This window comes from Centruroides sculpturatus, unplaced genomic scaffold, assembly GCF_000671375.1.
Source record: "Centruroides sculpturatus isolate CEXI.00-Female unplaced genomic scaffold, Cexi_2.0 scaffold58, whole genome shotgun sequence".
NCBI lineage: Eukaryota > Metazoa > Arthropoda > Arachnida > Scorpiones > Buthidae > Centruroides > Centruroides sculpturatus.
In genome coordinates, this window is record NW_019384407.1 from 456814 (window position 1) to 528902 (window position 72089).

At 30.8% G+C, this 72089-nt stretch overlaps 2 protein-coding genes and 1 long non-coding RNA gene across 3 annotated transcripts; 1 reads left to right on the plus strand and 2 right to left on the minus strand.

The window, feature by feature from the left end:
- The first annotated feature begins 2118 nt into the window (after positions 1-2118).
- Positions 2119-10799, plus strand: LOC111618918 (homeobox protein six1-like). The gene is made up of 2 exons (XM_023360547.1): positions 2119-2906; positions 10187-10799. The coding sequence occupies exons 1-2, from the start codon at positions 2251-2253 to the stop codon at positions 10467-10469; spliced, it is 939 nt and encodes a 312-aa protein (XP_023216315.1). The 5' UTR covers positions 2119-2250; the 3' UTR covers positions 10470-10799.
- Positions 10800-31403: 20604 nt separating this feature from the next.
- On the minus strand, positions 31404-32134 carry LOC111618891. Its single transcript, XR_002755651.1, has 3 exons — positions 32010-32134; positions 31848-31926; positions 31404-31738 (listed from the first exon to the last, which is right to left on the minus strand). It is a non-coding gene; the product is annotated as an uncharacterized LOC111618891 (long non-coding RNA).
- An 18272-nt stretch (positions 32135-50406) lies between these two features.
- LOC111618919 (homeobox protein six1-like) lies at positions 50407-56808 on the minus strand. The gene is made up of 2 exons (XM_023360548.1): positions 56118-56808; positions 50407-51529 (listed from the first exon to the last, which is right to left on the minus strand). Exons 1-2 carry the CDS (start codon positions 56774-56776, stop codon positions 51226-51228), a joined length of 963 nt encoding a protein of 320 aa, XP_023216316.1. The 5' UTR covers positions 56777-56808; the 3' UTR covers positions 50407-51225.
- Positions 56809-72089: the final 15281 nt, after the last annotated feature.

The window sequence follows — 72089 nt, forward strand, 5'->3', positions numbered from 1 at the left end:
AAAAAACACAATTAAGTGTCTTATGTAACTTAATAATTAAAATTAAGATAATTTAAATTAAATTTATTTTAATTTAATCAAACTTTGTTTATTTTTATTTTATTTAAAAATAAAGAGTTAAAATAATATTCCATCTCGTTACGAAATAAAAATTACCCTTTTTTTCTGGTAAATAAATACGATTTTTTTAAAAATAATAATCATCAACACGACATCACAAAATATAATTTAAATCGAGGAGAGTTTATTCTTTTTTTTTTTTTTTTAAAAAAGCAAATGAGTTATAGTAAATAATAAAACAAAGTTTATTTACTATAATGGATTCCATTAAGGTCTATCTAATGTCTATCTAATATCTAATGGATAAGAAAATAGTGGGCCTTTCATCGTTTTTCTTTACCTCTTATAAAGTTAAAAGCGTTTATAAAATAAAAGAAGAAGAGTAAGAATATTCCTGAAAGCGTTTATAATAGAAATATTGCTGATGGATTGCACTCACACAGATTAATAATCCATCATCCAGAGACATTCGATCTTTCATTTGGTCATCCATGTTTCACTAAAGCAGCTTTCATTCATGTGGTAACTTCCTATCTGTTTGTTCTTAGATAATACACTTGCAACATGCATTATTACCCTTCCATGTTTATGTAAATAATATAAATTTCGTATTAAAAATTGATAATAGAATCGTATTATTCTCTATACTTTAACAAGAGAGAGAGAGAAATCTGGTTGTTTGTAACAAGTCAAAATCGTTCAATCGAACGAAATCGATTTAACATCATGACCGAGTTTTCTGCTCGAGATAATCAAAAATTTGTTTTGTTTTATTTTTATTTTATCTCGTGATTGATCTTTCCATGCTATTTTTATTCAATTGTAACTTTATTACTAGTTCTATATATAATTTTTGTTGGTTGGCTGGTTTATAAAACAGGGATAAACATTGACGGCGTATAAAAACAAATAAGTCAATTGTATAATAATAAAATTATAAATAAAATGTATTATTATTATTATTTTACAGTTAACAATGAAATTTAAACAGTTATTAAAGTGATTTATAGTAGATTAACAATAGTTCAAAATGGCTTACGTACTGTACTCGGTAAATATAAATCTAATTAAATACTTACAATTATTTTATTATATTAAATCTTTAATTTAGTTTTTTTTAATTTTTAAATATTAAATCTTTTTATATTCATAATATAGAAAAACAGTTTATTACACCATAGATATTTAACAATAAACAAACATAGATTATAGGTATTTTCCGGGATCATATTAACTTTGTTTGAAATCCATAAACAAATTGAAATATAATCCTTCACTAAAAATGGTTTATTTCAAAGTATTATTAATCATACCTTTAAGTGTTAATCTTATCCTTTGACACAACTTAGATCGCTCCTCGCTCTCTCTCTCTCTCTCTCTCTCTTTCTCTCCCTCTCTTTTCTTAAAGTAAAAATCGCAAGACAAATACGATTTTTGTTATATAAAATGAAAAGAAAAACAATTTCTAGAGGTCCTCAATATTCTACAACAATCACAAAATTAATTTCTATTTATTTTTCCTTAGTAAAATCAAATACGCTTAATGTACTATATGCTTAAAGTATATCTACTTTAATCTGAATTTATAAAATTTTTAAGATAATATAAATTAATTTTAATTTATAATTTAATAGATTTATATATATTTAGACATCTAGCAATTTAAATATAGTCTCGAGAGTTACTTAATTTAAAATATTTTATATAAAACTTGTTTATTTTTTTATTAAATTTTAAGAAATTTTATTAAGTAACACTTAAAGAAAATTAAATAGTCGAGACGATTTTCCCATTTAAAATTAATTCGATTTTATATTATAGGACCCTTTTTATGATTAATTGAAGAACGAAAAACATTTAAAGTTAATTCTGTTTAATGTTTTTTTTACTGTAAAGATGGAAAATTTTCCGTGTTTGTTATGAATTAAATTTCCTGTTATTGTTATACGAAGAAAAATTTTTAAAATTTCTTTATTTTTTTTTAATAAAAAAAATAATAATATTATTATTATGCTAAGTATGGAAATTTAAACGCAGCATGGTAATAAATATTACAGTAAAATGGAGATAGCACAGTTAGGGCGTGGCTAAAAGCGTTCGACCAATAGGAAAACGCCAATACCGTATAACTGGGCGGAGTGAAGCGATGTTTAGCGACGGTCTTGCTATGACAGAATATGCTGTAGTACGATGGCCCACCAGACAGGAAGTAACATTGTAAAAGGTTCAGGCGAACCTGCTAATTATTCTATCCCTACAGAAACGGGAAGCATACAGAAAATGACAGATTTACTATCAGGAAAGAATTTAACTTTCTCTCCGGAACAGGTGGCCTGCGTATGTGAAGCACTTCAACAAGCCGGTAATATAGATAGGTTGGCAAGATTTTTGTGGTCTTTACCACCCAGCGAACATTTAAGGGGTAACCAGTCTGTATTAAGAGCTCAAGCGGCTGTGGCTTTCCATCGTGGGAATTATAAAGAACTGTATGCCATATTGGAGAGTCACAATTTCGAGCCACAGTATCATACAGAATTACAGCAAATGTGGTACAAGGCACATTATAGGGAAGCCGAAAAAATCCGCGGTCGACCACTGGGTGCTGTCGATAAATATAGGCTGAGGCGTAAGTATCCTTTGCCTAAGACTATATGGGATGGAGAAGAGACTGTGTACTGTTTCAAGGAAAAATCTAGAATTGCTCTTAAAGAATGCTACAAACAGAATCGTTATCCGACACCCGATGAAAAACGTAATTTGGCATCAAAAACTGGATTGACTCTAACACAAGTCAGCAACTGGTTTAAAAACAGAAGACAGAGGGATAGAACTCCCCACCATAGAAGGTACGATATTTCATTAATACTTATCAGAAATATCCCTACAACTTTATAGACTATATCCTTAATTCAATTTTAAGGTATTTAATTAAGTTTACAGATGCATTAATGTCGTTAAATTGAACAGAATGTGTAAAGTATACAACACAGGAGTTAGCTTTTAGAATTCTTTCATCAAGGCTGAAGAAAATAGGTAAACGGCCTAAAATTAATCAATTAAATTAGGATTTTAACTGTTTTTTGCATAAAACAGGCTTGTGTTGTATATAAATCCGAGCAGAACAACAACACCATGAATTAGATGAGGGTGAGGAAATCTAGAAAGCTAAGCCTAAAAAAATTCTCACATTTTAGCATTTAATCTTAAACTAGAAACTAAAATATTAAATTTATTTTATATTTATGTAATTAATAAAATATATAAAATGATAAGAATAGTTTATATATAGATATTAATAAAGAAATATTAAAATTGAATAGGCAAATCTATAACATTTAACGCTCTAAATTTTTAAAATTTATCAGTAATTTTGTGATTTAAAACTTATAAGAATATATATATATATTTTTTGAAAAATAATTTAAAAAAAATAGGATAATATTGTAAGCATTATCATAAAACCAATCTCCTGTATTATTGTTGTTATTTATTGAGTTAAAATATTATAGATAAAGTATCAAAATTATTAATTTTATTAAATAAATGCCCATCATAACCATTTAAATTATGCCTCATGACACTTAATGCTATCTTGCTAGAAAAACTGCTAGTGATTTGATTTTAAAAATGATTTAATATTAAATAAAATCCATTAAAATAAACAATATTAAATCAAAATTTCATATTATATTAATAAAAAATATGATAGGATCAGAAATTTTGATTAATAGAAGCATTAAATGCTTATGCAATGCAATTTTTATTGTAATTGATGCTTTTACTTGCAGCCTATTACTGGATTTTCTTGCGTATAATTTAATAAATTCAGAAAAATGCTTTAAGAAAAATGCTTCATTATATCATTTCTCAATTAAAAATCAATCTTAAAAATGAATTAAAGTCTCATCTCCTGCCTTTTTAACACTTATTCCTAGGATCAGAAATTTTGATTAATAGAAGCATTAAATGCTTATGCAATGCAATTTTTATTGTAATTGATGCTTTTACTTGCAGCCTATTACTGGATTTTCTTGCGTATAATTTAATAAATTCAGAAAAATGCTTTAAGAAAAATGCTTCATTATATCATTTCTCAATTAAAAATCAATCTTAAAAATGAATTAAAGTCTCATCTCCTGCCTTTTTAACACTTATTCCTAGCAACTAATAGTATATTTTAATGTTGTATACATGTATAGCACATAAAACAATGTAAATACGTAAAGTATTGTATTTATTTCCTAGTCAAAATTGTAAAATTATAGCAATATAAACTGTTTAGCCGCGTGTTGAATTTTTCATTAATTAATATAATATATGTATCTTAAAGTAATATACGTATCAAATTTGTATTCATCTATTATGAAAACAATATATCTTTATATACAATGGTTAAAGTGATTTTATTATGTAAGCAGATAAGATTTGCAATAACAAACATCGCAGATCGGCCTACAAACAGTTACATCACTTTTGCCCATAATTACTGATGATGAGAGGAAGGTCAGTATTATCCACACTAAAAAATCTTACAATTGCAAACCCCTTGTCGCTTCCCACGTGCTAGTCACGAGTATCGGGAGTTTGTCTGTCTAGATCACCGTCACTTCATATTACACACGTGACTGAAGATGTAAAGGTGGTTCCTTCATGTGTAAGAGCACCCAGCTGTAATGAAAGTAGCCTACCGTCTGTCCAAACGAACTCAACATGTGCCGTCTGATACAGATAATTAAAGCCAACTATAATGGCCCATTTAGTTAAAATCCGTCCTAGGAAAGTCTAGTAAATCGTTTCCTACGCTAAATTGTTAATAGGACCGATAACTGCGAGGATGATGATGTACAGAAAGTTGGAAAATTTTTCGAAGGTAGGCTTTGGCAGGAGTCCAAGAGACATTGACGTTTCTGACACAACACAAATGGCCCAGACGGATGTGGTACTCTTATCATTCGACTGAGCATGCGCATAAAACACTTGGTTTATCTCTAACCAAGACTTTCTCCTCGGCTAGTACCACTAGTATTTGTTTGCCGAACTGTAAGTATTGTTGGTGTAAAAAGGAAAAAGTCCTATGAAAATAGATATTAAGTCGCCATTAAGAATGATTTGTTTGCGAAGATATTAATGCCTTAAAAAAATGATACATCACAGACTTAACTGCTCAAGGCCTTTCGTAATTCGTGGTATCGATGCGGAAGTAGTCTATGTAACTGCAAACACATAGTGGATTGATTAGTCGAGTAAAAACGATTGGAAGATGATGTATACGAATTTCACTTGTTTAGTCTTTAATTACTGCTTCTAGGCTACATTTCTTAGCCAGTTTGAAGTACAGTCATGAATTTAATAACGTTAAAACTATGCGAAACAGCTCGATGCTCTTCACAAACGAAGAACAGTTTGAAGTGATTTGCCACACACGAAGCTGAGAACGAATTTTTTATCGTTAAGAAGGAATGAAAAAAAAATTCATATCAATACACCAATATTAAAAGCCTCGTGTTTATAATTCTGTTAAAATCCTCACGTATTCTTTCCTATACTTATCCGAAAGTCGGGAGATAAAGTTTAACTTGGCCACTATATATCTATATACTATTAAATGACATTCTTAGAATTAAAAAAAAAAATATGCCAATAAAATCGTTGTAATTACACGAGTCCACGTGTTTTAGTCAATGGTCGCACGTGGTCGTGTACAGAAAAGCTTTTCCTCTCCTAAAAAGAAAATACCAGGCGTTCCAACTCCGTGAAATGTCCCACCTCCACCAGAGAAGGCAAGATGAATGGGACCATTTCCTTCTGGGGTTCCTACGCGACTTTCTTCAACCACTAAAGTTAATTAGTAACATATGCTCATATATTTTCCCCTTACAGGTTGGAGACTATTGTCAACTGTTACTTGTTTAAAGTGTCTTTCAATTAAGTAACAGTTAAAAGTCGGCGATATAACACTGCCAACGTTCTGCAAACGATGCTGGTGGATGGCAAATTTCGAGGAATTTTAACCTGTAATTAACGTTTTCTTCTTCTGTAAATATCCGGATGTGATTACATCTATTGTGAAAATTTATACAAACAGATAAGAATAATGTAGTTTTAGCAGATTAAAAGTGTTTACAACAACTAAAAGACGTGGTTCAAGTGGTAGAGACGGGAGAGCTTAAAGAATTTACTAATGATATTGCTTCCAAAATAAGTTGAATCTGTTGTAAATGGACACTGTTACTAGTCAGGCGAGAAAGTAAATTAAATTGCCGAAAAAATTGTCTAAATTTTTAAAATATTATTATATTTCTAGTGCGCAAAATAATACTATTATTTGGCGCCATATTTCCTCCTGTAGGCGCATTTTAGAACTAAAAATTTTATTTGCTAGATATGAGTCTAAATTTTTAAAATATTTTAATCTTCCTCCATTCAATTTCATTTCTTTTCTACATATCAAAATGGATATTTCATTGTGTTCCTTCACTTCTGTCACTTTTGTCAAACTTATTTTTACATCTAGTCAAAGTTATAAACAATCAAACTTGCACATATATTCAAATAGTAGAGATATAGAATCATTGTCTGAATTACAGAAATTTATACTTAAAAATAACTTGTTAAAATACAAGTTATTTAAATACAAGTACAATTTTAATAACTTGTTAAAATACAAGTTACAACTTGTATNAGTTCACGTATTTGTAAAATCTAAGTGACTCGTACAACATGGAATTCATATAAAATGGAATAATGAACAGTGTTATAGGGGGGTCGACTGTATTCAGGCCCTAATAAAGAAATTTATAAGAAAATTCATCATAACTTGGAGTCTAAAAGTCGAAAATCAAAGAATATATTAAAATTATAATTATTAATTTGAATAAAAATACGACTAATTACATAGTTTTTAATTAAGAATTCTTCTAATTAATAAATTTTCTAAATTTGTTTACTTAATTATAATTAAATTTACAAATAGGGCCCTCAAGAGGAATTTTTCCCTAGGTCCATACTGATTCCAACCCATATAAAATAAGCGTTATCTTTACTAACAGAAAATAGGACTACTACTTTTTACTAATAAAGGAATATTGTATACATTTCATTTGTTTAAAAAACAAAAGGATAAAGGACCCTTGCTCCGATCCCTGGACCCATACAAGCTCCTGACAGACCTGATTAAAAGATACAATGTTTAAGTGTGTTAGGCTCTGAGGGGCCATGCACTAATGTCAATTATGATCCTATGATACGAAGGACAGTGAGGATGAAAAAGTAAAGAGCTTTTAAATTTTAAATTCAACTTTTAAAAAAGAAGAATTAAGTTATATCACTCAAACCTTTTTAATAAAACCCTAAGCAGTGTTCTTTTCATAACCTTTAACCATTTATAACCATTAATAACCTTTTAAAACTATAAAACAAATTCTTTTTAATAAATTTATTATTGTATTTTTATATAAATTAAGTAATAATATAATTTAAATATTGGGGGGCGTGTTCTTCCGTCGAGGCTACTGGCGCATTTTTCAGAGCACTCGGCTTTCTACACCAAGAATAAGAATTTAATCGTTTTTTAAACGTAACTATCACTAACAAGTTTAAAATTGTTATTATTTATTATAATTTATATTGGCAATAATAAAAATAATTACTATGCAACGTTCACCACTCAAACGAGGAAGACCTCCATTAAATCGTACCCAACCAGGAACAAAGAAGAACCAGTCATCTTCAGCAAATTCTAAAACGATAATGGACTTTAATTTTTGCCCAGAAGAAAATCTTCAGGAAGAATGCATTGAAGAAGTGAATTATACTCGAAAATCATCGCAAACTAGTGCAAATGATACTCCAGGTGAGTCAACTATTTCTGAACAAATTTTGACTAATAAACCGGACATTTCATTAGACACCATTACTTCAGTGCTTTGGGACAAAATTTCGGATTTGATAAATACAACTAATGACAAACTCTTTAATCAAATGGTAATTATTAAACAGGANGGAGAGAGAGAGAGACTTCATCTTAATATTTTTAAAACCTGAATAAATAATAATAATAGTATCAACTTATTATTATTATTCCTTTTGTTTTCTAGACAAATTTCTGCTGCAAAAGAATCATTAATTTCAATTATTATTATTTATTTTTTTTCCATGTCTCTACGGATTTTCTTGCACATATTGCAAGAAAATAATGAATTGATTTTCCTACTTATTTCAAATTGGGCTCGGTTTTATATAATTGGTACTGATAATTGAGTATTTGTTGTATATATTTTATTTTTATAATTAAAATTTACTTTATTCTTTAACTTTATCTTTTAAAAATTTAATTGTAATTAAAAATATTATTTTTAATCTTTTTACTTATTTTATATCTTAATTCTTGCAACAAGTTGTTGTATTGAATTGTCTGAACGATATTCCGGTAACTAAGCTAAAATTTATTTCTTTTTATGCCATTTTTAAAGATAAATATGGAAAAATATTTAATAAAACTTGTAAAAAAATGCATATTTAATCTATATATATATAAAAGCCTAAAATTCTCTTTGATAACTTAGTTTCTTTAGTGAGTTCTATGGTTTACACATATACAATACACAAGTCTAATTTTTAAGCTTATAATTTCTATTTGGAGATTCATAATCTATAAGTTTAATATAGAATATTAATAAGCTATAATTTTTATAGGCCTGTGCTTTATAATGCATAAAGATTCTCAAATATCCGTGTTATATCCAGGATTTTGAGAACATGGGTGCCTCTCAAGGTAGATTATGTGGACCAAGGCATTCATCCCTGTCATTTTTTTTTTAGAATGTTACACAATTACCTCAGAATTACTTTAGTTACCTGATATTACTAACTGTTTGCTTTGGTATCTGGTCAGGGAGGGGGGGTGCTACAACACAATAAGCCATCCCCATGTATACGTTCCTGTCAAGTAGAGATAGGGTTTATAGGTTGAATTTAAATTTATATATTATTAAATAAGCTCTAGGTTTGATTAAAACGAATATTACAAAGTCCGAAATAAACATATGGAAAAATTAATATATTTTTAAAAATTAATATATATTTTAAACAACCGGTCAATGAATTGTGTACTTAGTTAGTAAAACGATAGGCTTGTTTGGATAATTTGACAATAACCCAACGCTATCTATTATAATTGGAATTTGTACTCAAGAATCATACAGATTCTGTACTTCTACTGCTCATTGTCCAGTCAGAGTTAATGTATTTATATTAAAAAGAATAAAAAATTAATTTCGTTCGTCTTATATTTAATTTTATAACTTTTTAAACTTTATAATAGATTTAAATCTCTTATAAAATGATTTATTTTTCTGTACAATTTTTTTTTTTTTTACATAGTTACCTCGATGTAACGTTAATTATTTTTTTTATTAATTAATTAAAAATATTCTTGAACGAATTTAACATTGATTTAAATTATAGTTAAATTTTAAAAATTTTAATTGTATTTCACATATGTAGTGTGGGCGTATTTGTAGAATAATCAGCACAAAGCCGATTTGTATATATATCGAACAGTCGTTAATACGACAAAGATAATTGCTTTTTTTGACGTTTATAGATCATGTTTAACAATAAATTTCTGGTGTGAATTGATTTTATAACGTGTTCACACCAGAATTTATCGTTTGATGGACTGGCAATTGTGAAAAATATACATTTGTTTACCTGGAAACTTTGTTTATATTTTCGCTTCGAATCATAAAAAATTTGAAGGTTATTGTTATTATTACAATTTACTTTATTTTCTAATTAATAAAAATAATATAAAATATACATTTTAAACCTTTATAGATAAAGTTTAAAGCATTAAATTAAAGGAAACGATATAAAAATAGACTACATTTTTAAAAAAGTAAATATTATGTAACATTCGCGTTTGTTTTTAATCTAATTTAAAATAAACAATCGCCGAATTGTTTATAGCGAATTGTTTATAATTATCAGCTCTGTTTATATATATTTATATATATTATTGTAAGCAATATTTTTGTAATAATTCTTAATTTTATTTCAATTGTTTTCCGTGGAGAGAATTCGTTAAAGAACGGGGAGATAATTAGGAATTTCGATCTCGTTACAGCGATCCAATATTGGGTTCGAGACCGAGTCCACCCCAACTTTGCCCGGGAACACCTCAACCACCTCAGAGAACCTCACCCACCATGTGTAGCCATTACAACGACGATTTAACAGCACTAACATACGGCCAGAAGAGTACTTTGGACGAAACGGGGATGCCTGTTATGACAATGGTTAAAGCAGAACCAAATATGTACACGTCTGGATTGTTGTATTCGACTTGTACACCGACGTTCGATCACACGAGTCTTCAACACTTACAAACAGCAGGGAGTCGCACGTAGTAGTGTCGATTCGTGGAAATTCCACCCCCCTCTCACACACGAACATCTAGTCTTTAAGAATACAAGATACTATTCTTCATATGATGGAATATATGTGGTTGGTATTTGATGATATATATATATAATTATATATATATATACATACATACATATATATATATTTTTTGTTTTTGTTTTTTCCACTTTTATCCCTTCGGTATCATCATTTTTGATGGTAGAAATGGCCAGATTTATCCATTTTTAACTGGAAAATTATAAGTATTTCTGTTCTTTCTGAAGACGTCTTCAGGATGTAAATGATTAGGAAAATAAATATTTCATTAAAATTAATTAATTTTGTGAAATATTTAAATACGTTGTACAGTACGAGAAGTCGTCGTAATCGCGAACAAATAATACACGCTAGATAAGTCGAGGAACCGCATGATTTGGGGTAAATCAGTTAAATATTCATCGAAAAATCACACGATTTTGGGTAAATCAGTTAACTATTCTTCTATAAAAATTAATTAATTAATTAAATTCGTATAAAACTCTAAATTAAATTAATTTTCTCTAGAACGATTCGGCGTTTTTTTTTCCAGATAAATATACAAAAAAATATATAATAATAATTTAACGTATAAAATTCTTAAATATTATTTTACATAACTGCATAAATAGGAAAACAATACGAAAATAACGGAAAGAATTGTTTATATATTTAATCTATCAATAAAACTGTATTTAAACTGATATCTCTTACATACAATAAATAAGATTTATCTACAAAATTTATTTATTTCCTCTCTCTCTCTCTCTCTCTCTCTCTCCATCAGATCAAACTTAAACCGCTTTTGATATATTACCCGTTTATTAAATGCCGAGTTTAAACAGATTCTCGAATGTTATTCATAAATTTTCCTTTATGGAAATGGCCTAATGATTCAACCTTTAAATATCAACATCGTTACAGACTATACCTAAGCAAACTACTTGTATTTATTATTATAGAGCAATATTAACTTGTTTAATACGTTAAAGGTTACCGGGTTCATACTACAAAAGTGCAATTTCAGCAAAACAAATAGAAAAACTGTAATACTATCACCGATTTATCGTGGAAACTTTATCGAAAAAATTGATGAAAATGGCGACACAAATACCAACTTTCGAAATTATTTTTCGCTGATTATTTATTAATTTAAATTTAAAAAAAAGTCGTGTTTAAATTCGAAAATACCTTATAAATTTATTAAATTTTTATATTTTTTAAGCATTTTTTTTTAGTAATTACACGAATGTTTTAATTGTAAAACTAAACAAACGAACGTTAGATAAGTGGAATATTTTTCGTTTTTTCTTCAAGAAATAAAAGAAAAAAAAAACCTTATCTAAATGCCGTAAATTTTATTTTTCATACATTTTTACGATTAAAGGACGTTTAAATTTTACAATTTAACGTAGAAAATAGTGATTTTTTTTTTCTTAACACAACAGCTTGACACCCGCATAGAACACACCAAGTTAATACGTCTAAAAAGTTTATTTTGTCCATTAATAATACAATAATACAATAATAATATACATATATTTTTACTGTAGACGATATAAAAAGTTTGTTTTGTATAGCATTTCCACATACCACTTAAAACACTCATCCTTGACTGGGATGTAAACAAACAACACTTATTACATAAACACACAGTAATGGCCGACTGTTTGGTATGTGGTGTCGCCACTTGCACCGTTTAATGTGTTAGTCTTTCTCCATTTATATCATGCAGATAAACAATTGCTAGTATCATATTACAAGTGCATAGAGATTACAGGAAATACCATAGGTAGACAATTTTAATGTCTGACAATATGCTATCTATTATCAAGTTATTTATAAAATTAATGGATATTTTATGAATTATAATTCGAAACGGTTTATAAAATATAATTTTAACGATGTTTTTTATAGTATTTTTCAAGATATAAAATTATATTTTGTGTTTATTATCCCCCTCTTTCCCCTCTTCTTCTAAGTTTCGACTTCTCACGTTAAAAATTCGACTGTAGCATTTTTTAAATGGCTAATATAAAACCGTTTTAATATTTTCTGTTTAATTTAATGTATATTAAACAATAATAATATAATTTAAAAAATTTCATTTAATTATTTTAACGTGTTACACAAATATTTTTTTCTTTTCTTTTCTTTTTTTTTTCCTAGGATCCATTTTAGTATTCACGAAAAACTTAATAATGAAATTTAATAGCCTTGTTTGCTAATTATTATAGACTTTACTAATTGTGTAACTTCTTAAGTTTTTAATTGTTCAAAGCAGTTTGCTTCAAGAATTTTCCTTAATTATAAGAAGAATTTTTTTCTTTATATCCATCTATCGATGCTCGCTTAGCTTACAAGAGTGTACAGTACTTTAGTGTACTGTAAAGTATAAAAACTATATTTATATTAATTATACCGAAAAAAATATAATATTTTGAAGGTTTATAGCTGATCCGGACGAGTTTTTTGATTAAAAAAAAAATAGATCGCATCCCCATGGATCAGAATCTCCACGTGTTCACTTGGAAGAAAAGTATGATCATCCCATCTTCTATAAAGCAAATCCCTAAGGTTACAAGGTTTTTTTTTCCATATTATTTTTACTTTTTTTAGCTCATCTAAAGCTCATTATCGTTTTCTTTAATTAAATATCGTTATCAATTTATTATGCGCACGAAAATTCGTTTGATTTTTCTATCACGTGTCTGACCTTAAAATTCTGTTAAATAAATTAAAATTAAGTAAAAAAAAAACAATCACTGTTGGAGTTAAACACGAATTTCCTATAGATTTTAATACAAAATTAGATATTTTTATGCGATTTTACGGATAAAATTTTCTTTATTCGTTATACTTTCCTTGGGGGATTCGTTTCGTCTTCGTTAAAATCAACCTCCAATCGCGTGTTATGGGACTTTTAAAACCATTCTTAATTATTTTAAAGCGTACACGTAATCGTTTTCCCCTAATTAGATACATTTTTTTAATGGATTTACATAAGTCACAGGCAATCAAAATCGTTTGAATTGCGGAAACAGATTCATTAGTAAAAACATTAAAAAGAAAAATTCGCCATAGGCTTATAACAGTTTTAAGTTATTTATTTCCATTAAAAATAACGGGAATAAAATTTCAAAAAAAAAACGCGCAGAAATCTAAAAAAACGCGCAGAAATCTAAAAAATCTCGTCTTAATACGATAAAATAATAAATAGTAATCGAAGAATATTTTCTTATAACCTACATTTTTAATATTATTAATTTCGTATTTACAACAACCGCCAAATCGTGATAATTCTTTAAATTTTCTCCTTCTTCTTCCTCTTCTTCTTCCTCTTCTTTTCTTTTTAAATGTAAATACAATGGTTTAGAAATTTATATTTGTGTTTAGGTTTTTAAAAAAGAGGAAGAAGAGAGAGAAAATTTAAAGTATTAAGAAGATGGGTTTAGAATTCCTCCTCTTTCTCTTCTTTTTTTTTTTTTTAAATCTAAATAAATATTAATTTCTAAACCCATCTTCTTAAGTCTTTACCAATAATAATTCTTTAAATTTTCTTCCTCCTCTTCTTCCTCATATTTATTTATTTATTTTTTTATTTTTTATCTAAATACAAATATTAATTTCTAAACCCATAATTTAGAAAAAGTCAGCCAAGTTTTCTTTGATCATTTGCTTCATATTGGATAATCTTTCATCTATCATTGGCAAGCAAATTATAATTTTCTTCCCCTATAAACTTGGGTTTCAACTAATTGCCTTTTGTCATGATTAATGAAGTGAGTGAGTTGTCAAAAGTTCTTAATCACTATTCACATCATTACTGTCATGATGTCAGTCGAATCGTTTGTCATTACTCAGCATTGTTTTAACAATCATAATTCAATCGATCAGTAATTTTCTTAAATAACACTTTCTTCTTTTATAATAATAACTGTAAATTTAAGTTTTCAACCTTTTTCTTTAATTTTACAATCTATTTTCTTCGTAAACTTGAGAAGTTTTCAGTGGATAATCATTTTGATGAACTGCAATCTTATTCTTGTTGTTTAGAAGGTGTAAAGATTTTTATTTTTATTTTATTTTTTTATTTTTTCTTATTGTGTGTGTGTGTGTGTGTGTGTTCTAGTATTAAACTATTCTATTGATCCCTTTCTAAAGTATCTTATTAGTTTTATTTATAGAATTTTAGAGATATAAATGAAAGTCAATGGATTTTTTTTCTTAAACTTATACGATTATAGTGACTTTTTGTATTAATTATTTATCGATTCTGATGGTATATTTCTGTAGTTCTATATATATGTGTGTGTGTGTTACTATTGTTTTTATAAGAAATGCTTAAATTTAAACGCTTATTAAAGTTTTAAAATATATTTAATATAAACAAAATTTCTAGATTTACCAGGAAAATTTTAAAATCGTAACTTTACTGCTATATCTGACATACATCTGTTCTACAATGGTATACTTTATATGAATATTAAACAGTTCTAACTTGCATTAAGAGCAGAATTATTTATTATCTATATATACAAAATGGAATGTCTGTCTGTCAGTCTGTTCTCTATACAGTTCTAAACTCTTCAACCAATCTGCACCAAATTTTTCGTACCAGGACCAAGTGGAAAATATAAGCTACCACGAAACCTGAAGACCCCATCTCTTCCCTGACTTTATTTCCTATTAATTCCTAAACCCTTTGGCCAATCCATACGAAATTTTTCATAGTTACTCTCTCTAGGACCCGTGTAAAATATACGCTTACTTTTCCTGTACACCATCTCTTCCCCGATTTCACCCATCGAACAAATTACTTTATCGCAAGTTGGAAGTATAACTTGTTCTAATTTATACAGGTTAAAAATGAATTATAGTTTATTTAAATATGTAAATTGGAACACAAACGGGTACTTTCTGTAAGTATTTTCTTCTATATATATTTTTCATATTAATTAATAAATTATTTGAAAAATATTTAATCACTTTTCCTTAACAGTTTTACGTAGAAGTGGATGGAAATAATGCTTTCCAGTAAAGGTATTTTTAATTATAATTATATAAATTTTATATNTATTAAGTATTTAGAAATCAAAATACAATAAAATTTAAGAGAGAGAGAAAAAAAATCATGATTTATCGAGGTTATACATAGGCCTTACGCGTGATTTTACTCCTTTTTATAACATCTTCCTTCTACCCTTTCCACACATTTTTATACGAAAAAATAAATTGTTGTCGTTTAATTCTTAAGATCTTAATATTTTTACCGGAAAAAGAAAATTAATTTAATATAATAAGTAATCAAATTTTTTTTTTTTTTCATATTGTTGTATGAAGGTCGAGATTTTTGATAAAGAAAATCTCATCTTTCATTTCTGATATATGTAAAAATAAATCGTGGAAGAGCAAAGTAATAGAAATTACTAGTAAAAAATATTTCGTGAGAACATAAAAAAGGGAGAATATGATAAAAATTTTTGAAAAAATTAAGAGAAAAAATAATAATTGATTTTTTTTGAATTAAATATTATTAAGGAAAGGTTAATTGGTTAAAAAAATTTTCTCGTCGATTTATTTTTAAACAATGCGTGTTGAAAGAAGCACATAAAATGAATTAATTTCTTAGTTTTAAGTAAAAATATTCATTTATTTATTATTCAGTTTGATTTATTTTTCCATTTATTCACTTCCACACATCATTATTATTAATATTCGTGTGTTGATTACGGATACAGTAGGATTAAATTTCGTTTTAGGCCTACTTAACAAAAGTAGAGAGTAAAATAATACAAATTTTACTAAAAATTTTGATTAATTTGAGAGAATTTAGCATAGAAAGAAAATTTCCCGACAAAATAGGCCCTAAGTACAGTATTTATGGTAGATATATCAAAAAATCCGCTCGAAAACTGGTAGAAAATGAAGTATGAAAGTGCCATAGACACGTGTTTAGCGAATTTCTATAATTTTTTAAAAATTAATTAATGAAAAAATCACGTAAAATGAGATTCTAATGCGCTAAAACACGATCCTAAAATAACATAACACTCTTCATGAATGGCTGCGACTTGTTAGTTTTAATGCCTCAACAAATTTCTTTTATATTTATTAGAATCTATAAATGTTTTAAATATGAAATTTCGAATAACTTACAATTTAAATAATTAACCAATAAAGAAATGCTAAAGTGGTGCATTGAATAGATGATGTGCTCGTGGTTGGACTTACACTTGTTGTGGCCCTAAACAATAATACATAATAACAGGCCCTCCCCTCTATTAAATTATGATACGTGTATATAAATGTGAGGCCTTAAGCTATTAATACGTAAGGCGAGGCCCTAAATTGCAGCTTGTTTAGATTACGTGCAAATTCGTTTCCCTGGTTATGCTACTTGATCTTTGCTGTGTTGATGCGCTCGCTTACTATCATTTAAGTAATTTTTACGTAATAAATATATGCAAAAACATTCAGCCAAATAGAATTTAATACCTCATAACATATGCCTATATAAAATTATATTATTAAAACAATTATGAATGGTTATTTGGAAGTACGACGAAAGTATCCAATATCTTTAGGATGTTTGCTTTAATGCAAATGTAATTAATGTATAACTAAATTTAAAAATAGGAAAATACAACGAAAAAAATCACTCGTAAATTATAGGATTTTTATAATTTTTAAGATAAAACAGATTCTAAAAAATATTTTAATACTGGTTTCCACAATTTGGCTACGGTAAGGATGAATATTAACAATTATATTAAAGTTATCTCTATGTATATATAAAGGTCAAAGGTGTATATATGTTAGGTAAAGAGCTTTATACCGTTCAACGTATTAGCACCAAATTTGGAATGAATATTCTTCCCACCCCAGTAACCTCTAAAGCCCACCCCTCTTAACTTAAGCATGAGCAATTTTTTGCTATGCAGTTTCATTATTGTAAATACCGAGGTCAATAAATGTATTGTACAGTACATTTTAATTATTAAGACCATTGTTTTTATCACCTCTCTGAGCCCAACACTCACATAAGCACGCATACTCAGCTAGTTATTTATAAAACATAATATAATTTAATATTAATAACAAATAAATTAATTGAATAATTAGTCTAAGCAATGTCTGTATAACTTTAAAAATTCTTCTGGACAATTGTACTGTACTGTATAAACACCAACTAAAATGATTCAATTATAATTCTACTAAGTTATAAACAAGAATGATTTTTTTGTGTACACTCTGTAAGCGTTTTAATTAATCAGAAACAAGTATTTTAACTAGTGTAACTGCAGTATTGTTCGATACAAACGTATCGACTCATTATACCATTTAATGCATATTAAACAGCACATTATAGACATACAAGTGTGCTTACGATTCGGTTTCACGTAGTCTAGTTCACGTTCGACCATCTTAGAACAAAATCATAATAAATTAATGTTTAACAAGTATAAGGTTACACCGTCGACCCTACCTAGTTTGTTTATTAGAACACATAAACAAACACCCCCTTTAGTTTCAAGTCATTGAGATAATTACGAGCTATCTCCATTGATATCTCAATTGATAAGGAGGGATAAATCTTATTTAAAAAATGCATATATATGTATATAATTATTTCGAATAACTCTTCTCTTAATAATCAAACAAAGCTCTTCTATATATAATAGGCCTACTATATATAACTTAGTTACAAGTATTGGGAAACGTATAAGAGTCTGTGAAACGGCATATGGTAGTTGATTTTTTATAGACAGTAAAATTTAATAGGCATTAATCATTCATCCGATAACAAGCCCCTTTGGGGGCAAATATTTGGCTCGTGCAGTCCAAGTTGCACGTGATCGAGACGTAGTAAAATAACTAATTCATCACTGAGGGACAACATATTATGTTCTTTCTCCATCATTATTAAATGTCCAGGTAGGGTAGGAGGCTTTGAAAGCGAATAATCTGTGGTCTAACAGGCGTTCCGTCCTCGGGGATATAACAACCTGACTCCTGTAGTTGATATAACGAACCAATTTTAGTTCGTAAATGGTCAACGGTAAATTATTGGTCCTTGTATACATTATTATCTTTCTGTAGATAATACTCGCAGAGATTTCACATTATTCAAACGAATAGTAAATATTCAAATATTCCACGAAATACTTGCTTTGTTTATTTTTAAGTAATTACTATAATTACTACTATTTTTTTTTCATTCCTTATTATCACTTTAAAAAATCGCCGAGAGACTTTTAATGATGTCATTCGAATATTTTTATATTTAAATGATGTCATTAAAAGTGTAATTTCTGATTTTTTTCTTTCTTTTTTTCTTTTTTACAGTTGAAATTTTTATAGATAAACAGCTTTAAAAATTTTCTTCTTAAAAGAAAAAATAAAAATAAAAATAATAATAATACGATTTATAATTCTTTTTCTTGTTTGATTATTATTTATTTATTTATTTTTTGTATAATTATAAACAAATTTTGACGTTTTAAATCGCGAAATTATAGCTACGAGAGATAAGAAATTTAAATGACAAATTTAAAATCGTTCGTTGCCTAATTGATTCCTGTTAAATACACGTTGAAAAAAAACAACCAATCAGCAGCGAATTTCTTTTTTATATTTGTTTCCTTATCACGCAATTGGTTCGAGTAATTGAACTATTTTAATAAATTAAATCGTCAAAATCACGTGATTGAAAAACACCAATCGGACGCGATACGAATTTTAAAATGAATTTACACTTTAAAAAATTTCAGAAATTTATTATTTAAAAATAATTTAACACAATAATTAATAAATAAAATAANTTCGAAAGTGCAGAAAACGAGAACGGTTGGAAAGAAAGAGAGAGAGAGAGAGATGGTGGCACAATTTGTACTAGACCATCGACAGGTTGGAAGTAGAGAAAATAACTAGGGGGAAAGCATTGAAGAGAGGAGGAGAAAAAGGCCTAGCCGTGTAACCGGAGACGTACGTCTGCAGCACGACTGATTACGAAGTTGTAACCTGAGCTGGTAATGACTGGAGGCCGCTGTAACCCGAACCGAGAACGATTTAATAACAGAGCAGTGCACGTTCGCTTTGTGATGGCAGTCAGGGTTTGGTGTGGACTAGGACGAACACTTTTCATCCTTTACCAGGTCCATATCTGAGATTTGGAACGGTTAAACCAGTCTAAAGCCATTCAGCGTTTAATAGAAAAGAATGATTGATAACAAGTAAAAAATTCATCGCTTTCTCTTACTCAAAAAATAAAAAATAAATAAATAAAATAAAATAAAATAAAAAATACCACCCCTTAATAAGCCCTTATAGAATCAAATTAATAAAAATTGCTCTATATAACTCTTCACATTTCGAATTAATACTTTTTTTTTTATTTAATACTTAAATTCTGTCATAAATAATTAATAGAATATTTATTTATAAAAGAAAATAATATTGTTTAAATAAATTTAATACAAACTATATGAAAATTTAAATTATATAAAATCTAGAATATATAGGCCCTATATATTTTTTTAATTTAAAAATTAATTTTTTATTGGTTATAAAATTTTGACTTAGAAATCAACCTAGAATTATATTTATAAAAATTTTTAAACTTTTTCTTGCTAATAAAATTTTGATGATGATAAATATTATAAAAGAAATCAAAATAAGCAATAATAGAATATTTAAATTGTAATTTTGGTTAACAACGTTATGTGATAAATTCAATTTACAAGCAAGAACGTTTCTAATTGATTTGATTACAATAATCTTATTCGAAAAAAATCGAATTTAGACAAAGATCTAAGCACGAATTTTCAATGGAGATAATATAAATCGAATATAAATTATTAATTTCCGTTAAATATACTGTTTAAAAAATGCATTCTACATTATTAAATTAATTAAAATGATTTAGGAAAAAAAACAAATAAAATAATAAATATAAATTTATTTTATTAAAAAGTGAAAAAGAATTATTAGTTATAACTAATTAAAATAGTTTAAATAACGTTCTAGTATANTAAACAATTATAGTTTACGTAAGTTCAGTGACTGCTACAAAGAGAGAATTATGTTAATTAAATATTATAAAAGAAATCAAAATAAGCAATAATAGAATATTTAAATTGTAATTTTGGTTAACAACGTTATGTGATAAATTCAATTTACAAGCAAGAACGTTTCTAATTGATTTGATTACAATAATCTTATTCGAAAAAAATCGAATTTAGACAAAGATCTAAGCACGAATTTTCAATGGAGATAATATAAATCGAATATAAATTATTAATTTCCGTTAAATATACTGTTTAAAAAATGCATTCTACATTATTAAATTAATTAAAATGATTTAGGAAAAAAAACAAATAAAATAATAAATATAAATTTATTTTATTAAAAAGTGAAAAAGAATTATTAGTTATAACTAATTAAAATAGTTTAAATAACGTTCTAGTATAGGTAATAAAAGTATAACCGTTTATTATTTGTACATAATTAATATAATTTATATACAATTTTTCCCAATAAAGCTATAAAAAAAAGGGTAAAATATTAATTATATTTCTTGTTTTATACAGTTAACAAATGAGAGAATTTTTTATTCTAAATAACGAATAAAAATAACACAAGTTCATTAATTTAAAAATAATAATTTTATACATTAAATAATAATAAAATAGCTACATTTATTCCTTTTCTTAAAAAAATAATTAAAAAAAAGTTGTGTGTTGCATCATTGTGATATTATTGGTTAATTACTCGTAAGACCGACCAATAATATTCCACCCACGTTCAAAAAATTATTTAAAACATTTATTTATTTGTGACGTATTTGAATTGGCGCATCGTCATTGGTTAATTAATGGAATATTTTTGTAATTTAAATGAAGTATGAAATTTTTCGAATATAAATGGATCAATTTTAATAAAAATATAATTGATTAAAAGTGAAAAATATATNTAATTATATAAAAATATTGAATAAACGAAAATAATCAAACTCACACGATTAAAAAATTACATATTTAAGTTAATTCAATTAAATAAAACAACAAACAGATCTCCATTCAAAATAAGCATTTAAATAAAATATTTAATTAATATAATAATTACAACATAATTAAATGTGATATTTAATTAGGTAATTAAACATTAGCAATATTTTAATTCCAATTATTTTATTCCTTTTTATAACATTTTTAACAGCTTAAAAAATCTTTTACAATTTATTTATTTAATAAATCGAAATATTTAGCTAAAATCATCTATTTTAAAGAATTAAAATTTAAAAAAAAAGTTATTAATTTAAAGAAACGAAAGTTAAAAGGGCGACATCTGTTGGCGAAAATAATAATTTTACTATTTTATTCTTGATATTTGTAATTCGACTATTATATACAAAATGTAATTATTTTTATTTTCTCAAATAGCTTAAAACGTATTTATAAATAAACTTCAGTCTCATAAAAGTTGTAATTCTTGAAATCGAGAAAATTATAATTTTCATAATTCTTCACCGCGAGATTTCAAAATGGCGACAGTTTAAGAATACATTTTTTTTTTTTTCAATTATTATAAGCTTAAAAATTTTTATTTAATTATTTGAATATTATTACTACAAAAAATTCTCACAGTCAAACTTTTAAACAATGGCCACTAACGGGAATGTAAAAATGGCTGCCATTTAGTTGTGGTCGTTGTTAGAGGTTCGACTGTATTATAATTGTGAAACATTGTATTATTTTAAAATCCTGTAATTTTTGTTAATGATGAATTGATTTTAAATCCGATTTGATAGATTTATTTATTATTAAATAAAAATTTGAAAATTAAAATTGATCAGTCGAACTTCCAACAACGGCCATTTTTTCGGAAACTTTACATGCATTTTCGTTCAAAAAAAAAAAAAAAGAAAGTAACCTCATACAACGGCCATTTTTATGTTCCCTTCTGTGTCCGTTGTTCAGAGATTTGGCTTAAATGCAACATATATGTATACTTACATATTTACATGTTTATAATTCTCCATAATGTTAATTAAACTGTAATTAACACAATTATTTAAACTTAATTAAATAATTAAAATTTTCAATTAAAATACCATTAACAATTAGTGATTTACATTTAAAATTTTTTGCAGTCAACCTGTGAACAACGGCCATTGACGGAAACGTGATAAATATGGCTGCCGTTTGGAAGTGGCCACATTTGAAGATTATTTGGTATTAGGGTTTCTCATTTCCCGGTCTTTTGCTTGTCCCGGGATCCCGGGATAAAAGTGAACTGTTTCCCGGGATCCCGGGAAATCCCGGGATAGAATTAATTATTTTTAAAGTATACAAAATATCTTGAAATCAAATGATATAATTATTTTCCATTTTTTAAAGTAATTTTAAAGTTTTGTAACCTCCAAAATCATATTAATAATGCTGTGTTAGGTCTATAGGCCTATAATAAAAATTACCTTTAAATAACGTAGAAATTTTCACAAATAGAAAAAAATTAATTAAAGTTTGCTGGAAACTGCATACAACAACAACAAAAAAAANTTATTCCCGAAGAAGAAGAAGAAGAAGAAGACATCCCTCTCTCTCCCTCTCTCTTCCTCTTGCGTTCTCATTAATATTAAGCGGACGGGGTGAATAAGTGGCTCGTGAAATTGGTAGATACCCTTTTATATAAGTAAAGTGGATGGAATTTATTCATGGTCTGTATGACGAGCATGTTGCGGCTTTAAGAGATCTCGCGACCGAGATGAATGATCGCTAAGACAGGTTGACAGATTGTTACCTATCTCCGGCATTAAGGGCGATCGAGATTTTTAAACGAGGTAGTAGTCGTCACGCGTCTTTTTTCCCCACCAACTCCCCTCCCCCCGTACGCCCGCGCGGCTCCAACTCGGCGCGGCTTCGACACGGAGGAATTTCTAACGCGCTGTGCAAAGGGCCCGGTACGCTCGCTAAATGCGGGTTTCTGAATATTTAACGCGTTGCACGCCGCGTACCAGCGTGTACTTGGTGGTAATGATCGAATTGCATGCGCAAGGACGAACTTCACGCTTCTCCAGTTTGATTTAATTCCACGCTACTCCTCGGAGGAGGAGCGTTGCAGCGATACGATAACGTCGTTTCCGAATCTCTGTTCGTTAATTGCGGGCACGAGTTGCTTCTTCTCTCCCCCCCTCCTTCCGAAATCTTCCAGACCCGCGAAAGTGATTGGTTTTTAAAAATTTTGGATCGATTCCCGGCCAATCCCGAGCCAGTGAACACCCTAAAGCCCTTAAACAATCATACTGTTTTGGCACCTCGTAGCGGTGCATCGCGCGTGCAGGGATCGTCTCGATCCTTTATGCACGTGGGATGCCCTCACTACGTCACCGTTTTCAGATTGTTTCGAGACCGATAATTTGTTGTGGGGCCGAGTTTATTGTTTGGTATCGATCGATGGTTGCCTCGTTACACGCGTGACGATTTCCATTACGTTTCCGTTTCTCCCCCTTCCCCCGCCACTGTGGCACACATATATATATACACAAACAATATTTTTAACGTCGCTTTATATATATATAAGTTGTTGATCCGTCGCCATCCTATAATTTCATCCGGAAACGCCTTCAATTAGTGGAGATCTGGCAAGATTATTCCATTAGGGAGCACCGTCCCTTCTCCTGTACAAAACTCCACCCAACTCTGCTTCCTCCAGACGATAGATTTGTCTTTATTTATCCAACGGATTCCACTTGGTGTCGTAAAAACGGATATTTGGAAGTCTCAATAGAAGATAGCGTCACTTTAATTCCCTCCAAAAGGTTATCGTATCAATCGAAAGCGAAACTTGCTTGTTCCGTGTCCAGTTCAGCGTGTAGAGAGATACCAAAAATGCGATTACTGCACGTTTCTTCTTCTATAAATCGGTTTGCCTAGGAGCTTAGAGGGGAGAAAATCGTTTTTTTCTTCATCTCTTCTTTTCTTTTTGTTTCCTTTCTTTTTCCTAGAAACGTACAGGGCGGAGATTGTGAGCTCCCCGCTGGCTTGGAAACTGCGACGCGACTAATCGCCGATCTCGCTAATCTCGCCGGGCGACGTCGCGCGGTGGGTGGAGCGCGAACTCGAGTAACACCGCGATCGCTGCCTGTAACAGGAAGTCGTTTATATTATTGGCAATCAACTAACTGTGGAGAACGGCCATATAATTGCCGAAAGAGATTTGCACCGCGTTAACCTCAAGGATTCCTACTGTAACTAAAGACTCTGCGCTAAAGTTTCGTGAGAGTCGGCAATCCCGCCTCCCACGCGGTGGCGATTTTTCGCCGCTCTTTCGTACAGTACTGTACTGTACTGTACATCCGGCCGGAAAAATCGCTCGCGGATCGGTGGGTGCCTTCCCTCCTACGTGCGCCTTCGCCTTTCCCCCACCCCCTCCCCCGCGGATACGGTGGGAGACGGCACTTATCAACGTGACGGATCTAGCGTGCGGCTCGGAAAACTCTCGCTCCCTCCTCGCCTCCCGCTAGTGGACTCGTCTCGTGTGACGTCATCTGTGTCCGACCGTAAATCTAGTCGGCTGTTGTGTCTACAAACCCGAGAGAAGCGACGCAAGGTACTGTCACTGCTAAACAGGTTAGTTTCTTGGAACGTAATTTCCACCCCCACCCCCCCGTATCTGCCGGTGCCCCGGCTCCGTCAGTCACCCCCTTGACGGAAAATATAGACCTTCGATTAGTCACGTGTTTTAACCACGTGTAATTTATTTATTTGAATCCCACAAAGTGTTTTTTCCCTCCTCCCTCCCTTCCCTCATTAATTAAGTAAATGCCTGCATGGATTTTCTTGTTCCCCCCCTCTTAAGACGTATCCAATTAGCCGAATCGGTACGTTTGTTTTATTATTATGAGGGCCATTATTATTATTATTTCGAGTTTCGTCAAACGTGCTTCGTCACGTCCTTGGGCATTAACCCATACCTCGTGGGATTTGACGTTTGAGAGTTCACTCGGTGTGCCAACAGTTAAGCGTTCTCTCAACCTTTCGCTCGTTGTCTACTCGGGGGGTGCTTAAGATAATCAGACACTGCCCTCCTCCAGGCTCATCTGGTAGGAGGATTACTTAGGAATATCTAACCGATGTAAGTGTTGTTAATCTAATTAGAAGCCCCCAAATAACTTTCCCGGTGTTGAATTCCTGTTTAAGAAACCATTTCCAGCACGGATAATCGATTATCTTCTTATCTAAAGGGCGGATAACCCGAAATTCCGGGCGTATTGGCCCCCGTCAAATTAAGTAGATAGAAAAGAGGAGGAAGTTAAAGTACACATAAAAAAAAAAGAAAGGAAAGGAAAAAAGGGAAGAAAAGAAAACGAAACAAAGCAGGAGCTGCCAGTTAGTCCATTCGGAAATGGGTGTTTTCGTCCCAGGGGAAGCTGACCTTAGGGCTAGAAAAAGGGAGAGCTGCAACTGTTTTGTCGAACTCTGTGACGTTCAGGTAAACACATCGAGGCTCGGAAACACTTCCCCTGCTAAGAAATGCCATTTTTAAAATTGTATCTTTAAAAAAAAAAAAAAAAAAAACAGAGGGAAAAAATTATATTCGTTTCGGACAGGTTCTCTGTTAAGATTTTTCGCTTCATTGAATCTATCTCATGTTGCAGGAGTCCAAGAAATCACCCGCTGGTATTTTCATGTTTGCGCGGTCAACTGACAAAACCTGTTTGACGCAGCAATGCGCGTGATACTTGGACCACCCCATCTGTTAGCCCACCAACGTTATGCCCGAATTTGCTCATTCTAAGATAATTCTACAATTTAACTTGTAATTTACTCCGACTGCACGAAAGTCCATGTCGATGCCATTAATGAATCCCGCGTTACAAAAAAAAAAAAAAAATAGGCTGTGAATTTAAGGTTATTCGGGATAAAACCAAAAAATATAAATAAAAAAAAAAACTATGTGGCATTGAAACTACAAGTATTAAATTCTCCTTTATCGCGTTTAAACGGCGATTATAATTGGAAGAAAATGAATGTATCGCCTTTCCGAAAATTCCTCGAAAAGGCCCGAATTGAGGCTGGAGTTTTTCTCAAAACGTCCCAACGGTGGCGCTGTTGGTCACGTGAACGTGATGCGACGTCAATTCCGCGTAGACCACCGCAGCAACGCCCTCTACTCAACGGATTGAATTACTGGAGTAAAGTGAATGACGTCAGATTGGTACTTTTTATTCCTTGCTCTTTTTTTATTTTTTATTTTTTTTTTTTTTCGTTACTTCCTCCCCCTTCTACTCTCCATTCCCACGTCATCTCGAATGTCTTTGCTGATTCTCATTCGTTCAGTGTCAAATTACTTTTCTGCACAAGGTCAGCTGTCTCTAACATCACTCAAAACTGAAATACTTCAAGTCTCCAGAGGCACAGATTCCATCTTTTATTCACATGTAGAAGATTTATGTGTTATTTCGCGTGCCACTAAAACTTTATAAAGCTCTCTCTCCTCCTTCTCTTAATCATTAACTGAAAAGGAATCGAAAGGGTTGAAAGAACATGATATACCAAGTTTTCGTTTTGGTAGCCACCCACTGTTTATCTCTGTTTATTAATTGCTGTTTTAAATAATTAAACACTTAAACATTGGCTAGGATGGAGTGACACCTTTCGAAATAACGTAATTAATCCGTTTAAACAGCTGCTGCCTACATTTTCAGCCAGAAAATGGGATTTGTCGCGCTTACAATAGAGGGATTTCATCCCCGATTCCCACTAGTTTAATTACCCCCCCCCGAGTGTAATTTTAAAGTTTTAAAATAAGATATTTTCCTCTGTTACAAACTCATTTCGGTCGGAAAGCAGGAGAAGGGAGAGAGAGAGAGAGAGAGAGGAAAAAAAGACGACCCCTAGAACCTCCTAGGGGTAAACGGCGGTTAGTTGTTTAGGGGGTAGGGGGAATAACTCCCATTAGTTCGAGGTGTTAGTTTGAGTTAGTGTTACCATTGCACTTAGTAATTATAGGGCAGTAGAAGCAAGCTACTTATTAACTCACAATCTTGGCCAAATGAAGTGGATCGGGGGAATCCTCTGTGGTCCAATCATGGATTCTATTGTAGGAGTTTGCGGTCGGAAGAAAATGAATTGTTCTTTTGTCACCTTTACCTTCTTTCAAGTGATACATCATGTTCAAATTAACGCTCTGACGGTAACCTTACTAACAACAATTTTTTGTATTTCAGTGTGAAAAGATATTTTGCCATTGCTCTCTCTTAACAATTTCGAAGTTTTACTTCTACAGAAATAAACCTCGATATAACGTCGAAACAATTATAATTTAAATTGAAATGTGTTGCTCTAGTTTACGCCTGGAAGAGGAACTTCTGTTTGTGCTCCAACAAAAAGTTTTATCTTTTAATTTGGGCCTAAGTATGGGGCCTTATCTTTAATACATTCCATGACGCTTTATTTATTTTTTCTTATCCAAATTTCTGAGTATTAACTCGTTGCTTTGGTGCCATTATTACATACAAATATCATGCAAATTATTAAAATTTTTATCAGTATTTTTGCTTAAAGGAAATAAAATAAAATAAAAAAAAAGGGAGAAGTTTAGATAATTCTGCCACCTCTGCACTAATTTTTTCTCCTATCTTCCCCCCTGTTTCTTGCTTTCTCGTCATATAGATGACTACCTGTCAGTTAGAGGATGGAGGGGGTTACACACTTCAGGCAGGACTAACTGAATTTTAATGACACGTTCTGTCATCGTGGGTCTGTCACATGCGACCCGAAACCTATAATCATGACCCTGAACAGGTAATAGGCACGTGCCATGGCAACCTTATTTACTCACAACGTCCTATCTATCTTTTGGATAAAGTAATTTATAGTCTGTCAGAGTGTGATCGAAATTTAAATACCTTAAAGATGATAGCATGCACCTTCCTCGTAGGTAATCCAAATTCTTGATGGATTTCCTACAAGAGCGGAGGATCTTCGTGTGGTATACAAAGTTTCGCAAAGGGAAATTTCTCGTGTAAGATTATCTATTATTCGGCTTAGTATAGGTATAAATGTCAGACGTACGGTTGGACTGACAGAACAATTACAAGTGTTTCTTCCTGTACTGAACGGAAATGCACATGACAACCTTTTCAGATGGTGCCACAGATAGCCTAAGTAATTATAGCCACTTGGTGTTTTTTTTTTATTTTTTTCGCCGCCTTTAATGGGTGCGTAAAGATAAGTTGTCACCGTCTTTCCCTACACTTATCAAACACAATAAGGCATATACATCACCCTTAATTTCTACTTTTCACTATACGTTTAAGGTTGATTTTCCATTTCCTTTTTACACAGGATCCATGGCAAACTGTTACGGCAAATTAATTTGGCTTCAATTAAATTTTAATCATCTTTAGCCAAGTCGATGCTGCTTCAGTTTTTTCCCTCCCTCCCCTTCTTATTCTTCTTCTTCTTCTTCTTCTTCTTCTTCTTCTTCTTCTTCTTCTTCCTTCCCCTTTAAGATGAGGGGCCTTGTCAATAATTGTATCATCCTTTCTCTGACAAGACAGATGGTTAACGGTTGAGCGAGAACGTAACCATGTAATTGCTTACACTATTCATAATAATGTCTAGTATTATTGTATGCATTGCCCTGTCTCCTTTAACATCTGTGCATCTTTTGTTTATGGATACGCGAGAGATTGAAGATACATTTTTTTTTCTTCTTTTTTTTTTAAATGTGATTTCTGACAGAAAATAAAGGGTATTAATGATTTTCCCCCCAGTTTTTTAGGGTAAACAATTATAGTTTACGTAAGTTCAGTGACTGCTACAAAGAGAGAATTATGTTAATAACTGGCAGAGCAACGGAAGCAGCTCGTTCCACAGTGAAATGACAGTTGTCAGATGGGCAACGGACCAAGAATGAGAAATGCTGTGACAGATGCTTCACAAGTATTTCCAGCGTGATTGTTAGTAATTGCCGGTTTGTATATATAACAGAAAGAAGAAGATCGGATCCTCTGTATAAAATCAAAAGTCGTAGGGTCATCAATGAAGAATCTGAAACGGGAGCGCCCACAGACGAAGCCTTCTTTGCAAACCTTGTTTTTAGGACCCCTAAATGTAGACTTTTCACATTTAGGGGGTCCTAAAAACAAAAAGTTTGGCGCCTATCCTAATAACTACATGCTGCACGGGTGCACATAATCTGGCTTTGACAAGTCAGATTATGTGCACCCTCCAGTTTATTCTGCTCCAGGCAAATTTCTAATTTGGCCACCGTTCTCCATCTTTATTATTATTATTTTTTTTGGTTTTGAAGCTATAAGTAGGCCTACTGTAGGTAGCAACGGAGGTGCGAGGATGGTGATGAAGATCGTCACCATCGGGATGATGAGCACCTGGCCGGGTAGGCGGGGTCTATTCGGAAAGGGGCCAGTTAATGTCCGACTTGTCATTGGTACCATTCGTCATTGTCACGTGATTACTAGTGTACAAAAGGGTAATTTATCTCTTATTCTGGATAAAGCAGCATATGAATCATTGGATTGAATAAGGCGACAGGCGAGAGAAGTGGAGCTCCTTTATGCTACCAACGCTGTTTATTTCAATGGCTGACAAGATTCCACAGATTTATATAGATGACTGTTTCCAAATAGAAAGACTCTTCAGCTGCAGGGCACACATTCTATTTTACATTACTATTTTTCCAGCAAATGATTATTTTTATCAAAATGCATTTGTAAAATTGCCACCTCCTCTTTTTCCAAAATACATTTTCCTGACACAACTTTTTCCCTTTTTTTTTTTCTTTTTCTTCCTCCTCTTCTGTAAGCTCGTGTAATTTATTTTAATGCATACTTTATACTTTTCCAAAAGAAATTTCTACCAATTTATCTTCTCAGACACTCGAATATGTGTTTTGTATATGAAGTTTATAAGAGGCCCGCTTATAACGCCCAGGCAAAGGAGCAATCTTAAGAAGTCAACCTATTATAGAAAACACTTAAGTAATTGCCAGAAATCTATAAAAATTGAAGATTTGATGGGTTGCAATTTCGATTTTCTGCCAAATGGCGACGTTTACACCTGAGACAATGGCCGTAACACCCATCACCTTTCACGTATTCTACCTGTTTGCAGGGGGTCCAAGTCTATCTTACATTATTTGAATGTGAGAATGAAGACATCTTTCACCGCTTACATTAAATCAAAGTATATTTTATTGTAGTCAACTTGTCACATAAATCTCAAATGGCCTCCAAAGAAAGGTGCAATTTAGGTATTTGCGATGTCAACCATTTCTTTCTTCAAGAAAGGAATAATTTATGCCCATTTATTTAACTCTTTTTTATTTATTTTTTTTCTTACTTCTTTCACTGTTTTTAATTGCCAAAATTTACAACTTTATGTGTTGAATTGGCCCAGCAATTTGGCACTCGTCGACATTAAAAGATGGACTTAAAATTTAAAAAGAAAAAAAGGGGGTGTTTCGTGTAATTAAAGTAATCGTTGCACGCGGGACATTTATGTTTTGTGTGATGAAAACCCCCCTTTTAACGTTTTTTTTATTGTGTTTTTACATAATTAAATATAATTTAATTGTAAATTAGTAATGTGCTTAATTATAATTAAGATTTTTAAGGGCTCCTTACCTTAAGGGCACTTAATTACACTCAAGTACACACGAAAAATACACTTAAAATGAAGATTTTAATTAAAAAAAAAGTCTGTATAAAATTATTTTACTTTAAAATATTGTATATTTATTCACTTAATCAATCTTTATAGGTTAAAAAGGGGAAAACAAGCAAAGAACACGGATAAAATTTGCATAATTACAACAATAAATTTTAAAATTTCTTGAAATTTTCCATATTTTTTCAACGGGATGGCCGAAAATCCACAGTTTTTTTTTTCCTCACCTCCCCCCTTTTTTTTGGGAGGGGGTAATTTCCGGTTCCTAAACGAATCGTCAGAGAAGACGAAGCGCGAGACTTTACATCCTGTTACATCACAGATCACGTAGTTAGCACTTATAAGTATGAGGCTCACGTAATAGTAGGAATCAAGAGCACAAGGCAAGAAAATAGTATTGAGATTTATGGACAGTGTTACAGCATGAGGTCTTTGGGCATTTAGCACTCCAAGTGGCAGGACAAAGGGGCATCCAGCAGGGATCATCAAACAGCGGTTTTTCGGGGGCAAGATAACCCTAGTGGGGCATAGACAAAACACTAGGAGAAAAGAGGTCGCTGATGAAGCGGAAAGTAAGTAAAAAAAAAAAAAAAAAAGCAATCAGACAACAACAGTTGTTGACAGTCCGACTACCCACAGTTAACTTACAATAAAGCTTCTCCCCTTACCATGGTTTCCAGACAATGTTTTTGTGCTTCTATTGTTGCAAATTTCTATCGATTCACTCCTGAAGAACAGGAAACAAATGTCGTTAGTCAAAGTTCTTTTTTTTTTTATTTCTGTATACAACGCACAGACATACATACGCACCACGAGAAAAAAAAAATCTGCAAAGTCGAATCTATCTAAGGGAAGGATTTTATTACGGAATTGATTCTTTTTTAATGACTTACAAAGGAATTTTTTTATTGTTATAATTTAATACTTCATTCTCTCTCCCTCCTTTCTAGAATTTTTTATTGTTTTCTTTTTTTTTTTAAATAAAATTTTATTTAAAAAATTATTAAATTTTATTCTAGTAATTCTCTCTACTTTATATGATACTTCCATTATTATTATTATTGAATAAAATTTAATTTCTGGCAATCAGATGTATTGTTTGCCATTGTTGCATCCATTATCTCGGAAAAAAAATATTATTTTATTATAAAAAAATATATATATATATTAATTTCTTATTAAAATTAAAGTTTAAAATGTTAAAAAAATTAATTTTTAGAGCTTAAAAAAATAAAAAATTTAACGATTTCTTTTGTCTGTTAAGTAATAAATAAAAATCATCCCCTCCCCGAAACACGTGTTTAACGGGAGGAAGAGGATTGATAAATGTAAAATAATTCAAGGAAATCGAAAATCAATAGAGGAAATTTGAATTTATATTATAACAGAATTTTGTATTTAAATACCCCATTGGATATTTATCGTCGAAAGGCATAGTTTAGAACGGGCACGGGTAGCATTTCTGTACTAAAGGGGCCCTCTCTTTGCTAGATTTAGACTTGTGTCGCCCTAAATTATAATACACGACAGACCTAATAATAATAATAATAGGCGTGAAAGCGCTAGGCTTTTAACACCAGGCCTTAAGCCGTAGTTTATTTAACAATGAGAGAGATCGGTCCAAACGGTATTCTGAGTAAAAAGGATGAGCGAATACCTGGCATAATTGACTTTAAGGGATGTTGAAGGCCTTAGAAGAGAGTTATGAAGTGGTCCGCGAGCCACAAGTTGCTCGTGCCTGGTACATAAGAATGAATGAGAATGGTGACGAGTTCAAATTCCAAGACTTCTGTACCTTTTGTCACTCAATAGTTAATCACTCGGCGCTTGTTTAACGACCGTGTTTTGACTTAAAAGTTTTAACAAGCATTCGGTTTAACCGGTGGTATAAACAACCATTGATTACATTCAATTAAAAAGAATAAATTCCTTTTAAGTTTATGCCTTACCCGTCTAAACAACTTGATTAAAATTAAATTTTCTTAAATTATTTAAGGCCTAAACGTAATTTTTCTACTGTAAAGTATTGTTTTTTTTAATTGACTTATATAAAAAGTTAGTAAGTTATATATATACGGTCGAACCTCGGTATAGCGCTAGTCCTGATAACTATTAAGCGGAGGTGCCTTTCGTTATATCCGAGGGTAGTGTCATCACCGAACACGTAACTGTCAAAACTCCCGAACCTCACAAAACTTTTATTGTTTGAGAATCTTCGGTTTAGCGCTGAACTCGATTTAAAAGACAAATGGTAGCGTTATACTGAGGTTTGACTTCGTATTTATCCTGGGATCAATAATAGCTTCGATATATAAGGACGCTACTTATGCTAATGTACTATAGAAGAAATTATATGCGGTGAAACCTGTAAACGACGGACACTGGAATGAACGTTGTTTGGAGGTTATTTCGTAAACATTTCTCGTTTAAAAATGTTGTCCTTTATTGCAGGTTGAACCGTAATCCTATTATTTTAATTTCGATACATAAAAGTCTTAAAAAAGTATTTAAATAAAGAAAAAAATCAAGAAAGATCGAGGCGAATTACTCGTTTTTTTCACTTCAGCCAACGAAAACAAAGAAACAAACAGACAGACAAACAAACAAACGATGGAAAATGAAAATTTCAAAAATTCCAATTATTAATACACTCGGTTTCTAATTATGAAATAATTGTTTCTCATTCGTTTTGGCCATTGTTTCTCCTCGAGTAAACACTATCCAGTCATTATGCAACAATAATGATTATTGCATTAGCTTGTTTCTTGTAAAAGAAAATATTCAATTTTAATTACCGTCGGCCGTAATCTAAAAATCTATGCTAATTTCTCTGTGTATTCCGTTCCTCCTAGCAGCTTTTAAATTAGGATTTCTCCCAAATCATTGATTATGTAATAACTTTTTGTTGTGTTCTCTACCAAAGTAAGTGTTTACTCCCTTTCTCTCTCTCTCTTACACAAACTTTGATAAACTCGTTGAATGGCACGCAAATCTGATTGAAAGTAAACTCGTTAATGCTTTCTTTCAATCCATAAATGAACAATTACTTTCCTAGCTGTTGTATACTATATAACACTGGGAAAGTATGTGGCTATGGGTCGAAAAAAAAAAATGATCCCTTCTCTCAAAATTTTTACATATCTCCCGAACCAATGATCCGATTTTCCTGAAAATTTCTACAATTATTTCATCATAATACGCAAATCTTCTTGCAAAATTTCATAAATTTTCGACAAAAGGCACGGGAGTTATTGAGCAAAAAATTTGAGGGGTTTCTGTACGTATGAATGTTTGTTTGTGTGGGGGTACTTTAAGGCTCAATAACTCCTGTGCCTTTTGTCGAAAATTTCTGAAATTTTGCCTGTGATTGTGGGGGGACAACGAATTCTTTCTTTCACTTTGAGGCTCGATAACTGCTATGCCTTTTGTCGAAAATTTTTGTAATTTTGTTAGCGTATATGTGGGGTAGGCACGATTTATTTGTCAACTTTGAGGCTTAATATCTTCCGTTCCTTTTGTCGAAAATTTCTGAAAGTTTGCGTGGAGATTTGTGTTTCAGGGAGGAATTATTGTGCAAATTTTCAAAAAAATCGGATCATTATTTCGGGAGATATGGCCTTCAACTTGTTAATATCTCCCCAGTTAATCAATGAAGGCTTGTAAAGTTAATGGTAGCAATTATTATGGATGAAAACAAATACAGAATGCCTGGAAAGTCCAGAAAAAACTATTCTTATAACAATTAAAACGTATCTAAGACACGTTCTAACGCAAGTAGATAAAGAGAGGGGGAGGAAAATAAGTTTTAAGTAGGCGTTTAAGTCTGTTGAAACTTGAAAGATCAGTTCAACAGACCGACGATTTCAAGTTCAATATTTTTATCTATTTAATCTATCTTACTTCTAGATTGTTTCCAGTTATAAAAAGAAAAAAAAAAAAGGAATATTTATGACTGGTGTCAGCTAGTTTAACAGACACTCGTGTCTAAATATCATTAAAACTACTTATTTTTATACGAATTAAGCACTTTTACTTACTCCTTAACCGATACAAAACTATGGAATATCTAAAAAAAAAAAAAAAAACAGGTGACCTGGTTAATTAGTAACCACCTTTCTAAGGCCTTCAAGGCCCCTGAACCTAAGAGTTCCTCCCTCGACACTAGCTTATCAAGTACACTTCTAGCATTAAAAATTCGAGAATTAATTTAATTTAAGGTTATATAAATATAGAATAAGAACTAAATTAGATATTTATGAACAAAAAAAAAATGGAGTTATTAATTACAGAATAATTCTTCTTATAGAGCTTAACACGAGGCAACGACACGAGTTAAACACTAAACATTTTAAATATCAGTAGGCAATATATAAGTTATATACATGTTTTTTTATATTAAGTCGTGTTTAATGTCACTTGTCAACGAAGGAAACTAGTGGAACACAGTCTGATAAAAGCAGTATTATAGTTTGTTGAAAGGCAGTCATGTTATGGTAGTGTTCTTTGTGTACGAATAAAGACAGCAATCAAACCACATTAGGGGGAGGAAATATATATATATATATATCACTTTATTATCAATTAAAATGATATATTTAAATACGATACCAGTCTATAAATATCCCGTGGGAATAAGGAAGTATGCTAAGAATTAAGTTTAAGGTTCCTTTTCTTATGCTAATTACATTCCAAACGGGACTAATTACCTAACAGGAACTAAATCATTGTCATTCGAAGAGGTCATACCCCCATTAAATTACATTTGGAGCCGGTAAAACGCGGCGAAATCTCCCCAAGAATAGGGGAAAAAAAACCCCCTTTGAATTGACACAAAACAACGGCGATAACCCCTCTTTGAACAGGTAAAATATTGGCAGGATTAGTGAGGTCGTAAAATTAAATAACAATATATCTGTTATAGAGCGAATTAATAAAATATTTACGTTCCTAACGAATAAAAATATCAAGAGAGGAACCGCGCCACGAGAGATAAAAGATCAACAATATTTATTCAACTTGTGGTAATTGAAACTTATAAAATATTCACAAAATAGAAATAGCAGGGTATAGGTAAATAAAATTTTCTTTTCTCGATGTATTGTTGATGTAATATAATATGTTACCATATCTAGTGTTGGAGGAAAATAGTGGCTGTGATATCCAACTCAGAGAATGGGCTCTCGGGGAGTTTCGGTTATACCTTCTGTAACATGCACTCCACAGCAGAATATAAAGCGTCAGCAGGAATAACATACAAGATATCGTGTTACGATTAAAAGCCGTGTTCGAGTGAAAAGGCGCCTTCAGCTCTGAAAGTTAAGACACGTATAGAAAAAAAAAAAAACACAGGAGCCTACAAGAGAAATGTATAGCTACTCGGGAAAATTCTATTATTGGTTATTTTTTTTTATAAAAAAATCTACAAATTCTTCTTCTTCTTTTAATCATTTCTAACGTGTTGCTCTGTGAAGACTGTATAAAAAAATATAAGTATTTTTTCCTAAGTTAATTGTTTTTCCGAAGTTTTTCTGTGGATTGTTACACCCATTTATCCATTACAAGATTCTTCTTCTTCTTCTTTTTTTTTTTGGAGCCGTTGTTTTTATGAATAATATGTAAAATAATTCGATTTAGTGCTTTTAATTTGTGTAAAAGTTGATGATTTTTTTTTTGTTTTGTTGAGTTTCTTTAAGCGTAATCAATCCGCAATTATTATTATATATATTTTTTTAAGGTGTGATTGTATAGGGGTTCTCAACCTTTCCCGCTCGTCTATCATCCGTGCCTTGTGTTTGCTTGCGGATAACGGTATGTGTATACTACTATTTGGGAAGTTTTGGTGTAAAATGTAGATCTAAAAACTGAAATTCTACTTAGTGTGCCTCCCGAATCCTGTATTTGCGTGCGCCTAATGGTACGCGTACCACGGTTTTGTGAACTTTTAACATATATATTACGTGTCTAAAACACGAAATTCCATTCGAAATAAACGATATTAAGTATAAATTACTATCCTAAAACTATGTACTGTTTACTGTGTTTTTAACTTACACCGAAACTGAATAAAAATCTAAACAATTATTAGACTAAATAAGGCACCCGGTTAATCGGATAACATTGCAAATTTATAAAATTTATATTAAAGACGAGTTTAAGCGTAATGATTTATGTTCTCTTTGAACAATTAATTACTGAAGAATCACTTTACTAGTAAAGAGTGTGAAACGTCGATACATTAATTTCCTAATACGTTGAATGTGTGCGAATGTAATGGAAGGAACTGTCCGTCAGTTCTCCCTCTTACCATCTATCATGGTCCTATTGGTCCATCTGCAAGATCTCATTAAATGTGTGAGGAGTTTTGACGGCCGAGTAGACGGAACCACATGATCAATGAGAGATGCTTAACCAAAGCTCCTCCTCTATACACGTAATTTTTTTTCTTTCCCCCCTCACTTCTTCTGTTTTTTTAGTCGTTAGATTCATCCCTTATATATTGAAATTTATAACATTAAACTAAACTTTCATATAGTTTATATATAAATCCGTCCTCACCAGGATAAATGGAAGCTTCCGACTTGATTTCTGTATATGAAAATCGCTTTATTTACTTACAAAAAGAAAAAAAAAAGCTCGGTAAATACTAAAAGACAATTAAATCCGTAATAATTGTCAATTATCTTGATATTAAAACGTCATTTTCTTTAATTAAAATCAAAGCAAATTTCGAGTTAAGAGGAGAAAAGGAAGAGGGAGAGAGAGAGAGAAAAAATAAAAAAAATATATATATATATGTATAAGTAAAAGTATATTATATCCGTGTACTTAATAAAGCAATCTAGAAAAGAGAAAAGGGGGGAAGAGGAAAGAGAAAAGAAAGATGGAATAGATTTTCGTGACACGGTTCTACTTTATTTTCCTTTAAGGACGAGTGTGTAGTTTCTATCCGATAGCGAAATTTCAGCGCTCGGTGCTGATTGCGTGTACGCTCTTTGTTTCAGCTAGAAAATGCCCCCCCACGCAATATCTCATCCTCAACATGATTGGATGGTTGAAGGAAGATTGCCCTGTTAAAAGCAACTTAAATTTCACCTAAGTGATTTCTCACTGAAACCCCATTGAACCTACTTTTGCCTGATGGAAGATTTTCGTGTAGTTCATCTCGCTCTTGCGTGGTACCTTCGAAGTATCCATGAGAATAAAGCAGTTGGAAAAGAAAATGGAAGTCTACTTTCATTCCCTTTTTATACCGTAGCAATCTGCCAAATAAGATGTTTTATTCAAGATAAATTTGCATTTTTTTTTCTTTTACTTTTTTATTTATTTTCTAGAAGATAAACAATAACCACACACACTCCTCCTCTTGAATGTATCGTTTTTTAAAATCGAATTTTTATACCTGATATCGTATCAAGTGATAAGGTTAAGTTAGTAAAATAACACGGATTTTTACCGTAAAAAATATATATATATAAATTTATACTTAAAAATCTATAAAATCTTCCATTTAACAGGGATGCTAAGATAAGTGATGCGGAGGAGCAGCGTAAGTGATGCGAGGATGTGAGGGACGTAGTAGAATTTATATTTAAAAAAAAAATTGATTAATCATTATTATTTATCCTTAACCAACATTTTTGTATAGTAATTAACTATTAATATACGAAAAAAAATTTAGTAGAAATGCTACTAAGATAGAGACACTGACATTAAATAATGGAGTATGGGATTTTATTTGGTGTAGTGGCAGAAAGATGGATGGATTTTCTGGAGACTATATCCTCGCTTCCCTATCATAAAAATCACATCAACAGCCTAGCCTCTATTGAAAATAGAAAAATATATTCAACTTTTATTACTTTTCTCAAAGCGGTGAGAAACAAAATGATAGATGTATCGTGTCCGACATCATTATTTATTCGTGATTTCGTGTATGTGTAACCCCTATATATATATAGCTTATATCTGTATATATATACATATATGTGTGTGTGTGTTCTTTTTTTAAATACACGTTTTTTTTTTCTTCTTCTCCCTTTGTCGAATTTGAATAGATTTTTGGGGGAATCCACATGTCGATTCCGCATCCTATTTGCTCTTCCTATATCCATAAGTTGCAGCAGGAATATATAGGGAAAAAAAGGAATGAAAATGGTATAGAAAGTAATACTGTAGAAAAAAAAGAAATGGGGAGGGAGTTCACGTGCTATTTTTTCTACTTTATAGGTTTTTTTTTTCCTTCTTCTTCTTCTTAAACTTTCAATTTTTCTATATTATAATTGAAATGTAAATTCGAGTTTGGGTAGGTGAACGACGTTTTGCTTTGTGGTAAAGTCTGTGTAAAAAGTATTCTTTTTTTTTTCTTTAAAAAAAAATTGATACTGGATAACGTTAAATGCGGGAATAATGTCTTTTTTTACCTCGATTATACGTCTTTTTTTGTTATAGTTGGGAACGTAAATTCGAGTTTGTATAGCCAAACAACGTTTTTGGTGATGCGAAAAGGGATGTAACTGTCATTTCTTTTTCTTTACTGGAGGATGGAAAAATATATTTTATGTTGTCCCAAAAGCTGAAAGATTGCGTTAAACAAAGAAATATTTCTGTAACGTCCGTCTGTCTGTTTACTTTTTATTCTTTTCTAACAGAAACAATGAGCAAATTCTAGCAAACAAATTGAAATTTTCGCATAAATGAAGACTTTAATTATCATTTTTCTACACTGGAGATATAAAATCAAGTATATTTCGTGTCCTAAAAGTCGTAAAATCGAGTTAAACATAAGAAATAAATCCGTAAAGTCCATCTCTCTACCTCAAATTTATATTTATTTCCAACAGAAACACTGCTAAAAACTTAAACACTAAATAAACGTTAAAAAACACCCCAATATTGTTATTATACTACTTAATGTAACGTTTTTTATTTTTAACTTTATCATTTATTTTTATAAGCAAAATAGTTATCTATTATCGATACAAGTTCCTCTTCAAAGAAAGCCAAAGTGGAGAGAGAGAGAGATAAGAAGCGGTTGTAGTAGTTGTATTGTGGGTGACGTACCCAAGGGCAGGGCGAATACTACATCGTCCATCTTGACGCTTACAGACCATTTGTACGTTCATAAATCAAGTAGAGGCGGACTGCTAACGAGTTATGTCCCACCGCAGGGGTGGAGAAGCCTCCTATCGGTCACTCCATCTCTAATATCGAAAATGGCCGGAGTAAAAGATATTAAACAAGTGAGAAATGTGTCTTCTGTCATTCCTCTATATAATGATTTGTCATTTTGAGCTTCTGCATTCTCATGCAACTTGGCTGAATGTATATAGTATAACTATACACCTATCCTATCTATATGCTACATAATTTCTATCAAGAATTGGCTTAATTTATATATTTTTACAAGAAAAAAACATTGCACCAGTGCATATTTTCATGGGTAATTTTGACCTAAATCTATTTTCATCCTCTTTAATTTTTTTTAAAAAGTTTATTCATCTTTAAGTTATATAATTAGATGTAAGTATTTAACTTGTTTACACTTTAAAAAAAAAGGCAATTAAATGAAGATAAATTGTAATTAACTCTATGCTTAACTAATTTAATTAATTGTGAAAGTAATGCAACAGTTATGCACTGGAAGTTTAATCAGTTTTCCAATTAATCTAGCCATTGAAATTATTTGTAAACATTAAAAAAAAAAAAGCTTGCTGTAAACAATTATCAAAGCATAATAGAATGTAATTATTAACTTTTATATGCTTAAAAATGCCTTAAATCAAAAATTAAAATGCTGTTGTGTGTGTATAGAAATGCAATTTTTGTAGAGAATAACCCACCTCAGGGTATAAAGATACAATCTTTCAGAACAAATGGGACAAGAAAATTGTGTACAACCTTACCTAAGGCTCCTCTACATTAAAAAAAAAAAAATAAATATTTAACATTTATAACTTTTTTTAAAAGAAAAAAAAGAAAAATTAATTTTATAAATTAAAAAATAGGATAATAAATATTAATTCTGTAACACTGTAATGTATCTTTACATTATCTCTCTTACTGATGAAACTTAGAGTCTCAATAGTTAATAGAACCATAAATCTTGTAAAGATGATTATTTTCTTGTGTTTTTTTTTAATTCTAATTTACTTCTACCGTTAAAAAGGAAGATTATTTACACATGACTATTAAATTTTTCTAATGAACAAGTAAATAAATTAACTACAATCTTATCTCCTAACTAATTTGGACTTGGTGAGATAACAAGTGTCATTCCTGCTTGATGTTTAATGATGATTGTTAAATTTAATTTTAAATTAATGCAATTTATATATACAAAAGAGAAAAAAAGGTAGTTAAATCAACACACTTAATTATAATTATGCTTGCTTTTTTTCTTTTTTTAATTTTAATTTACTGTTTACACAGTAGTTAAGATGCTACATAGAGAAAGGTTAGAGTCAAGTCTAAATCTCTATTTTTTCTAATTAAATTGCTAATTTTAAAATAAATTACATAATTTTTTCATAAATTTAATCTTTAAATTTACTTTTTATAAATTTATTTTTATTAATAATTTATTTTTTATTGACTTAAATCCATGAAGTTAAATCATGTGTAAATGTGTGCTTATTATATAGGCTATATACCTTTAAGGATATTGACAAAGTCAATAATATTTAAAATTATGTCCTAAATTTTATTAAAAAAAATAGGTCTAGCAATTAATTATCAATTAAATAAATCATCAAGCAGAAAAATATTTTAAAAATTAATTAATTTTAACACTTTTTAAGTGTAATTTCATTCTGTAAAGTGTGATGCGAGTTCATTTAACCCCTTAAAAAGTTATAAAAATAATTAAATTAAGTAAATTACTGTTTAGTAAATTAAGAATTTTCTCTCTCTCTATTTATTTATTATTATTTTTTTAAGAGGATGAATTTAATTATAATTAAACAGGAGCAAAATAACAAGAGGACACACAGAAAATAGATGTTTAAAGTTAAGTGTAAATTATTTTATTTACAGTATTATGTGCAACATTGATCACAATTTACATTTACAGTATTTAATCTAGTTTATGAAGAATTAAACAGCAAAGACACTGAGCAAGTTACAGCTTTAGGAGAGCTTTAGAACACTGCCTTATTATTTTTTTTTTTTTTGGATACAAGGCCTCATTGTAATAGGGCAGAAATAGGCCCAAAAAATTATTAAATATTTCTGTTATAATGTCTTCTGCACCCCCCCTTAAGGGAAGGTTTTATATACTATTTATATGTAGACATACCTAATTAAAAACTAGTTTATTAGTGAGAGATTTAGATAGGTAGATAGATTGAAAGATAGTACTAAAACATTTACTAAGTCTATACACTTATCACCTATATCTGACCTTTATAAGGTTTAAAATTAGGGTATTTTTATAGAATTTTTAAGAGATAGATAGAGAGAATTTTTTTAAAGAGAATTTTAAATGAAAAATTTGAAAATAAAATACATTATTTAGTCGAAACAGAAGCTCATTAAAACACGTGTATTCGACTAGTTGAAACTCCCAAATAATTCTGTAAATTTCTATATTTACATTTTGTGTGTGGGCTTTTACTGTACAATTGGAATTATTGTATATATATATATATATATTTTTATAAATAACAATTAGGTAGAAAATTTTCGCTGCGTAACAACGAATGTGACGTAGTCCAGGGGTCTGACTGCTGTGAAGCTGATAGGTAGAAAGTACCAGCAGTAACCCCATCCGACTGTCATAAACTGTGGTAGTCGGTACTTAGTGTTAGTCCAACGTCACCGAGGTGTCCTGGTACAACCGGTGTTATGTCAGACACGTGATTCAATCGAAAATTTGCCGAAAGAGCAGCTACCGTCGCTGCCGTTACTGCCGATTGTGATGTCACTGTAGGTCCTAACTTTAGATCGGCCGTGTATATTGTTCTTTCACATCCTGGAACAGCCGGTGTTTGGTCTTCTTCTATATTATGTTTTCTTTCTTCTTTATCGGGGCTTACGGGATCTTTGGTCGTGGATTTGCTTTTATCGTTGGTTGTTTCTCTGTGGAGAGAGAAAAGAGGATGAAGCTCAGACCTCCGCTACACGAGAACCACCGTAAACCACCGATTTAGCTCATAATTAACCATTAAAAATTATAATATTTAACACATAATTTTAAGTAGATTAATAAAAAAAAAAAAAACATTCATGCAATATACCATTGATGATTGGAAACTAAATCGCTCGTCTCGAACAGTTTCTAGTGTAAAATGTAATTAATAAATAGAAATTATACATTTAGTGTGATAAATAGCCTGTCCGTCTTAGGCAGGTTGCTCTCTTCTGCTTAAGGAGAAGAAAGTAGTAGGAGGAATGTATTATCAAAGGGTGGAAACTACAGTCGACCCACCTATAACACTGTTGATTATTCCGTTTTATATGAATTCCATGTTGTACGAGTCACTTAAATTTTNTAGAATAAGAACTAAATTAGATATTTATGAACAAAAAAAAATGGAGTTATTAATTACAGAATAATTCTTCTTATAGAGCTTAACACGAGGCAACGACACGAGTTAAACACTAAACATTTTAAATATCAGTAGGCAATATATAAGTTATATACATGTTTTTTTATATTAAGTCGTGTTTAATGTCACTTGTCAACGAAGGAAACTAGTGGAACACAGTCTGATAAAAGCAGTATTATAGTTTGTTGAAAGGCAGTCATGTTATGGTAGTGTTCTTTGTGTACGAATAAAGACAGCAATCAAACCACATTAGGGGGAGGAAATATATATATAAATATCACTTTATTATCAATTAAAATGATATATTTAAATACGATACCAGGCTATAAATATCTCGTGGGAATAAGGAAGTATGCTAAGAATTAAGTTTAAGGTTCCTTTTCTTATGCTAATTACATTCCAAACGGGACTAATTACCTAACAGGAACTAAATCATTGTCATTCGAAGAGGTCATACCCCCATTAAATTACATTTGGAGCCGGTAAAACGCGGCGAAATCTCCCCAAGAATAGGGGAAAAAAAACCCCCTTTGAATTGACACAAAACAACGGCGATAACCCCTCTTTGAACAGGTAAAATATTGGCAGGATTAGTGAGGTCGTAAAATTAAATAACAATATATCTGTTATAGAGCGAATTAATAAAATATTTACGTTCCTAACGAATAAAAATATCAAGAGAGGAACCGCGCCACGAGAGATAAAAGATCAACAATATTTATTCAACTTGTGGTAATTGAAACTTATAAAATATTCACAAAATAGAAATAGCAGGGTATAGGTAAATAAAATTTTCTTTTCTCGATGTATTGTTGATGTAATATAATATGTTACCATATCTAGTGTTGGAGGAAAATAGTGGCTGTGATATCCAACTCAGAGAATGGGCTCTCGGGGAGTTTCGGTTATACCTTCTGTAACATGCACTCCACAGCAGAATATAAAGCGTCAGCAGGAATAACATACAAGATATCGTGTTACGATTAAAAGCCGTGTTCGAGTGAAAAGGCGCCTTCAGCTCTGAAAGTTAAGACACGTATAGAAAAAAAAAAAAAACACAGGAGCCTACAAGAGAAATGTATAGCTACTCGGGAAAATTCTATTATTGGTTATTTTTTTTTATAAAAAAATCTACAAATTCTTCTTCTTCTTTTAATCATTTCTAACGTGTTGCTCTGTGAAGACTGTATAAAAAAATATAAGTATTTTTTCCTAAGTTAATTGTTTTTCCGAAGTTTTTCTGTGGATTGTTACACCCATTTATCCATTACAAGATTCTTCTTCTTCTTCTTTTTTTTTTTGGAGCCGTTGTTTTTATGAATAATATGTAAAATAATTCGATTTAGTGCTTTTAATTTGTGTAAAAGTTGATGATTTTTTTTTGTTTTGTTGAGTTTCTTTAAGCGTAATCAATCCGCAATTATTATTATATATATTTTTTTAAGGTGTGATTGTATAGGGGTTCTCAACCTTTCCCGCTCGTCTATCATCCGTGCCTTGTGTTTGCTTGCGGATAACGGTATGTGTATACTACTATTTGGGAAGTTTTGGTGTAAAATGTAGATCTAAAAACTGAAATTCTACTTAGTGTGCCTCCCGAATCCTGTATTTGCGTGCGCCTAATGGTACGCGTACCACGGTTTTGTGAACTTTTAACATATATATTACGTGTCTAAAACACGAAATTCCATTCGAAATAAACGATATTAAGTATAAATTACTATCCTAAAACTATGTACTGTTTACTGTGTTTTTAACTTACACCGAAACTGAATAAAAATCTAAACAATTATTAGACTAAATAAGGCACCCGGTTAATCGGATAACATTGCAAATTTATAAAATTTATATTAAAGACGAGTTTAAGCGTAATGATTTATGTTCTCTTTGAACAATTAATTACTGAAGAATCACTTTACTAGTAAAGAGTGTGAAACGTCGATACATTAATTTCCTAATACGTTGAATGTGTGCGAATGTAATGGAAGGAACTGTCCGTCAGTTCTCCCTCTTACCATCTATCATGGTCCTATTGGTCCATCTGCAAGATCTCATTAAATGTGTGAGGAGTTTTGACGGCCGAGTAGACGGAACCACATGATCAATGAGAGATGCTTAACCAAAGCTCCTCCTCTATACACGTAATTTTTTTTCTTCCCCCCCTCACTTCTTCTGTTTTTTTAGTCGTTAGATTCATCCCTTATATATTGAAATTTATAACATTAAACTAAACTTTCATATAGTTTATATATAAATCCGTCCTCACCAGGATAAATGGAAGCTTCCGACTTGATTTCTGTATATGAAAATCGCTTTATTTACTTACAAAAAGAAAAAAAAAAAGCTCGGTAAATACTAAAAGACAATTAAATCCGTAATAATTGTCAATTATCTTGATATTAAAACGTCATTTTCTTTAATTAAAATCAAAGCAAATTTCGAGTTAAGAGGAGAAAAGGAAGAGGGAGAGAGAGAGAGAGAAAAAAAAAAAAATATATATATATATGTATAAGTAAAAGTATATTATATCCGTGTACTTAATAAAGCAATCTAGAAAAGAGAAAAGGGGGGAAGAGGAAAGAGAAAAGAAAGATGGAATAGATTTTCGTGACACGGTTCTACTTTATTTTCCTTTAAGGACGAGTGTGTAGTTTCTATCCGATAGCGAAATTTCAGCGCTCGGTGCTGATTGCGTGTACGCTCTTTGTTTCAGCTAGAAAATGCCCCCCCACGCAATATCTCATCCTCAACATGATTGGATGGTTGAAGGAAGATTGCCCTGTTAAAAGCAACTTAAATTTCACCTAAGTGATTTCTCACTGAAACCCCATTGAACCTACTTTTGCCTGATGGAAGATTTTCGTGTAGTTCATCTCGCTCTTGCGTGGTACCTTCGAAGTATCCATGAGAATAAAGCAGTTGGAAAAGAAAATGGAAGTCTACTTTCATTCCCTTTTTATACCGTAGCAATCTGCCAAATAAGATGTTTTATTCAAAATAAATTTGCATTTTTTTTTTCTTTTACTTTTTTATTTATTTTCTAGAAGATAAACAATAACCACACACACTCCTCCTCTTGAATGTATCGTTTTTTAAAATCGAATTTTTATACCTGATATCGTATCAAGTGATAAGGTTAAGTTAGTAAAATAACACGGATTTTTACCGTAAAAAATATATATATATAAATTTATACTTAAAAATCTATAAAATCTTCCATTTAACAGGGATGCTAAGATAAGTGATGCGGAGGAGCAGCGTAAGTGATGCGAGGATGTGAGGGACGTAGTAGAATTTATATTTAAAAAAAAAATTGATTAATCATCATTATTTATCCTTAACCAACATTTTTGTATAGTAATTAACTATTAATATACGAAAAAAAAATTTAGTAGAAATGCTACTAAGATAGAGACACTGACATTAAATAATGGAGTATGGGATTTTATTTGGTGTAGTGGCAGAAAGATGGATGGATTTTCTGGAGACTATATCCTCGCTTCCCTATCATAAAAATCACATCAACAGCCTAGCCTCTATTGAAAATAGAAAAATATATTCAACTTTTATTACTTTTCTCAAAGCGGTGAGAAACAAAATGATAGATGTATCGTGTCCGACATCATTATTTATTCGTGATTTCGTGTATGTGTAACCCCTATATATATATATCTTTTATCTGTGTATATATATATATATGTGTGTGTGTGTTCTTTTTTTAAATACACGTTTTTTTTTTTCTTCTTCTCCCTTTGTCGAATTTGAATAGATTTTTGGGGGAATCCACATGTCGATTCCGCATCCTATTTGCTCTTCCTATATCCATAAGTTGCAGCAGGAATATATAGGGAAAAAAAGGAATGAAAATGGTATAGAAAGTAATACTGTAGAAAAAAAAGAAATGGGGAGGGAGTTCACGTGCTATTTTTTCTACTTTATAGGTTTTTTTTTTCCTTCTTCTTCTTCTTAAACTTTCAATTTTTCTATATTATAATTGAAATGTAAATTCGAGTTTGGGTAGGTGAACGACGTTTTGCTTTGTGGTAAAGTCTGTGTAAAAAGTATTCTTTTTTTTTTCTTTAAAAAAAAATTGATACTGGATAACGTTAAATGCGGGAATAATGTCTTTTTTTACCTCGATTATACGTCTTTTTTTGTTATAGTTGGGAACGTAAATTCGAGTTTGTATAGCCAAACAACGTTTTTGGTGATGCGAAAAGGGATGTAACTGTCATTTCTTTTTCTTTACTGGAGGATGGAAAAATATATTTTATGTTGTCCCAAAAGCTGAAAGATTGCGTTAAACAAAGAAATATTTCTGTAACGTCCGTCTGTCTGTTTACTTTTTATTCTTTTCTAACAGAAACAATGAGCAAATTCTAGCAAACAAATTGAAATTTTCGCATAAATGAAGACTTTAATTATCATTTTTCTACACTGGAGATATAAAATCAAGTATATTTCGTGTCCTAAAAGTCGTAAAATCGAGTTAAACATAAGAAATAAATCCGTAAAGTCCATCTCTCTACCTCAAATTTATATTTATTTCCAACAGAAACACTGCTAAAAACTTAAACACTAAATAAACGTTAAAAAACACCCCAATATTGTTATTATACTACTTAATGTAACGTTTTTTATTTTTAACTTTATCATTTATTTTTATAAGCAAAATAGTTATCTATTATCGATACAAGTTCCTCTTCAAAGAAAGCCAAAGTGGAGAGAGAGAGAGATAAGAAGCGGTTGTAGTAGTTGTATTGTGGGTGACGTACCCAAGGGCAGGGCGAATACTACATCGTCCATCTTGACGCTTACAGACCATTTGTACGTTCATAAATCAAGTAGAGGCGGACTGCTAACGAGTTATGTCCCACCGCAGGGGTGGAGAAGCCTCCTATCGGTCACTCCATCTCTAATATCGAAAATGGCCGGAGTAAAAGATATTAAACAAGTGAGAAATGTGTCTTCTGTCATTCCTCTATATAATGATTTGTCATTTTGAGCTTCTGCATTCTCATGCAACTTGGCTGAATGTATATAGTATAACTATACACCTATCCTATCTATATGCTACATAATTTCTATCAAGAATTGGCTTAATTTATATATTTTTACAAGAAAAAAACATTGCACCAGTGCATATTTTCATGGGTAATTTTGACCTAAATCTATTTTCATCCTCTTTAATTTTTTTTAAAAAGTTTATTCATCTTTAAGTTATATAATTAGATGTAAGTATTTAACTTGTTTACACTTTAAAAAAAAAGGCAATTAAATGAAGATAAATTGTAATTAACTCTATGCTTAACTAATTTAATTAATTGTGAAAGTAATGCAACAGTTATGCACTGGAAGTTTAATCAGTTTTCCAATTAATCTAGCCATTGAAATTATTTGTAAACATTAAAAAAAACTGGCTGTAAACAATTATCAAAGCATAATAGAATGTAATTATTAACTTTTATATGCTTAAAAATGCCTTAAATCAAAAATTAAAATGCTGTTGTGTGTGTATAGAAATGCAATTTTTGTAGAGAATAACCCACCTCAGGGTATAAAGATACAATCTTTCAGAACAAATGGGACAAGAAAATTGTGTACAACCTTACCTAAGGCTCCTCTACATTAAAAAAAAAAAATAAATATTTAACATTTATAACTTTTTTTAAAAGAAAAAAAAGAAAAATTAATTTTATAAATTAAAAAATAGGATAATAAATATTAATTCTGTAACACTGTAATGTATCTTTACATTATCTCTCTTACTGATGAAACTTAGAGTCTCAATAGTTAATAGAACCATAAATCTTGTAAAGATGATTATTTTCTTGTGTTTTTTTTTTAATTCTAATTTACTTCTACCGTTAAAAAGGAAGATTATTTACACATGACTATTAAATTTTTCTAATGAACAAGTAAATAAATTAACTACAATCTTATCTCCTAACTAATTTGGACTTGGTGAGATAACAAGTGTCATTCCTGCTTGATGTTTAATGATGATTGTTAAATTTAATTTTAAATTAATGCAATTTATATATACAAAAGAGAAAAAAAGGTAGTTAAATCAACACACTTAATTATAATTATGCTTGCTTTTTTTCTTTTTTTAATTTTAATTTACTGTTTACACAGTAGTTAAGATGCTACATAGAGAAAGGTTAGAGTCAAGTCTAAATCTCTATTTTTTCTAATTAAATTGCTAATTTTAAAATAAATTACATAATTTTTTCATAAATTTAATCTTTAAATTTACTTTTTATAAATTTATTTTTATTAATAATTTATTTTTTATTGACTTAAATCCATGAAGTTAAATCATGTGTAAATGTGTGCTTATTATATAGGCTATATACCTTTAAGGATATTGACAAAGTCAATAATATTTAAAATTATGTCCTAAATTTTATTAAAAAAAATAGGTCTAGCAATTAATTATCAATTAAATAAATCATCAAGCAGAAAAATATTTTAAAAATTAATTAATTTTAACACTTTTTAAGTGTAATTTCATTCTGTAAAGTGTGATGCGAGTTCATTTAACCCCTTAAAAAGTTATAAAAATAATTAAATTAAGTAAATTACTGTTTAGTAAATTAAGAATTTTCTCTCTCTCTATTTATTTATTATTATTTTTTTAAGAGGATGAATTTAATTATAATTAAACAGGAGCAAAATAACAAGAGGACACACAGAAAATAGATGTTTAAAGTTAAGTGTAAATTATTTTATTTACAGTATTATGTGCAACATTGATCACAATTTACATTTACAGTATTTAATCTAGTTTATGAAGAATTAAACAGCAAAGACACTGAGCAAGTTACAGCTTTAGGAGAGCTTTAGAACACTGCCTTATTATTTTTTTTTTTTTTGGATACAAGGCCTCATTGTAATAGGGCAGAAATAGGCCCAAAAAATTATTAAATATTTCTGTTATAATGTCTTCTGCAACCCCCCTTAAGGGAAGGTTTTATATACTATTTATATGTAGACATACCTAATTAAAAACTAGTTTATTAGTGAGAGATTTAGATAGGTAGATAGATTGAAAGATAGTACTAAAACATTTACTAAGTCTATACACTTATCACCTATATCTGACCTTTATAAGGTTTAAAATTAGGGTATTTTTATAGAATTTTTAAGAGATAGATAGAGAGAATTTTTTTAAAGAGAATTTTAAATGAAAAATTTGAAAATAAAATACATTGTTTAGTCGAAACAGAAGCTCATTAAAACACGTGTATTCGACTAGTTGAAACTCCCAAATAATTCTGTAAATTTCTATATTTACATTTTGTGTGTGGGCTTTTACTGTACAATTGGAATTATTGTATATATATATATATATATTTTTATAAATAACAATTAGGTAGAAAATTTTCGCTGCGTAACAACGAATGTGACGTAGTCCAGGGGTCTGACTGCTGTGAAGCTGATAGGTAGAAAGTACCAGCAGTAACCCCATCCGACTGTCATAAACTGTGGTAGTCGGTACTTAGTGTTAGTCCAACGTCACCGAGGTGTCCTGGTACAACCGGTGTTATGTCAGACACGTGATTCAATCGAAAATTTGCCGAAAGAGCAGCTACCGTCGCTGCCGTTACTGCCGATTGTGATGTCACTGTAGGTCCTAACTTTAGATCGGCCGTGTATATTGTTCTTTCACATCCTGGAACAGCCGGTGTTTGGTCTTCTTCTATATTATGTTTTCTTTCTTCTTTATCGGGGCTTACGGGATCTTTGGTCGTGGATTTGCTTTTATCGTTGGTTGTTTCTCTGTGGAGAGAGAAAAGAGGATGAAGCTCAGACCTCCGCTACACGAGAACCACCGTAAACCACCGATTTAGCTCATAATTAACCATTAAAAATTATAATATTTAACACATAATTTTAAGTAGATTTATAATTTACAATAAAAAAAAAAAACATTCATGCAATATACCATTGATGATTGGAAACTAAATCGCTCGTCTCGAACAGTTTCTAGTGTAAAATGTAATTAATAAATAGAAATTATACATTTAGTGTGATAAATAGCCTGTCCGTCTTAGGCAGGTTGCTCTCTTCTGCTTAAGGAGAAGAAAGTAGTAGGAGGAATGTATTATCAAAGGGTGGAAACTACAGTCGACCCACCTATAACACTGTTGATTATTCCGTTTTATATGAATTCCATGTTGTACGAGTCACTTAAATTTTACAAATACGTGTGCCGGGCTGTGAACGGCTCACGTATTTGTAAAATTTAAGTGACTCGTACAACATGGAATTCATATAAAACGAAATAATCAACAGTGTTATAGGGGGGGTCGACTTTATAGTAGTCTACGTATATTTTTAGACAAGTCGTGTTAAATTAACCTGTACATTTAGGCCATTTCTCAGTTTAGAAAATAGAGTTTTGAATTTATAACAGGAAACTTTTATTTTAATGTATATTTATCGAAATTAATTTCGGTCTAAATCGTTCGGCCTTTTCGTTTAATGACAAATGGACAACCTCATAAAACACACCTTTATAACCTGACCAGGTGCAAAGGTCTGTGTGACAGGCACGTAAAGCCCATAGGCGTATAATCTATCTTGCATTTATCAGCCAAATTAATGATATAAATAATAAAAAGTAGTAGGTGTTATTAATAAAAATACCTTCTAAATAGGCATTTACCTAATTAAAAAAAAATAAAATATAATATAAGAAGCCACAACACTACAGTTTGATAATACGGAGGGGGGGAGGAAAGGAAAGGTATTGTAAATTTTGACTCTAGCTTCAAAGGCTAATAGGTGGGTTTTCATTCGGTGTTTAGGCTAAACTAGGCATTTTGTGATGAAGAGGAAACGTCAAGCCATCTGATTGCAGAATGCTGGCATCGCCTCCGATGGAACGGAACAGATGGTTGGGAATTTGAATTGGGAACAGAAATTTCGCGTGTTCGCGTGCCACCAGATTCTCCTAACTTTCTCCTAAGTGATGTCTTCTATCAATAAACAGGGATATTACTTCGACTCTTTTGCTTTATCTGCATTTCATCTAATTTTAAATTTTATCAAAGGCATTAAACATAATCAAACTCGAATGCCTGAAAGTATTCGCATCTTTATAGGGCCTTGTCCTTTTCAACGAATTTCTTCTAAATGAGTAATGTTCACTAGGAAACTTAGTTTCTGCCTGGTATAAAATGATTACACAAACTGGGCCTTACTCGTAATTAATTAATTAAGGCCTTCGAGTTAATCGTAATTAAACCTTATTGCTACACTTTGTAAATTTAATAAATTAAGGAAAAATATTAACTTTTCCCATTTATCTTTACGCTCAATTATTATTTATTAACGCCTAATTATAATCATCCAGAAATTAGGCGCAAAAAGATTTTTTAAAGATTTTTTTTTTTTAATTATTAGACTCTTAATTATCCGTCTGTCGATCTGTCTGCTATCTGTTTCCCTTTTTTTTTTTTCATCAATTAAAATTGACAGAAGGCAAAAATGGAGACGCCCTAGGCTTCGCCTATGTATTGAACTTCGTTGTCTTAAAGGACATTGATGTATAGACCGAAATTCTAAATTTTAACTTCCACGACACTATCAAAAGGCTAAATTATTGGTCCTGAATTCGTTCTGTTCATATAAGTATCCTAAATATCCTTTATCCTTTAAAAAGAATGGACTATAAGCTAGAAAAAATAAACGAAATTAAAGCGTAAAATTGAACTTTAAACCTAAATTAAGGCTTAAACTAAGGCAATTTATAAGCGAGTGAGCCTAGGATAAGGCATTATTTTTAAGGTCCAATTTTTTTAAGGCTGTTACATCGTTTAAACAGAATTTAAATATGAATTTATAGGCCATCATTATAGCACTCTGGATATATTTTTCGGTACTATCAGGTATAAAAATGAACTGTTTAATGGATGCCTTTGGGGAAATTATCTATAATTGTCTTCAGAAAATGTTTATTTTAAAATTTTACGACTTCCTATATATCTTATTCGAATTTAAACAAGTAAAGAAAGTTTCCTTCTGACAATAATAATAGCCTGTATCGAAATTTATAGGCTGATTTTCTGTCTGATACAAAATTATGCCTAAGGGCCTAACGCATAGAGCCGAAGGTATAACGGTCCCTACTAAAAAAAAAAAAATGATTACACACACGTACAGGTTTAAGTTTAAGGCGAATTTGTACACATCGTATCATTAAACAATAATTAAAACTGGTCCTTTTTTTATAGTTTAAAATTGTTTTATTTTATGATAATCTTCATACTTTATATAGGGCCTAATCCATTTTGTATGCTATCCTTTGTGTGTAACGTTTATTTTATGGCTTAATTAATATTCTTAAGATATTGTTTCCAGTTTCTAAAGCTTAAAATATTAATTAATTGAGGAATTTAAAACGTCATTTATATATAAAGTCGGGCCTACTCCTGAGGCCTCGGAGATCTTTCTCGTGAAAGAATTCTAATATTAGACGAAATAATAAATTAAAATAACTGAAAAAGATGGTTGAAAGTTAAGTCTAAACACATTTTTCTTAAAGAAGTAGATGGTCCTAAAAACAAACAATTCTACCCAACTTTCTAAACAGGGCATTAAATTACTGGAAGACACTTTGAGGTGACATCTTTATCCATTTTAAGCGAATAATTCTATTAAAATTAAAGGAAATAAATAAAAAATAATAATAATAAATAAAAAAAGTGAGTGCAGACAGTCCAACGACTGCAGCTTCTAGGAATCCAAAAGACGTTCTTTCTTAGAAATGGATGCATAAATGTTTCATTCTTCGAGACGTGGCAGATGTTTCTAGTCAATGGATAATTCAGCATTTTATATTCGTGGGGCCTATCTAAATTGGTGGCCTTCCAGTTATTTAATCTGTCAAAGATAAAATGACTCTTTAGTTTAATAGAATTAATCTTTATTTTAAGGCCTTATATTCGCCTGAAGGTTGGCTTATCATCATAACTAGATCCACAAGATAAACCTAACAAAGTGATAGATTACAGTTTAATTTCTCTATTAAATCCTGTAAAACCGAACCTTTCCAGTACTTAAAACAATAATAGATTTATTTTCTATCCTATTTTATAGGGCCTAAAGGCTAAAAAAAAATTATTCGAAAATATTCGAATAATTAATAGAGGTTTGGACAGGCGACTTCGTTAATGAGTTGTATTCAACTTGTTTTATTTAAATTATATAAAAAAATTTGATAGGGTCTTAAAAAAAAGAATTTTAAGAAAGATGATGGATGAAAAAAGTGAAATTAATAGGAAAAATATATATATATATATGTATTTTTTTCCCTCCTCCATGAAGATGTTAACGTCATTGTAATGACATATCATTCAGTAAGATGATATCGTTGTTATTGCTTCTTATTTTAGTTTAGATACTGATAAATAATCTATTTATATCAAAATGAATATCCTATAGTTTTTTTCCCTCACAAACTTTTACTTATAAAATCACTTAGAGTCAATTATAAGTTAGGATTAAGGATCAAAACTAGGTTTTAAGCTGGACTCTAGTAACTAGGCTCAACCTTCTATAACTTATAACGGGCTCTTTACCTTCAATTGCACATAGAAAAAAATGTGAGGCCTCGAAGTTTAGAGTCGTAAAATATAGCCCTAAAGTTTAGAATCGTAATGCCAGGCCCTAAACTGCAACTTGTTTAGCTTAATGTGTAAAAATACGGCCCTACCTATCTATACTTTAATAATAATAAAAGTCTAATTAGGCATGAATATTAAGGCCTAATAATATACGATTTAATAAATAGTTTATGCCTAATTAAAATCTTCTATGCCTTTAATTTAAAATTATTTTTAACATATAAAATTTATGTTAATTCTAATTAAAATTTCTGTCGGTTTAGAATGTAATTAATCAAATCGCCTGCAATGTTATTGTGTTTTTTGAACACGTGACAAGCGAAATTGTGGGTAAAAAATAGTACTAAAGAAGGAGTAACAATACTAAGGCCTTATAAAATTTATTAAAGTCGAAGCTTGTTGTTTATAAGTTTAAATATGGCCAAACTACAGATTTACAGCCTTTAGGATAGTGCTTTGTATCATTAAATTATTGTCTATATATTATTTATCCTGTAAGAAATCTAGAGATGAGGCATTAAAATCATTGTAAGATAATTTTCCAATTAGAAATACTATAAGGGAGGCGTGAAAAGCGTAATTTTAGGTAGGATTATTCAGGCCAAGGGCATATACTAGTTCAAATATTCGCTTCCCACTCTGAACAATTACTTAGAAAATTGATTCTGTTTAATTATATTCATGTAATTATATAAAATAAATGATATATTACACAAACAAACAGCCTGCAGGCCTACCTGTCTTTGGCCTCCGCCGCCCGATCCCTCTGACGTCTGTTTTTGAACCAGTTACTGACTTGTGTAGTGGTTAAGCCGGTGGCTTCAGCGAGTTCCCTCTTTTCACGAGGCGAAGGATAAGGATTGTGAGCGTACCACTCCCTTAAAACATTCCTGGACTTCTCCTTAAAACAGTAACTAGTTTCTTCACCGTCCCATATAGTCCTAGGCAAAGGGAACTTTCTCCTTATACGATATTTACCGACGGCACCCAAAGGCCTTCCACGTAACCTCTCGGCCTCTATGTAGTGAGCCTTCAGCCATAACGTCTGCAATTTCGGGTGTGAAGCGGGGGTGAAGTTGTGACTCTCCAGGATGCGATAAAGTTCCTTAAAGTTACCCCTGTGGAAGGCAACTAGAGCTTTGGCCTTCAGGACGCTCTCGTTCTTCTGTAAGTGCTCGCAGGCCGGCAGGGACCACAGGAACCTACCAAGTCTTTCGATGTTGCCAGATTGTTGTAACACCTCACATACGCAGGCCACTTGTTCCTGTGTAAAACCGAACGAGGGTAGCATCGGTGTTGGAGAAGTGGGGTTAACATTTGGGCAACTGGTCGGCGGTATGATACCTGTCACGGATGGCAACTGGGCCGATGTATCGGTCATATGTCCTACGATCATTTGGGGACTGTCGGCTCGCACGTGCGATCGAGTGCGGTTCCGGACTTAATACCGGAGTATCAGTCATTCATGGCGATATTATCATTTTGAAGAAGACCGGTCCGGATACCTCTGTAGTCCTGATTGGTCGAAACTACGAGACCACTCCCATATTGTAGAGGAAAGACGTCAGTCACTCTGCGCTGCCACACCCACACGGAGACTTGCCTTCGCGATCGCCGATGACTTGTTTAAGTTCAGCTTCCTAATGAAATTTTTACCCGATTAAACTTTGATTTAGGTGAGTTTAAATTCTTATTTATCTATCAAAATAGTTATGCCACTTATTCGCTTTCTAACTCCTTTAATCCTTTATCTATCGGGGCGTGAATATTAATTACTCGCTAATATATCTGCATGTTTTCCTTAATGTACTCTATAAATCGAGATAAATGCCACATAAGAGCTAAAAAAAAAAGCCTTTTAATTAATTTCATAAATTAATAATTAAAACAATTCTAAAAATTCATTTATTAGCCGATACATTAGAGGCCTAAAACACAACGCTTAAAGGGCCCAATTTCTGATGTTTTATAAGTAGAATTGACTTAAATAAAGGCCTAATTTTAAAGATTCGCTCCCAGACTACAATTTTAAGTCCTTGAATATATACTACTGTAATGGAAGGATAGGCTATTATCTAACGAGTTAAGTCGAATTCTTGATTAAAGAGAATCGGATGCTAATTTTGCACTAGGGCGACGTGTAAAGTTCGTGTAACTGCTAATAGTAAAAGTGCAGGCAAGAGCAGTAGCAATTTCTATCCCTGTCAAATCCTATTACCCATCACGGTTGGCTGACAACGGAAGTCAAAGCCGAACAACTTATCATCACATTCTTGACAAGCTTTGACATTCGGATCCTATCTGATCATCCTACGAACGTTTGAAGGATCATCCTGCTTTTTCAATTAACTATTTATCCTCTGTAGATATTAAAACAGCATCCCCCATCTTATCTACTCTAGAAGAATAGGCCAACCTACTTTAGCTGACGAGAATATTATATACTGTAGAATAAAATGGAGATTGTAGTTTATAATTTTACACGAAAATATTTAAATTTTCTTTTCTTTTTGTTTGGTTTTTTTTTTTTGAAATTCTGCGATTGATAATGAACACAGTAGAAAAGGATTCTTTCCTTCGACACAGGATATCAATCAATGTCAAAATGGCAGTCAACAAAGGAGGGGAAAGATGAAGAAGAAAGTCTGCCAAAGAAGTCAAAAATTATAGAAAAAAATATATATTTTCGAACTATTCAAAATAGATTATAAAATAAAATAATTAAAATATTTAAAAATATAGTAAAATTCTCATNAAAATGATACTGGATAACGTTAAATGCGGGAATAATGTCTTTTTTTACCTCGATTATACGTCTTTTTTTGTTATAGTTGGGAACGTAAATTCGAGTTTGTATAGCCAAACAACGTTTTTGGTGATGCGAAAAGGGATGTAACTGTCATTTCTTTTTCTTTACTGGAGGATGGAAAAATATATTTTATGTTGTCCCAAAAGCTGAAAGATTGCGTTAAACAAAGAAATATTTCTGTAACGTCCGTCTGTCTGTTTACTTTTTATTCTTTTCTAACAGAAACAATGAGCAAATTCTAGCAAACAAATTGAAATTTTCGCATAAATGAAGACTTTAATTATCATTTTTCTACACTGGAGATATAAAATCAAGTATATTTCGTGTCCTAAAAGTCGTAAAATCGAGTTAAACATAAGAAATAAATCCGTAAAGTCCATCTCTCTACCTCAAATTTATATTTATTTCCAACAGAAACACTGCTAAAAACTTAAACACTAAATAAACGTTAAAAAACACCCCAATATTGTTATTATACTACTTAATGTAACGTTTTTTATTTTTAACTTTATCATTTATTTTTATAAGCAAAATAGTTATCTATTATCGATACAAGTTCCTCTTCAAAGAAAGCCAAAGAAAGCCAAAGTGGAGAGAGAGAGAGAGAGAGATAAGAAGCGGTTGTAGTAGTTGTATTGTGGGTGACGTACCCAAGGGCAGGGCGAATACTACATCGTCCATCTTGACGCTTACAGACCATTTGTACGTTCATAAATCAAGTAGAGGCGGACTGCTAACGAGTTATGTCCCACCGCAGGGGTGGAGAAGCCTCCTATCGGTCACTCCATCTCTAATATCGAAAATGGCCGGAGTAAAAGATATTAAACAAGTGAGAAATGTGTCTTCTGTCATTCCTCTATATAATGATTTGTCATTTTGAGCTTCTGCATTCTCATGCAACTTGGCTGAATGTATATAGTATAACTATACACCTATCCTATCTATATGCTACATAATTTCTATCAAGAATTGGCTTAATTTATATATTTTTACAAGAAAAAAACATTGCACCAGTGCATATTTTTCATGGGTAATTTTGACCTAAATCTATTTTCATCCTCTTTAATTTTTTTTAAAAAGTTTATTCATCTTTAAGTTATATAATTAGATGTAAGTATTTAACTTGTTTACACTTTAAAAAAAAAGGCAATTAAATGAAGATAAATTGTAATTAACTCTATGCTTAACTAATTTAATTAATTGTGAAAGTAATGCAACAGTTATGCACTGGAAGTTTAATCAGTTTTCCAATTAATCTAGCCATTGAAATTATTTGTAAACATTAAAAAAAAAAAAGCTTGCTGTAAACAATTATCAAAGCATAATAGAATGTAATTATTAACTTTTATATGCTTAAAAATGCCTTAAATCAAAAATTAAAATGCTGTTGTGTGTGTATAGAAATGCAATTTTTGTAGAGAATAACCCACCTCAGGGTATAAAGATACAATCTTTCAGAACAAATGGGACAAGAAAATTGTGTACAACCTTACCTAAGGCTCCTCTACATTAAAAAAAAAAAAATAAATATTTAACATTTATAACTTTTTTTAAAAGAAAAAAAAGAAAAATTAATTTTATAAATTAAAAAATAGGATAATAAATATTAATTCTGTAACACTGTAATGTATCTTTACATTATCTCTCTTACTGATGAAACTTAGAGTCTCAATAGTTAATAGAACCATAAATCTTGTAAAGATGATTATTTTCTTGTGTTTTTTTTTAATTCTAATTTACTTCTACCGTTAAAAAGGAAGATTATTTACACATGACTATTAAATTTTTCTAATGAACAAGTAAATAAATTAACTACAATCTTATCTCCTAACTAATTTGGACTTGGTGAGATAACAAGTGTCATTCCTGCTTGATGTTTAATGATGATTGTTAAATTTAATTTTAAATTAATGCAATTTATATATACAAAAGAGAAAAAAAGGTAGTTAAATCAACACACTTAATTATAATTATGCTTGCTTTTTTTCTTTTTTTAATTTTAATTTACTGTTTACACAGTAGTTAAGATGCTACATAGAGAAAGGTTAGAGTCAAGTCTAAATCTCTATTTTTTCTAATTAAATTGCTAATTTTAAAATAAATTACATAATTTTTTCATAAATTTAATCTTTAAATTTACTTTTTATAAATTTATTTTTATTAATAATTTATTTTTTATTGACTTAAATCCATGAAGTTAAATCATGTGTAAATGTGTGCTTATTATATAGGCTATATACCTTTAAGGATATTGACAAAGTCAATAATATTTAAAATTATGTCCTAAATTTTATTAAAAAAAATAGGTCTAGCAATTAATTATCAATTAAATAAATCATCAAGCAGAAAAATATTTTAAAAATTAATTAATTTTAACACTTTTTAAGTGTAATTTCATTCTGTAAAGTGTGATGCGAGTTCATTTAACCCCTTAAAAAGTTATAAAAATAATTAAATTAAGTAAATTACTGTTTAGTAAATTAAGAATTTTCTCTCTCTCTATTTATTTATTATTATTTTTTTAAGAGGATGAATTTAATTATAATTAAACAGGAGCAAAATAACAAGAGGACACACAGAAAATAGATGTTTAAAGTTAAGTGTAAATTATTTTATTTACAGTATTATGTGCAACATTGATCACAATTTACATTTACAGTATTTAATCTAGTTTATGAAGAATTAAACAGCAAAGACACTGAGCAAGTTACAGCTTTAGGAGAGCTTTAGAACACTGCCTTATTATTTTTTTTTTNCTCTTCTACTTTATTCATTTCTCTACCCCATTTCCTGTTTTATAAAATATAAGGGAAGAAATAAAATAAAATAATAATCTTCTACCTCCCCCTTTGTGATATTACTATTTGTTCACTTCTAAATTCAAAATTCATTTCCGGTTATAATTAAGCGTATGTTTTTCGACTTTATACTTAACACAGCTAGGCCCTATTAGAGAAGAGACGACACTATAAGGCCTTTTATAATTAGGCCTAATTAAATAATAATACGGTGAAACCTCTATTAACGGATAGTCTTATAATCGCTAGGCCCTTCAAACAATATATCTTATTATATTTACTTCTAAATAGCGGACAAACTTCGATGGTGTCCGCTATTCGGAGGTTATACTGTAGATAAAAATATATTATTTTTATTAAAAAAATTAATAATAATAATAAAAAAATTAATAATAATAATAATAAATTAGGAAAGTTAATAATAATATTATTTTTAAAACTATTTTTAGAATAATTGTTTAAAAATAAATGTCAAAAACCGTTTTCTATAAAGTGGATCACACGATTCAGTTGCGTTGAAAGATCCCAAGGGGTAAGAAGATTATCTCCATCAGGGATCTGACATCTGGACCCAAAATGTGTCGATCCTATTTCTCATATAGCTTGGATATGTTTACATATGGCCCGGATATGATGGTGGCACTCTTTATTTTTAAAAATTTGGGTGATAGAAACGATTTAAAAACCCCCTGTAAATTACTTAAGATCGATGCCATTTGCAATCACCACCCCATCGTGTAGGCTATATAGAAGGATTTCCCGCATAATTTAGGTTTAATTTAATCATAATTTAGATCGAATTGTCTATAAATTCTCATTTAAATTGTTTCGTAAGTAAGCCTACGCCATTAAAACAAAAAAAAAAAAACCCTTCTATGAGTGGTTACATCAATCTGAATTTAATGCAAGATAGTATCGAAGATATTAATTAAGCTAGCATCTTTATATCTTTAAATTATGTAGAATAATCTTCTTTAGGACCAATAATTTTAAAATTAAACAGGTTAGAGTACGTGAGAGAAGTTTTAAGAGAAGAAACTCGATGATTTTAAAAACGCTTGTTAATGAATTAATAATATGGAAGATAAGATGGCGGAGATTGCAATTTAGTACGTTTGATTCCTGGTGAAATAAGGGAGAAAGAAGGTAAAGCCGTGATCGAAGACAAACTATAAGAAGTTTGAAAAAGATATATAACAGAAACAAACTGATTATTACAGGAGAAGTTTTTTTAAAGCCCAAGGGCTAAAAATAAGAATGAAATACTGGTTTCAATTCCCGTCAGTGATACACGCTTTCTCTACATGCAACTGTTTAGAGTGTGGCGTGGTTTGGAGTGATTCATTTTCTAAGGGAGGAGTTTCGAGATTCCGAGAGGTCAATAAAGGTGTAATTTTTAAACGCAAGAATTAAACCTGCGTGAATGAAAAATCCTCCATGCTGCACTGTTATATATTTTTAATCTCTTACTTCTGTTCGACGATTTACAATAGGACGATACGGTAGTACAAACCGAACACCACTTTTTACTAGTGATTTAACCTTAAAACTCAATTATAAATACAATTAATACGCCACTAACTCAATGAGGGAGGTAGTACCTAGATTTTTAAGGTTTAATATGTAACATTAAACTATAAATTTAATAAGAAAAACGTAAATTTTGCAGCCTTAAATAACTTAAAACACAGCATTTTAATACGTAAAGATGTAGAGCTTAATTAAAATTAAAAGGATGTAACCTTTACTAAACCATTAAATAAATCACTAGACAGGTCGATTAAAATAAATTTATAAGCGACTAATAAATTATTAATATTTATTAATTATTATTTTTTTACGAAAAAAAAGAACAATAGATTAGGAAGTTAAAAGATCTATAAATAATTGTAACAGGCCTCCAACGTCGAACGATCTTAACAAAATTGATAAGGTCCAGGTGGTAATTATTAGTACCAAGTAATTTAATACCTGAAGATCTCCCCACAAAAACTCTAAGTAATTTAATAGGATGTTTTTCTTTAATCCCGTTTTTCGCACACATAGCTTTCGTCAAGTTGGATAAGTCGAAGTATGACTGCCTTCAACTCGCAGCTCATAAATGTCTCCCGAGAAGAACTTCATCCTACACACACCTATTAAGGAGATAGATAATCCTAAATCAAAGTCAGGTCAAAAAATTTCCATAAATGTCTCTTCTACTTTATTCATTTCTCTACCCCATTTCCTGTTTTATAAAATATAAGGGAAGAAATAAAATAAAATAATAATCTTCTACCTCCCCCTTTGTGATATTACTATTTGTTCACTTCTAAATTCAAAATTCATTTCCGGTTATAATTAAGCGTATGTTTTTCGACTTTATACTTAACACAGCTAGGCCCTATTAGAGAAGAGAATAAACTATAAGGCCTTTTATAATTAGGCCTAATTAAATAATAATACGGTGAAACCTCTATTAACGGATAGTCTTATAATCGCTAGGCCCTTCAAACAATATATCTTATTATATTTACTTCTAAATAGCGGACAAACTTCGATGGTGTCCGCTATTCGGAGGTTATACTGTAGATAAAAATATATTATTTTTATTAAAAAAATTAATAATAATAATAAAAAAACAAACGAAGTTTGAGATGTCCGCAACTATCAGTCGTTTATCTCAATTTTATATTTGTATATCGGAACTCCTGCTTATTGATAATGCTTAAAAGATAATTCGATAATAATATTTAAAAACTAAAATTTATATTAAAAAAATCGAGAATGTAAAAGATCTACGAGAAATTTCCTTACGTTTCCACTCGAAACAGCCTCTTGCAACTTGAACTTTCTTTTTTTATGAAAATCCTCTCGACTACTCCGTAATAGAAATTTATGTACGTATATTCAAGGAATGGCAAATTTCAAAGGTTTCCATATTCTGCATTGGTTGCTATGACAATAACAGAGCCAAAAAGTCGATAACGACTGTCGTTCCATCTCGTGTGATAAAATTTAACTTAAAAAAAACGCACTGTCGTGCTGATGGGCCGATGTAATTAAGGCCCTGAAACGACTTCAAAAATTCCAAACCGGTTCGGGAGCAGCTGTAAACCAAACTTTCAAAACACGAAACTAACGACGTTCCGCGTTGGGAAAATGCACGTTTTTATGCAGAACTCTTCATAAAAAGAGACGAAAAACGACGAAATTAACGGAGGAGAGAAGTCCGAATTCGTGAATGCAGTTACGTTTAACGAAAAAAAAGAACGTTTTCGGGTATAACGTAAAATTAAATTTTTCCGCCATATTTTTTGCGTTTTATACGCGTTAAAAAAACTAAATTAATGGCTTCTAGAAAAGAATTCAATTACTCACTCAATTCCGACTAGAAGCAAAGTGTTTTCGTTTGAAACTAATGCTGTCGTGATACACAAAATCGATTTTTAAGAGAACGTTACAGTGATTGATAGAATTTTCCCTTTCATGATAACGAAACACGAGGAAATACTTTATTACATTTAGGAAATGTGCGCCTATATAAGTTATATATATATAAAGCATGCAAAACGTATAAAATCCTCTAATTATTACACATGTAAAGTCACGGGACAGTATCATTTTTATGTCACTAAATAATTTATCTTCTAATTATTATATTTACTTAAAACAATACGTTAAAAAAATACTAAAATTTTCTTACCTATTTTTGCTACTATATAAATCCCTCTCATCACTATATTAACATAATTAACAGCGATTAATTTAATACAATGTACTGTACTATACCCCAATACTAGAATTGACTAGAAAATTTACAAATTTTGACAATTTAAAGTGCTAAAATTATTCTCTTTTATGTATTATTATAGAAAAAAATCGAATCAATCAGTTAAATTCTAAGTTTTCTTCTTTAAATATAACGTTAACCTCGCACAAACCTCCAATAAAGACAGTTTTATAAGGTTTCTTGAGGATGCAATTTATCTAAAAGTAGGAAAATTCGAGAAAACACCTCTATATAGCATAAAAACCTGCTGAATAATCGCATAAAACGTAATGAAATGGCATCTTTTATGCTAAAAATAATTCAAATTTAATAAATTTAAATACAATAACTCATATATTCGCCTACAAATACATTTCGAAATTATATAACTCGTTAACTTACCTAGTATATTTTCAACGTAGTTTATTCGTTATTTCGGGGATAAGACCTTATAAAGTGTGAAGAGTCATGTGATTTGACGATATTGCACGTTGAAAAACACACACATGTAATGTGCCGACCAATCACATTTGAGCTATCAAAGCGACCAAATAATAGACGACTAAATGCCCATATAATAAGGCAGCTGCCGTTGTTTTTTGAAGTTTTCGAATTACAAAGGGGGTACGTTAACATTTCTTGGTAACACAGAAGAGGGGGACGGTTTCGACAGAAAACAAATCTATAACAACACAGATGAGCTCATAATCGTTACAAATCTTTGCTTATAAGTTACGAAACACCCGTACATAAGTCCCAATTGATTGTTTTTTTTAATACAGGAAAACAGTTTTATAGTATAGAATAATATATATTAAGATATAAAATCGAAATTACCCGGGATGCAGTTCTTAATCGTATTTTAATTTTGAAAAATCACACGTGGCTTCCGTTCCAGACCGGAAGTATACAGTTAATCGGGACCATCGTCCCTTAAGTTTCTCATATTTGGGCTCGATTTTCATCTCTCTAACTCATCGAGATTAACGAAGAACGGACAGAAACGGAGGGACGACCACAGTGGGAACGAATAGGCCTGAAATTCTATCTATAAGCCCTAAGAGGCTCTAGATAGAGAGAATTTAATTCGATTTTCTTATCAAACAATAGTAAAACTGCAGTAAAAAATTAGGTCATATGACGAAAAAAAATATATAGACTAATTCTAACGCAATATATGATTTATGGGAGGAAACAAGACTAAATTAGTGTTAAAAACACTCATCGGTATGAAAATATTTATCCGTAACAAATAAATATTGCGAATTTACAGTTAACATTAGCGTAATTAATAACAGGAAGGGATGTTTAACACATAACGTGGGCATTATTTTAACTGGTGAAATTAGATTTAATCAATTTTCTACATTCGTCTGAGAGTTTTATCTCGTAGTTCTCACCATTATCTGGCTCTAAACGTGCTAAGTAATTATTATAAAAATTATCAACGAGAATGGTTGTTTAGAGAGAAACTTAAAGCGGTGTTGTGTGACATGAATAATTTATTACTTCACTCGCCACATTATGAACTCATTGAAGAGATTAGAAAATTGATTCCGAAAGCGGAGAAATTAAATTAACTAAATCGTACCGGATGAAAATCCATTTTAAAAAAGATTTTCGAGGGAAAGAAAGCGATATTTATTTAACTAATTGTAGATTTTAGATACTGGGTTATACATCTGTGAGCAGAATATTGCCTACATTCAATATGTTTAAAATAGGAATGAAAGGAGTAAGGGCCATATTTTTAAGAGTAATTCCTTTAAAAAACAAAACAAAACATACAGTACACATAATCTCTGTTTGGTTATCACTTCCCTTTATGTATTTTATACTGCCCCTCATTACTACTTGCCCTCTGTGTATTTTATACAATAAATACCAAGCATTGTGGCCAATAAAANTGTAGTTGCTGTGTAATGTGAGAAGTTAGTTGACTATAGTGGCAACTTTCTCTGCTTAGATCTATTTTCACTTCGGCGCATCGTCTCCTGTGTTGTTAGCATGATTTTTATCGTTTCTACAGTAAAATTATTCACTCTCCCATTAAATAGGGGAGAAAATATAATAAACGAGACTGTAATTAATTCATATTTAGTAAAAAGATTTTAATAATTTAGTGAGATTGCAGCCGAATCACACCACAACTAAACGAAAAGTTTAACACGAGAAACTGCATTAATCTATGGATAAAAATGCAAATTTCTCAGCTATATTTCTTATATTTGCATATTTTAAACGAAGATTTCTTTATAAATCCTTCCTCGAATTATGAAACCTGTGCGAAAATTACGACAACGATGATTTATGTATGACACAGTCCAGTTTAATATAATCCCGGTTGCATAACACGTGATGCATAGCATAATACCACGTTAAATAAACAATTAGGATTTTTGGGTATAAATAGCGGGTTTAAATCCGAAAATATGCAAATTAGCATTACTTCCGCGGCTAATTTTATTAACCAAAACGTGACTACGACACTGCATTTAATCACTAAAGTGTAACTCGCCAAAACTTTCCATCCATTGTCACCGGAGTTAAAGGTCTAGAGGGCTTGAGATACAGTTGATCTAATGGACTATCAATCCATTAGATTAGGACCCATGTGCACGTGGCAATGTGGAAATGGACCTTGGTTTTGCTTGATGCGCGAAGATAGGTAACACGATACGCCATTGTTACACTATACCATTTGGCCGGAAATTGGTGGAAAGCCTTCGCCCCGATCGTATTCCCTCGGTGACAGGTAGAGCATCACCCAAGCTAGTGGAAGTTTCTGTCTATAACTGATGCTGATCGACGATAAAATATTAGGTTAAATCCTAGAATATACGTATTTTACAACAACTAAATCCTCGTTTTTCCTATAAAAATCATTGTTAATCGGACGGATAATGCGATTAATATACAATTGTTAATACTATAAAGAAGTTATAATCGTTAGAAAGATGATGTAAAGTGATGTTAGAATTCATTAACTATCCTAAATTAGTGTTCTAGATTAATAAAATTGCTAAATTAGAGCCATAAAATCCGAATATAAGCTTATATATTCCATTCTTAATAACTGTATTGCATCCTTTAGAGGTTTGTATCCTACCTTATCTGGTATTGGAGATGATGTAAAGTGATGTTCAAAATCACGAATTAAACACTATTACATCTAGTAAAATGTGTTATAAGATTAATAAAATTACTAATTTATTACCATAAAATCCAAATATATGGTTATAAATCCCATCCTGAATGACTATTGCATCCTTACAGATCTACAATTTAATAATAATGCATCAATACAGATTTAATTAGGCTAAGTTAACAGTATTATAAGCTAATTACATTTACAATTTGTACATTTTTAAATCACATTAACGCAGAATAAGATGTTTATTTAAAATATATAAACGAGGGAAGAAAAAAAATGCGTATAGCAACTCCTGTAAACAGGTTCACTCGAAAAACGAGCGTATCAGCACTTTACTGCATTGTTACGCTATTTTTACGGTAAAAAAAAATATGAAAATAAATAAAAGTTATTTATTTATGTGTTTCACGTTACAACTAATGGTTATTTCTGTAAATATTTTACGTTTTCAATTGCTCCGAACGTAACATTTGACCTATAGCATACATAAACTGTTACGGTGTTCTAAGACCAATTTAGCAATGGATAATGTTACCACTATAAACAAATGTGTGACTTCTTACATATCTAAAGATCATTTAAAGTTCAAAAAAGTATAACAGATGTTCGTATCGGATGACAATGTGAACAGAGAAGAAGGAAATTTTTAACAGAAGCAGATGCCAAAACTCCAAAACACTCGCCTTACCCCATCCTTACCAACGTTCTTTTTCTTTGGATAAAATTATTTTCTTTTCCCCTCATTGCGTAATAAAAAAATTACGCATAAAAAAAAATATATATATATATACAGTTAAACCTGTCTAAAACGGAACCTGGGTTAAATGGAAATATTCTTGGAGCGGAGTGAATTTCTATGTTAGTAAAAGAAGATCTTATTCAAAAATTTGAACTCGATATATCGGAGGAAATATAGTAAAACCTGTCCAGAACGGAACTTGGATAAGACGGAAACCTGCATAAAAGGAAAATTTCTTCTGAAAGGAGTAAACTTTTCTATGTTAAGAAAAGGAAATCTGCTCAAATAAGAAATTCTGGAAGAAATACAGTAAAAACTGTCCAAAACGGAACCTGTATTAAACGGAAACCTGCCTATGTTAAAAGAGAAAAATCTATTCGAAATGGAAACCTGATAAACCGGAGGGAATACAATAAAACTTGTCTAAAACGAAACCTTAATAAAACATTTCCGTTTTATTAAGTTTCCGTTTATTAAGGAAACCTGCCTAAATGAGAAATATTCTTAGAACTTCAGAAATTTTGTGTGTTAAAAAAAAGAAAAACCTGTTTAAAACGGAACCTGACAAATTGAAAAAAAATATTCGGTACCGTACGTGTTTCACCGTCTTCGTTTCCGGTTTACATAGGGTTTTACTGTATCTTAATTCCTTATTTTATTGGCTACGACCCACAAAATCATGTGTCCATCCTAAAATTTTGTATAAATGCAAACTCAACACTGAATAAATATAGCCAAACCTCGATATATCGCCGATATATAGCCTACATTATACAGCGAATGTTTCGTTCTCTGAATTACTAAAGGCACGATTTATTCGTTGGCAATTTTTTTTAAATGTTTCACCAAATCACGTGACTTCCAAACCTTTATATGGCGACCTTATTTGTTATACTTAATTCTTATCGTTCCTTCGGTTTAGTGCCAATATCCGAGGCGAACAAACGTCGACGTTAAATCCAGGTTTGAATTTATATTAAATTTAAAATTATATAAATTGTAGAATTTTACGTAAAAGTACGGTAAAACCTGCGTAAGCCGGAATTACACGAATACAGAATATATATATTTTTTTTCTACGATTTGGCAGGTTGTTTTCATTTTAAATGGGTTTTTTTCTTAACAAAAAATCGTTCTGTTTTGAAGAATTTTTACCCGTTTAGGCAGGTTTCCGTTTTTGACAGGTTTTTACTGTACTACTATTAAGTTTGATAGAGTGGTTTGTAATTACATTTATTTGTTTTTAAATATAAATAAATAAATATATATATTATAAAGTATTAAAATTAATTTTTTAGGACCTTTTTATGATGTAGGATCATCGAAGGAAGGAAGGAAGGAAGGAAAGACCACCAGCAAAATTTCAATTTAAATTTTAAAATTTGAAAAATCAATTCTGGATAATAAATTTCTCTCTTCTGTAAAGGTTTTGAGAAAATAAAACTAGAAATTAATTAAATTATTATTCGTAATACGGTCGAACCTGCCATAACGGCCACTTCCTAATAAAGGAATGTTTCTTATAGAAATTCTCTCAAACAACAGTGGCTTTTTTTGTGTTTCCGTTATACAGAGGTTCGGCTGTATTAATAAAACAATACGGGACTTGTCTGATTAAAACTAAATTATGGCATACACCTCCGCCCTTTTTTTTTTTATGTTCACATCATCGGCCGTTGTTCGGAGTTTCGCTGTATTAATAAATTAATACGGGAACGTTTCTTTCTGAAAATTACATACGAAATAACCTCTAAACAACGGCCTTTTTTTAATATATATTTTCGTCGGTGGACGTTATTGACAGGTATTAATAAAACAATAAGGGACTTACCCGCATAAACTAGTTTACGGCATTCACCTCTGAACAACTGCCTTTTATTATTATTTATTTATTTATTTTGCACTCCCATCAGTGGCCGTTGTACAGAGGTTCGTTGTATTAATAAGATAACACGGAAAATACCAGCGTAAACTAAATTACGTCCTTCACAAAGTTATGCGGAAGAGTTTCAATTTACTTAACAAAAGTGAAAAATCAAAATGTGGGAATTTTCATGGATTCTTCTTTTATAATATTGATCCCTGGCATTTAGATTAAGCATCTAGATTTACAAACGTCATTTAATACGGCGCTCATTCAATTCTATACATGTATAAAAATAGAAAAAAGAAAAAAAAAGATGAAGAGGAGAAGGAAATTACTTTAAAAAGTAAGAGAATATATTTAAAATTAGGCCTAAATTGTTTACGTTTAGTGTACTCTCGCAGGCCGACTCCATCTTGGAATTAGCGAAATTAAATTTTACAGTCTATTAAAAATACTGTATTTTATTCTATAAAGACGAAGAAAATGGAGGAAGTTACGTGCGTAGGGATGAATATATATATATATATATATATAAAGTTAAAGAAATTTTAATCAAAGTTCGGGAATAAAAAAATCATATTGTAAGCAAATTTGATGCATTTTATGGTTGTTTTATGATAAAGGAAAAAGGGAAGAGAGAGAGAGAATTCATCTGGGAGTGAAAATTGGACAAGTAATTGGAGACTAGTTTGATCAGTTAGAAGAAGATTGCACAGATAAAAGCAATGATGCAAGAAAAACCTATTTGTTGGTAGCAGCTGTTGTATCTGGCAAGTTTCGAAGCAAGTTGAAAGTTTTGCGAGAAACTTTGTTATGGGAGAGCCACCTTCTCCACTTATGAGAGACTCACGCAAGACGGATAGATAAATTCCTTTCTTCACGTAAATTGAATGGAACCAAAACACATTTCGGGGGCTGATAGATAAATAGGCTAGGAGCGAAGGATATTGAAAAATTCAACGTTGTTAATAGAAGTTTATTGAGAAGCAAATAAAATATAATATAAGAAGCCACAACACTACAGTTTGATAATACGNTCCATTCCTCTCTCTCGGAATAAAATGGCCAGTTTGGCCCACCTTCAGTCGGTGATCAACTTGTAACTGTGAAAGGTCTATTGTTGTCGTTGTAGCTCAATAGGGGGACACTACATATGACTGTTCCTAGGGGACGAATTAATGCCACGCAGGGCCTGACTGGCTGGTATGATATCGTCACACTAACTAAAGCGTGTGACAGATACAAGGGCCCGAGTAATTAATAGAAGGCTTTTATATATTTATATATAAACGCTGCAACAATGAACCACTTGGGCGCCTTTTTATGAGGTATAAATGCAATTCTCAGTAAGTAAGCCCTTTAACTTTATTAAAATTAATTTTCAATGTAATATTTCATTAAAACAAACGGCCAGACGAATGTGGCATCATCTGTTGAGGTTTTTCAGAACTAAGAATAGTCACGGTTATTATTAAAGTCTGTCGACAGATGTCGCCTCATACCGCATAATCTGTAAAATTGATTGAAATGTCCTTTCATACATTTCATCGACAGCTGTATTGAATTCACTTAAATAGATTTTATAAATTTA

Coding starts and splice junctions, on each gene's coding strand:
- LOC111618918 (XM_023360547.1), top strand. CDS start 2,251: ATGGCCCACCAGACAGGAAGTAACATTGTAAAAGGTTCAGGCGAACCT. Junction 2,907..10,186: donor AGAACTCCCCACCATAGAAG/GTACGATATTTC, acceptor ATCTCGTTACAG/CGATCCAATATTGGGTTCGA.
- LOC111618919 (XM_023360548.1), bottom strand. CDS start 56,776: ATGATCGTAGGACATATGACCGATACATCGGCCCAGTTGCCATCCGTG. Junction 51,530..56,117: donor GCGGCGGAGGCCAAAGACAG/GTAGGCCTGCAG, acceptor CTCTCTCCACAG/AGAAACAACCAACGATAAAA.